The sequence below is a fragment of the Ammospiza nelsoni genome, chromosome 3 (genome assembly GCF_027579445.1).
Source record: "Ammospiza nelsoni isolate bAmmNel1 chromosome 3, bAmmNel1.pri, whole genome shotgun sequence".
Taxonomy (NCBI): Eukaryota; Metazoa; Chordata; class Aves; order Passeriformes; family Passerellidae; genus Ammospiza; species Ammospiza nelsoni.
The window spans coordinates 105,242,466-105,314,554 of NC_080635.1; the positions used below are offsets into that span (position 1 = coordinate 105,242,466).

General features: G+C 38.5%; 1 protein-coding gene across 1 annotated transcript; it reads right to left on the minus strand.

Moving 5' to 3' along the window:
- Positions 1-7,550: 7,550 nt before the first annotated feature.
- FBXL4 (F-box and leucine rich repeat protein 4) lies at positions 7,551-60,514 on the minus strand. Its single transcript, XM_059468862.1, has 8 exons — positions 60,349-60,514; positions 59,175-59,764; positions 50,215-50,560; positions 43,466-43,710; positions 35,077-35,290; positions 22,557-22,628; positions 21,524-21,836; positions 7,551-13,647 (listed from the first exon to the last, which is right to left on the minus strand). The coding sequence occupies exons 2-8, from the start codon at positions 59,681-59,683 to the stop codon at positions 13,484-13,486; spliced, it is 1,863 nt and encodes a 620-aa protein (XP_059324845.1). The 5' UTR covers positions 59,684-59,764; positions 60,349-60,514; the 3' UTR covers positions 7,551-13,483.
- Between the last annotated feature and the right edge of the window lie 11,575 nt (positions 60,515-72,089).

Consider the following 72,089-nt stretch of genomic DNA (forward strand, 5'->3'; position numbering starts at 1 on the left):
AAGAGAGAGGACGCACAGACCAGCCTGCCCACCTGCCTTGTGCAGCCAGCCAAGAGAGGTGAGTGCTGCAGAGGACCTGCAGAGAGGCTCTCAGTCCATTTGGCTTTGCTCCTGCCTCCCCTCCAGCTGACCATTCAGAAATACAGGCCCAACCACAGCAGGGGCCAGGCACTTGAGGTTTCATATCCACAGATTTGATTTCACTCCTCTTCACTTCCCACGGGCTCTGCCCACAAGGCTGAGATCAATCTCGCTCTCCCCTGCCTGGCCAGCACTGTGGCTCCTGCCCTCCTGCCTCCACATCCCCAGTGAGAGGGCAGGAGGGGCTCACCCCGAGCACACACACACAACCCAGCAGCTAAGGCTCAGCTGCACCTGCAGTGAATTCCCCTTGGCCTGGATCCAAGGCTTCCCACATTCCAGCACTGCTCTCTGCCACACTGGGACCTGACTCTCACCAGAGGAATAAGGCTAGCTGCAGGAGGCTCCTGCTGGCCCCAAACACACAGCCCACATGGCCAAGGCAGGGGAAAGCCCACCATTTACATGTGCTGAATGACTTCTAGTTAAGGTAAAATTCAGCAGCAAGCAGAGAGTCTGGGTAAGGACACGCGGTGGAGTTTGCAGGAGACCTCAGAGGCAGTGGCTGCAGCAGCTGTGAGTGCTGTAAAACACGAATAACAGCCTCATTGAAATGTTACAATTCCAACCTGTTACCCAATACAGAACAGCATCCCAAGGGAACATGGACCATTTTCTCATATCTGTTTTGAGACAAGATACAGCATTGCTATTTCTCGGCCAGAGGGAACAGCCTCTGCCTTCCCTGGGTAGATCCTGCTGTTGTGTGTGAACAGAGCCACAACAGATATGAATCATTCAGCAGCAGACAGAAAGATGCAAGAAGCTGGAATTCCCTCACTCTTCCAAATTTAAGCTCATTATTTTAGGAGGCTTCTGGGGAAAAGTGTTTTTTGTAAGGAGACAGTGCTGTGCTGAGGAAAAAGATATGCTAGGGAGCAAGGCAGAACATGTACTTCCTTGCAAAGAGACAGGAGACTGTATTGTTCACTTAGTCTCCTACAATATTTAAGGGAACTGAAAGATGTAAAAACCGCCTAAGGACTGTATATTTAGGAAAAGGCAAAAGAGGGGTTGTAACCTCACCCCCTCACAAAGGACTTTTTCCTATCAGGGCACAGACAGCACTGAATCATTAGCTGGACATCCTTAATCTGTGCCTCTTTAAGAATATCTGCCACTTTAAGCAGAGGAGACACAGATGTGAAAGCCTCTGCACCTTTTGGAGAGCAGCAGAACACCCATCGATCAATACTTTAACTTGAAAGCTGCCATAATTCTCTGAAAATACTGAATTATTTAAAAGTATAGATATAAAAAAAAAATCAGAGCAGCATTGTAGATCTCTCAGTTTGATCAGTGCCCACAATATTTTGATTTTAAAAATTCTTTCTCTTAGGCAATTCAAAGATAGTGTTTTACTCTTGCATAACATTTTTCTCCATGAGTGTCATTAGTAACAGATACAGTAAACACTACCTGGTGACACACAAATGGAAAATGAATCAGAACTGCTTCAAAACTCCTCCCCAGGTCCAGCAGCAGCCACAGCATGGATAAAAACAGCCCAGGGTGCCTGAGGGCTATGTCCCACCATTTTTCTTCCCTTCCACAATCATTTTAAAAAGAGAAGCATCTTATACTCAGTACTAGGTAGGGGCTCTAGAAAAGGTATCTGCTGGGGGAATGAAAGTTCCCCATACTTGATACAAGGCACTGTATCAAGTCTAACAATGAATGTTATGGGGGGGGAAAAACTAGACATATGTTGAAAATAGCATGTCATCACCTTCAATGAACCCTCCCTGTGACAGATAATTTTGCAGACAAACCCTTTGCAATTACTAAGCAGAAGCAATGGCAAAACACAATGAAGATTTCTCTAAACAGAGATACCACACAGTAAGTTCTCTGAAGTTTATCCTAAACACAGTAATTTTCTTTTAGGTTCTTCTATTGTAGGCCTTCTGTGCTACCGTAATGTTAACATTTATTATTAGACACAGGTACTGGAAAAGATAACTTAAGTAGATTGCCAGTCACGTCTTTCACATTCAGTGCAGTTTTTAAATACAGACAATTTAATGCTTATTATATATATATTTTAAAATATTTTGCCTGTGGTGCACTTTGAGCCCTGAGCTTGTAGACGGTTAACAAGGCTAAATCTAAGGATGATTCATCCTTTTCACAAAGAAATTATGGAGACTGCATCACTGGCCTCCAGCTGCATTTAGAGACATGCTGGCCTGAAGTTTGAACTGAAATTGTTTGTGCATTTGCATCCAGAGGGGTGGGCATGACCTTGCTACAAAAATGCTGCTGCATTTATTTTACCTTCTGAAGATACCTGTCAGTTCAAAACTGCCTGGTCACAGCATCAGGGCATTTTGATTTCTAGCTCTAAAATACATGGGAGGGGAAGCATTATGTTAAAATCTGTTTGTGATAATAAATGCCTACATTGTATATGATAACATTTGATTTTACCAGTGAATAAACAATTGCAGCATGCATGGTATCAGATCTGCAGTGTTCTGTTTAAATTTCAGGCAAGATTGCCAATTGCATTGCAAAGTAACAGAGATAAGTTTGCATTTTTAATGTTTTCACAGAACACTAAACTTTCCTCACTCTGTCTAGACATAAAGCAGGTAAAAGTATGGGCATGGAGAACACATAACTCCTTAAGCTGCCCAAATAATAATGCACATCTGTCAAACAATAATGCAAAGAAGTGTATTACTGGCTCTCAGGCATCAAAGTCTGCAAATCCTGACATATTTTGAAATCTGGCTTTATCTGTGTAGGTTTTCAAACTGTTTGCATTACCAGAAGTGCCCCACAGAGGAAAGACAAGACACCTGACACAGTTCAGATTTTTGTGTGGATTTTCAATACTGTGAAAGAGGTATAATGAGAAACAGGGCCGCCAGAAATGATTCCTGAAACTGTACTTTAGCAGGCATCAAAAATCAGCTTTGTTTTGTCCAAATGCACAGAAGCCAGGTCCAGCCTTGTTCATACACTTCTGGATAAGTGTAAGCCACCAGCAGCTCTAAGTTGATGCTAGAAGACAATTTTAGCACATTTGAAATTAAACTGGCCTGAGGCAAAGCTGTGATACAAAAGCAGAACCCTTCAGGAGGTGCTGGAGATTAAAAGTCTTATTAAGAGTTTCTTTAGAGATGTTAGAAAACTCAAAGCTCTGTATCTGGTTGAGTTAATTGCCTTGAACAATTAACACTATCAGGAGAACCTAACACTCAAAAAAATTTGTCTAGAAGAAAATGGGCACTGATTAAACCAACATCAACTTTGGAACCTATAAAACCACTTTAGATAACTCATCAAAAGGAGGACAAACTCCTGGCAAAGCAGTTGTTCATTTTCAATTCAACATTTGGGTTGATCTGGACGAGTAGAGTCCAGCTGATCACCTGTCCCCCTCTGGTGCCCATATTCAAAGCTGCAGAGGCCTTAATGTTTTTGCTAAATTCAGAATTTATCATGTTACTTAAGCTCCACATTTAAAAGCAACTGTACCAGTGCGAACATAATTAAAGGGATTAAGAAATACCTTATGGTAACATAATTTGCACTAGACTAGGAAATTATTCTTGAAAGAAAGTCAACAATTATATTTTTCTTGGAGGTCTCTCTTGGTACATTGTAATCTCCATATTCTGCTTTATATCCCATCTGTCTACATACATCTGTTGTCTCTTGCTCTGTACCACAAACTGTTTCAGGCAGTGAAGCATCTATTTTGTGTAACACACCTAATTCCATGTGCTTCCATTGGACTAGAGGAAGCTAACCATTAAACAATAATACGCTTCTCTAATAATAATTTTTTTTAAAAGCTAGGTTACAAATCAATATAAAAAAACAACTTATTTCAAAATGAACAGTGATAAAAATATAACCAAACTGTTCCTCAGAATGCATCATATTGTGTTGTATTTTATTGGTTTTTAAAAGGAATGCACGAAAGGTCAATGAATGTAGACAAATAATTTATATTTTATTTATTCATTATTTTATGTACACTTGGCATTTTGCAACACAGTCAAAGGGAAACAAATTAAGTGCAAAGCAAGATAAATATTATAGGTTGAATATATTTTAAACACATTTCTGTCATCTCTGAATTAGCAGACACTGACAACTCAGGGAGAACATTAATTTCAAATTCTTTATACTGGCAGTAATGGAGTAAACTGCACAACACAGTATTATGGTATTTTAAATGATCCAACACAGCAGAAGAAAACAGGCTTAATTTCCTACACAGAAATCATTGGTTAACTTTTAAAGATAAGAAGATTTTATCTTCGAATTAGCAATATAAGGCATTAGATGATTTCTCCATAATAAATGAAATCCTTCATGAATACAGGGCTAACATCTCTGTTTTGTGTGTATGTGTGTATACAAGTCAACCCATACTTCATACCCCAAATGCATCAGTCAAATGAGGAGGAGCCAGGGATCCATGCCAGAGCTGTGGCTGCAAATGCAGACACAGGTAAACCTTTGGCTCTACACACAGAAAGAAAGAAGATACAGCAGCCAAATCTGAAAAGAAGGAATACACCAATAGCATTATCTTCCACTTAGTCAAGCAGAACACAGATTAGAAGAAAAACCTTGTTTTGAAATGCAATCAAATACTTGACTAAGTATAAAAGAAAAGCATGAGTCTCAGAGAGGAATATTAAAAATAAATGTAGATGTTAAGATAAACACCTCTAGTATACAAAGAGGATGAAACTAAAAGTGGATCAGCTAATTACCAAATAGGAACACAGAAAACAGATTTGGGATCTAAGACTGCACATCCAGAAAGGGCTCCTGGAATACTGACTGTATTTAGGACTGCAAAGGGGTGGATGTTAGCTTCATGGGCCAATGCAGCTTAAGATCAGGAAAACAGTCCTGAAAAAAACACATCAGAGAATGCTGCCCCTCCCTCCAGCTTAGATTTGCTAACCACTGCCTTCACCATACTTTAGACATGCTCTTATAAGCCTTTCTAATCGAAAACTTCCAGCATCTGTTTGGAAGGAAGGATCTTTTTTGGGGGATTTATTGAAGCCGTTTAGGACCTGAACATTCTCATATGTTCACAGTAGCATTTTATACTTTAGGGCTTGAGTCACCACCATGAGGTGCAAATAAACAACCTCACTTTGGACATTTTTGTGGCACAGCACTGAGATGAACTATGTAAAAATTTAGAAGCTTTGAATCACAATCAAAAGTGGCTATCCTCATTTACGCTAATTTGAATTAAAGCATTTGCACAACCAACATGCTCCCACCTGCTGCTTGTTATTCTTAATTGAAGCTAAATGCCCCCTTCCTTCTGCTTGCTTTAATAGCCAAATTGAGAGGATAAAAAAAAAACCCCAAACAACCAAAAGGACAACTACTAGAAAACAAGCAGTTTTCTAGTTTTAACTGAGATATTTTATAGGGAGCAATCAGATCCAGTTCAACTAACAGAGCAATGAAAGTGGCGGCCTTTGGTGGAAGCAAGTCAAGCTAGGGGACTAATAGAGAGCACCAAGGGGTAAGCAACCTCTTACTCTGAATCCACTGATGCTAGCTTCCAACAGAAATTGTATTGGGTCTACACAGACCTCTGCTTCTCCAAAGGTCAATTGAAGACCTCAATTGAAGACTAATCTGATCTGAATTACCCTACAGAAGAACCCATCTACTCAGTGACAGGACTCTAGGAGAATAGTGTCCTAACTTTAGTATCTACTCTAGATATTTAAAATTCAATTATATAAATATCCTCCAGCTACAGAAAATATGCTTAGAGGCAATTATCCCTTTTGTCCTTCTCAACTTGTTATTACAAAAAGGCATAACTGCTTCTGGTGCCTACAGGCATAGCATGCACAGCACAGGTATTTACAGATAGTGTCTGGAACTATTCCCTCTATTGCTGCTCTTCCACCTTTACAGAAATTAGTTTCTTTAAAAGGTAATGCCATAGGAGTTTCTCGTTACATTACTCAAACCCCTATTGCAGCAGAAAATGGAGTGTACTATTAAATCATAAATACAATGCAAGTATTTTGTTGCTGGTTATGTGATGGGGGCAGGGAGAGAGACCTATTATGTTTAAATGAATCCAGGTGCTGGATTTAGGCATTTAAATGTGAAACTCTGGAGATGCCCTTCCTTCTCATCTGCACATGTGAATAAATGCGAGTAGGAAATTTCCCCAGGCAATTCACACACCTCACTTCCAGAGCTAGGCCAACCTCCACAACCCTCAACTCCACCATCTGCCTGGCAAGGACATGAATGCAAAATGCCACAAGATGCTGAAGAGCTGCAGTGGCTTAATGTTCATTAACAAAATCCAGAAAGATCACCATCACACAGATTTCACCATGACAGCTGAAGGGCACCTGTAATTGTCTGTATGCCAAAGTTAAATCAGAAAGTGCAAGGTCTCCCTGTGAACACATCAATCCCTGATTATTTTAATTTACTTTTAGTAACTATTCCAAAATAACTTCAAGCATAGACTAGCCATTAGATTCCAAATCCTAACCAAGCCAGCTATTTTCTTTGTTGGTTTCAGAACACTGGGTATGTGCAAAAATCTGTGGCACTGCCCTAAAGAAAAATCTAGAGAGACCAAGATGTGATAAAAGGGGACCCACCTCTGATGGTGAGCAGAGACAACTCCTGACAATGGTAAAATAGTAAACATTCAAAAGATGGGAACTCACCACAATTATACACAGTACCTCCCTAAAACACTCAAACATCTCACTGTTTTGTAAACTTGGTCCTCTTTTTCACCTGAATTTGAACATATGTTCAAATGTGTCATGTTGGACACTATGAACAGGTAACTGCTATCCTCAATTTCCAACAAAGTAAGCAGGAATAACTGTCACCTAAACCATGGCAATCCCTATTCAGTGCAAGGTCTACATAAACAAATATTAAAGATATACAAACTAAACCATTCCTAGTGTATCCTCAGTTTCTACCCAGAAACTACTGCCAGTGCCCAAGAATAGGGTTATTTTTCTTAGTCCTTGGTGTAACTTTCAGGCTTTGGAGTGACAATCACACTCCCATAAAACAGTTGTGTGTTTTGTACGTTACAGATCTGCATGTTGAAAACGTTATCACAATTTTATTCCAGTTAAGTTGCATCTAGATTTTCCTGCTAACTTAAACAGAGAGATACATTACTTCTCCCAAAACAACAAAAAAAGGAAATGTAGAAGATTCTTGGGTTTGTTCTCAACATGCCAAATTCCTTATGACAGGTATTCTTTCTTTTCCCCTCTTGCTACCTTCTTCAGCAATCAGTACAATGAGGCAAAGAAACCAACAACAGGCATATTTCAGATGATAGAACAAAGAAGAAATGAGGCTGGAAAGGGACCTCTGGAGATCATCTAGTCCAGCCTCCACCAGCTCAAGCAGTCACTGCCCAGGATGATGAGTATCTCCAAGGATGGAGACTCCCCAGGCTCTCTAGGCAACTGTGCCATAGAATGTGTCATCTTGTGTTTCAGTTTGTGCACATTGCCTCTTGTCCTGTTCATGGGCATCACTGAGAAGAATCTGGCTCCCTCTTCTTCATTCTTTCCCTCCATGAAGTATTCCAATACATTGATCAGATTTCCCTTGAACGTTCTCCAGAGACTTTACCATTTTTACCCCCAAACGGCAGTTTGTCCTCAGAAAAGGACCCATTGCAAAAAATCTGAGCAATTGTCTACATGTATCTGTGTGTACATGTGTGAAATAGTTTCAATAAATAAAAAAAAGATGAATTCACAGCGGTAGGCAAAGAAAAAAATATTTTTATGTAGCTGATAAAAACAAAACAGAGACATTCTGACTTACTGCACAAACATGTACATGAAAGGTCAATATTAAGAGCATCTAAATGGTAAATCTTGATTTAGAAGTATGAGCATGTGATACTATGTGGAAAGCTGTGTTTCTGGGAAAGGTAGAGCTGAAGAGCTGATCTAGAGCAAGGCACTTATTTTCCTCACATCTATAAATAGCTCTGGCTACCCTTCCATGAGTTTCCCAATAAATCTGAATAAGTTCCCTTTTTTCTTTCCTCAACCTTCTTGACATTTATATTTCTTCAGAATCTAGGGAAAATGAGTTTTCAAATAGTTGAGGGTATTTTTATTCTTTTATTATTAGAAAAGGTGAACAAAACATGCAACAGAAAAACTTCATTCCCCACAATGGATGCCCTTCAGTTTAGGACATCCGTCCTAACTCTGTGCCATTTACCAACCTTAAGTGAAAACAAGACAAGGAAAAACCAGAGCTATGTAGCTCAAACAAAAGTATTTAGTCCATTAGTTGTAAAGGAAAATCTCACCACTGCCTCCCATTACAGAGGCTGAATCTTCTTGAGACTCTTCCTGCTGATGCATTTCTCTGGAGCTCCTGAGGATCTGTAACATGCAGCACTCATTTCTCAGCCCTTCCAAATGTCACTTATCACAACTTGTCCTGTGCTGCTAACTTTTATTAAAGAGCACCTTCTTGCACTTCATTGTCAAGTCAGATATCTAAAAATCACAGAAATCATCATCTCAGTAAAGGACTAATGCCTTCATTTGGGAAAAAACGCTGGCTGCATCTGACATAGCAAGTGCAGGTGCATTAAACCAGGGATTTCTAGTCCAGTAATTTCCAAAGCTACAACTTACAGAATCATTGTTAAAGAGCAATGAACATGTAAATCATCTATATAAAGTCATTCTCATAGTCCTCATAATAAAATGCTACATTTTATTTAGTTTTTGTAAATTTAGCAGTCCTGCTGATGTGACATGGGAAATATATCCCAAAAGATGCAGTAAGTACACACAGTAAGAACCAGGACTCAGCACACAATTTTTGCAAATGCACAGTGGGTGACATTTCTGATGACAGTAGAGCAGTTAAACTACTCAGTCTTAATTATAGCAATATGAAAGATTATCAAAATAGTGGCAATACATTAATTATGCTTGCCTGTTCAAGCATTTACAGAACTATGCATACAGCCAGTTAGGTATATGAGATTTTGGAAAAGGAAAAGAGGATGCATTTCCAAAAACCCAAACCCAAAAGCCAAATAAACTGATAACATAAAACAAATTATATACCACAGGTATTAGCAAGGGGCAGAAGCAGATCCTGGCATTAAGAAAACTCCTCAAGGGTTTCTCCTCAGAATTTCTGGGGATTTTTGGTTCTCTCTGGATGGAATTTGGAGGGTTTGAAGGCTTAAGGATGGATGTTGTTTCAGTCTTGTTTTTCAAGACAGATAGTACGGCACTGGATGGAATTAATCTCAGTTTAGTATCTAACCTGAGCTAAATCACAGCTTCCACAGTCTCCAGAGAGGCTCTCTAGAACATGATTCATTCTACTTTCCTGAAATGTCTGCCTTAGGAGATTAATAACTCTCTAGAGGTGCCCAGATTCCTCCCTTGAAGTAGATGTCTAACTTTCAGAGAACTACATTCAGGGAGATGAATTTTACTCACTGTGTACCATGATTCCTGGACATCTTATACCTGGGGAACTTAGCATAACAGCTCTAAGGAAACACAAAGGTTTTGGGAGGTTTTATTGTTTGTTCGCTGGTGGTTTTTTGTCTGAAACTTGGGCCTCCAAGTACATGGGGGATTATAAGGCCCAAACTCCCATGCAAAATTGTTCTATAGAAGTCATGCTCACTAATGGACTTAATCAGGTGTATAATTTAAAGAACAGAAACCTCATCCATTTCATTGAGCTATGCAGCCACACAGCTCAAAATTATGAACACAAGTAAGTACACTACTGAATTAAAGCCTTGAAGAGTTTAGAAGATGCTTTAAATGGTAAAGTTATCATACTAGTTTTTGTGTTTTATTATTTATTTTATTGTTAAATTACCCAAGGAATTACATCTTTACCAACAGGCCATCCCACATCAATTTCATACAGGGGGTATGGAAGACCCCTTTAGCTTAAAAACAGGAGCAGTTCAGAGTACACCCCTTTTTTTGGACATGTTAGCCATTTTTTTTAACATTTGTTGCCAAAGCATATCTTTTACAAAGCTTCAGAAAGACAGATAACCAAACAACAGGATTAAAAAAAGGAATATCCTTAACAGCAGAATTTAGATAACATGACTGAGGTACAGACTAGTGATGGAGATGAGACCCAATTCAAGAGTAATTAAATTCCTCCAGTGAAGGAATTGACAGCATTCATTTTGGATTAAATTAAACTAGAATATAAGTTTCCCTCTATGTGACTGCTTTGCAAGGAGACAGTCCACAGTAGTTATCAGACTTTGCATTCACTCTTCATACCCTGTAACCCCTTTCACGAGCAGACAAACCAAAAGGCACTTTGGCAAAACAACACTGGAAATTCAGCACATCTGTCCAGGCTTTTCCTGCTGCATGGTAGAGATGAACTCAGTCTCCAGGTAGAGTAAAGCAATAGTTGAAAGCAGAACTCCTATGAAACACCCTTTTTCTATTACACTCACTTTACAAAAGTAATTCCTACATGAAAAACTCTGAGATTTATACATATATGTTTATGTATGTACACATATCCAAAAGAATTCATATAAACACACGAACATGTGTATATATATAATTTATGCATACATATACATAAATAAATAGACACAAGTATAAGATAGCAGAACTAAAGAGACAGTGGCCTATTCTTGCTTCTCTGCGACATACAGGGAAGGTCTAAAAGCAAATTGTTTTCTTTATCCTACAAGTATTACAAATGTCAAGTCTGGTCTAACTTTGTTTTGCTGGAAGACTTCTTGGACTTATAAGGCCATAGCTAAAAGAGCTTCTTACTCTCTGATTGAAGGTTGAAGACTACAACTATAGATGGAAGTCATTCCCAATCACTTCTCTGCTCTTTGAATTAATTATATGTCAGTAATAGCCCAATTTTAAACAATCCAAATAAAAAGTCAACTTCAATTTATCTTCCAAGTGACAATAGAGAATTCCTGAAAATAACATTTTCCAACAGAACATGCAACATAAGAAAGAAAAAATCTTCCAGTGCGAACAAAATTTCAATTTAAACCTTCTTTACCTAAAAAGCAACAGAGAATGAAATTCTTCACACATATGTGATTACAAAAACACTTATTTGATTCAGTGATGAGAAAAACTCTATTATCTACCAAGTTTACCAGTTTGAAGGCACAATGGCTATCACTTCATCCACATCCCACTCTGTTTACAGTGAAAAACAAAACAGATCTCTATAGAAGAAAAAGGAGATAAACACAGAACAACCCCTGAGAAGTGAAATTTTACAACAAATACATTTGTTTTGAACTCTGTTCTTTGTAAACTCCCATTATCTGTACCTGTGTTCTCATGTAACTAGAATAATAATGTTTAATAATTACAATGAAAAATATAGACTAAAAAAAGTTACAAGTTCACAGAAAAACAAATGAACCCAAACATGATTGAGAGAAATGAGGTCTCACAGAGAATCATACAAAAGCTGTCATCTTTCAGTACAAAAAAAAAGTAAATAAATTTAAAGTTCTCTGACAATGTTCAGATTTCTAAAGAAGAAAAAAAATGGAATGGCATAAACTAGTTGGAAATCCCATAGTGCCATCTGTGTGGAGGGAAAAAATTAAAAAGCCAACTGTGCATGCCCTTCTTTGGATCTGGAATTCCCGAGAGATTCAGCAAAATTTAAAAATCTGAAGAACTAGGTCTTTCAATAAAATCAGATAAATGTTCTGTAGCTGTTTCATGACATGGTTTATAATGTATTGGCACCAGCACAAAGAGTTCAAAGCAGTCATTCAGGAGTCACAGAGATTGTCAGATTTTTAACGATTTGCAGCAGTCCTCTAGTAGCAGTTGGTTATTTACTGCAAGAACTGAAGTGTTCTTTGTCACTGATCTTCAGTACAATACGTCCTTCTCTCAGACAAAGTATTCTTCTTCTTCTTATTCCAGTAGGTAGTAAGTGCCATCAATACAAGAATAACAGAATCAGTATCAAAAGACAGCCTATATTTTATGGTCCATATGCATCAACAATGGCTAAAAAGGTAAAATTCTAAACCAAAGCTGTACAGAGCAACATACTCTAGCAGTGGTATTCAAGGGGAAAAAAAGAGAAAAGCTTCATCCAAGAAAGTGCAAAAGGAAGAAACTTCCAGAAATTGTCCATCAACACAGTTTTCCTTCTTCAGAGGTTAAGCAGTCTTAAAGAGAGTGCAATAGTACTTTGAGCTACTCTCCTCTTGGAAAAACAAAACAAAAACCCAAACAAAAAAAAATCCAGTAATAAGGTTTGGTAATTATGAAATCATCAAATTGTATTGCCCTTGTTTCAAACCCATTCTATTTTCATTGCTGTTTGACTGAACGAGGATGCTTGTTTTTACACCTGACAGCAGATTCGATGCCAGTGAAAGGACAGTTGCTAACACATTAGCCTAAGTTCTACTTTTCATGGTACTCTGCACAATAACCAGACATATCACAAATAAAGTCTTGACCATGACAGAAATTTGAAAAGAAAACTACCCCAGAGTTTTCTACACATCACCAGTTACAACATAAGTACTTGGCTTAAACTTTGTATCTCAATACCAAGAAGCAGCTGTCAATTTTATCTTTCATTTCTGCTCTAAGTTCAGGTGGTCCAGGTTCTTTCTTGCATTTATCTGTTGTGCTGCTTAGGCTGGACTGTGAAACATCACTACATCTATTTCAGGTGAAGAAAGGGAGAAAACTCTATCCGATACAATTCACTGCCAAAACTCAAAGAAGACAAAGAGCTTTTTCTATCTGCTCTTATACACACTTAAACTGGTTTTCAAATAACTAATTATAGGCCAGATGATAAAATCTTATGTTGCAGGTCAAACTAGAATGCTACAATATCTGTGTATGTATATACAAATACATATGGATACATTTATATATACACACACAAACACATGAAAAGGAAGCACCCATATTTTCCTTACTGATAAATATTGAACTTCTGCTTTCACCTGGATATTAACATAGTGTATTGTGTATAACACCCTGTGAAGGGACATTGAAGAAGACATTCATTTGCTTCTCATTAAAGCCAGACATATGGCTAGTATTTAAAAACATGCAGTGCCACCAATTAACAGAGCAAAATAATTCTTAGGTACAATATCAACTTAAAGAAACATAATAAATTTAAATGTATTTTACCCATCTGTGTAGATAATTAATAGTTTCCACTATTTTATAGCAGATTTATATTCTCCTTAAAAAAAAAATCAGCGCAAATTTACAGGAAAACAACTCTGTCAAACGAGTTCCACAGCAGCATATGTAGGGAGTCACTGGGTGAAACTCTTTTTTATGAACACATTAGGAAAGTTGGCATTCAGTTCTAGCACAACTCTATTATCGATCTGTGAACAGAAGGACACGTCGAGTAAAGAAAGATCTTTACAAGACTCCAGCAATTTTCTTAAAGATGCAGGGCTCACCATCCTCGTTCCTGTGCAAAAACAAAACAAAACAGAATTGTAAAGTTACCAAGAAAAGTGCAGGATTTTAAGCTGTTACTATCATGCCATGAAAAAATGCTACTACAACACAACTTTTATCCAGATTATTTAAATGAGTTTTCAAATTAAAAGCTTCTTAGACAGCAAATAGACCTTTTACCTTTAAAAAGCCTAATGTATTTTGTTTAACTGCTTAAGTCACTGTCATTTCCTATTGGGGGGCACCTTTACAACTTCAAGGGGAATCTCTTACTAGAGAAGCCAGGCACCCAGAGCCACGAGCCCTCCCAGGGACCAATGCTGGGCTTAGGCAGCAGCATGGAAGGCCATGGCCATGCTCTCCTGTTGAGCACACAGACCATCAGCACAGCAGATGAGTGACTATTCCAATTCCAAAGGCATCAGCAAGGCTCCCAGGGCTCAGAGCAAGTGTGGGTATTACACACATGCAGGGGCAGTTATTCAAGAGACTGCTGATCATACATATATGTATGTATAAAACATACATAAACCCTGCCAAAAACAAGACCACAGCGACTGAACTCCCAAGTGTCACACAGGGTCAGAGCAAGCATAGGATTCAGTCAGAAATAAATAAATAAATGTACATTTATAAGCACAAATCCACACATCCATTACAGCTGATGGACATGCAGACAGTCCAGCCCATGGTGCTTAGCACCTGGCCCATCTGACTGGGCTCTGGGGTGTGAGTCAGCTGTCTGAGGTGCTCAGTGCCCCTTGGGGACCTTACACCATGCAGGACATGCACACACAGCTGGCACGCAGGACACTGGACCCAGAGGAGGAGACTCATGCCTTACAGGAAAGGCTGGAAGCCTGGCTGGGTACTCTGGGCAAATGAACAGAGCCTGGGTGTCTACAGTGAGCTAAACTGCTCATCAAGCTTTCCCTCTAGAGAGTTTATGTATCCAACACTACTGCAGAAAACTGCAGGCAGACTTGAACTCACACAGCTCCATCTTCATCTAACTAGCACCCCAAAAAGCCATCTAGTTCAGGATCTTGTCTAGTGCCAGGGCCAATTATGTTCCCTACACTCCTTACCTCCCCTGCAAAAAAAGCAGCAGATTTTTTTAAAGTAGATTTTTACTGGTGAATCTTGTCAATTGCCAAAAATTATAATTTTAGGGTTACTAAAGCTATCTTTCATGCATTCTACTACTTTTTTGAATTTCTTCATATTTACAGCCCCTTCACAAGTTCCACAGTTTAACTACGTAATGTCAAAAAAAAAAAAAGGGGGAAAAACAAAAAACTCCAGCCTATTAGCTGCAATAATTAAGGTGCAATTAAAGAAGCATGAGATCATTCCCAATTCAGTATTTCTAAATCATGCATAGTCCCATGCACATCTCTTCTGTTCCCTCAAGGCCATCTGTTTTCTAGACTCTCTTGCATCTCAAAATGACCCCTGTTGTGTTGTTTCTGCACTAATTTTGTACTTTTGAAACTGGATGACCACAATAATACAGTGCACTGAGCACACAGTCAGTAATTGTATAGTAAGTCTTATGGTGTTTTTTCCATCTCATGTCTAAATAACCCAACTTTTCTCTATTCCCATTAGAATGATGCTGGGCAATGAACTGATGTTTTCCAAAAATTGTCCACAGGATCTCTTTCCTACAAAATAGAAGCTAATATAAATCCAGTCCCCAATATATGTAGTTGATGTTATTTTGCCTTATGTGACTACTTTGTACTTGATTCAATGTTTTCTTCCTGCTTTATGACCTGTTTAATAAGTATCACAAGATCATTCTGCCGTTCTTCAGTGTTAAATTCCTCAGTTTAGGATTTTAAGATTTTTCCATCCTGAATACCTGTGTGTTACCCTCTGGCATTATTCACCCCTCTGCCTGGATTACTTATAAGCAGATCAGAACAGACCCTTGGTGACATAACTTCACTGTGAAAAGAGATGATACATTCTTGTCCTCTGAAACACTCATAAACCAGGAAAAGACAGCTGAGTTACAAAAGCAGCACAACCTTGGCTGAAGTGTGTGAAAATCCAATCTTCTACGGATTGGAGTAGAGCTCACATTCACCAAGAACTTCAAGGAAGTTTAAAGGATGAGAGGCAAAGCCAATACTACACTTGCTGGGATGCAGCTCTTCATCTAAATATGGTAATGTCCTCTGTATGCCCACTGACTGACCTTCCCATGGCTGCCACTGGTTTACACAGAGAAAAAGATGATTTTACTGTTTTGTAGCTCCTAATCCAAGCCCTTTACAGAAGGCTGTGCCATGTTTGTAACCCTGCATTACTCTAGCACTGAGGATGATTTAAGAGATAGATCACACACCAGAAATAAGATTTCCAGAGCCCTGTATTTGAGCTCATTTAGAATCACTGCATAAATACCATTTAGTCCTAACAATTTATTATTGTTCAATGCATTGACTTGTTCAAAAGCTTTCTGTATTGGCATTCCAATTTAAGGCAGCTTTCCAGGCTAATCTCCTGGAAAGAATGGCTCTGATGTAGCAGCCTGCTTGATCCCCTCTGCCATGAACACCAAGGGACACAAGAGCTCTCCTGCAATAGCCTTGTACTGGGGGGAGCCTTCACACCTGGGCTGTCTACTGAGCCCAGCCACTCCTGTGAGCTTGTAACACAGCTGAAATACAGTATCTTTCACCTCTAGCCAGGGGTTCCTTAATGCTTCAACCTGCCTTACTGTGATTTTGTTTCACTTTCTAGATTCATCTTCCTATTTTCATTCTCTGAATGGGATTCAATTTCAGAAAGACTCTGGATGGTTTCATTAGTCTCCAGTACTGTTCTGCATAAGCAAGGAGGCATCTGAATGTGGTCTCCAATTATCCTATGTCAGGCTCTCAGATCAGCTGTTTTGAGGCATTACTGAACATCACCCAAGGACAGTCTTTGCTATCATGCCCCCAGATTTTATCTCCTCTACAGAGACTAAGCTTGTCATTATCACTATGATTTTAAACTCCCTTACATTATATAATCACCATCATCAGAACTGCCTGGTGGTTCATGCAACAGCCCCTGAAGATTTACACAGAAATTCTGTACCACACTTTATTTCTTCACTTCATTTGACCACACACTTTACCACAGTATCACTGTTCTACCATAAGGACCTGCTCTACCATTCCAAATGCAACTCTAGGAGCTACACATTATGCTACTTATCTTTTTTTCCACCAAGCCTTAAAATTGCTACTACATCAGCACCTTCATCTAAACCCAGCCTCATTTATGCATCACAGCTTTTATGCTTCAAGATCCAAACGTGTATTTCTACAAAAATTCTAGATTTAGATGCCTAGCCACAGATTTTTTGTGTAGGATGTTCTTCATTCCTTCCTACCTGAACTTTGATAGTTCTCCTATCATTTCATCCAAGACTTTTAATAGATTTGCAACTAAGTAGGTCATCCTAAATTGCATGTTTTATTGCACCTGGGCTTATTCCCCTCCTCAGAATTAAAATTTTATGTTAGGAAATACATTTTTCTACAAGTAATCCAGTTGGGGTTTGGTTATTCACACCACAGGATAAATGCACATCATCTGTAGTCTTACTTTTATTTATACAATGTACAGTTAGTTATGTATGTATCCTAAAAGCCCATTCAAAAGCATTTCAGAATTTTAATACAGCACATTTTCCTTTGCTTTTGAAAGACTGGCAATGTAGCCTGCTAGTTAATTACTTATATAGAGCATTTTTCTTCTAGAGTTTGGAGGCTTTTGGACCTTTATGATTTACCATAACTTCTCCTCCATAGACTAATCAGCCATTTTTCAGAATACATACAAAACCAAAGCACTAAAATCTGCTATTTAGTTTTGTTGCTCAGTCAATTCTCTGTTACCACACTTGTAAAAGGCACCTCTGAGTAATGATCTCTTTGCTTGAACAATTATGCTTATTAGCTGTAAATAATTTAATTGATATCCATCATATATCAAAGCCTTCAAACTCTATAGCTGTTTAGGAGACCTGTGCAGGACAGCTATAAAAACTGCAGAACCCAAATTTTTAGAGCAAGAGACATTACTACACACCAAATAATATTTCAGAGTACCAACTCTTGAAAATAACTAGCACTCTTCCCTCAAATATTCTTACTTTTCTTACCTTTCCCTAGACCAGCCAAACTAGCCTTTTATTCTTTACATTTTATCCAATCTACTGCACACAACTCAAATTCAAAATTTTAATGTGCTACACATTTTCATGTTTGAATTGACTAACTACGTGTTGATGTTCTCAAGATAAAGCTGAAAACTTTGACAGCTGGCAAGGGGGCAGTTGGGTTTTCTGTTGCTCAGGAAGGTGTGGGAGGTGTTGGAATGTAGCTAGGAATACATGAAATTTGTGGTAACGAGGGTGTCTACTTTTCATTACTCTTTTTGTGCAGGACAGAGCAGTTGGACCTTCTGGGGAGCGAGGTTAATACCATTTACTCTTCACCCCTGACAGCAGCTGAGAACCCCACAGGAAGAAAACTCAGCAGCTGATGTGATGTGCAAGAAACGCTTTTGACACTGTCAATTCAGGTTGCCATCTGACTTGTCACATTGCTCAATGCTGATCACAGTTTGAAGACTGGTTTTTTAACTACTGGTCTAGAGGTGTCCACTTAACTTTTGATAGCACTGGCTGATGTACTGCGTCACTGCAGAACCGTCAGATGATCAGAGCTGGATCATTCTGACAGAGGGTGGAAACATGCCATGTCACTCAGCAAAAAAGATGTGGGCTGAGAAGGAAATGATACTTGTAAGCAGGCAGTTCAGGATGTAGTGGGTAAAAGAAAGCTCAGAACTGAAAGTTCAGGAGAAGCACATCCTCATGCATTCAGTGACACACACCACGCTTCCTCTTCCAAACTTATGATACAGCAGATATGGACAAGCGCATGATTTTTTTTAACAGAAATTTACTTTCTATGTTTTACACAGCACAAACACAGCCTGACATCCAACAATGCTTTACATGGACCAGTAAGTATACAGAGTCCTTGAAAACCAGCAGTTTTCATCTTTCACAGAGTCCTCTGACTCTGTAACAACGAAATTACCAAACAATTATGGTAAAGGACAGATGGGTAGCAAGCCTCAGGACCTATCACCTTCAAACAGCATCCACGCTATATATAATGTAGATTTTTCATCCCTTACAGTTCAACAAGATTTCTTTCAGAGGCTTAGACTACTCCACCCCTGAAGCTATTGCGATGATAAATAACCCATAACTGAAACAAGAAGTTTTCTCTGTCAAGTTTATAAGTTCTAACAACTAAAGAGAGACACTAATATAGAGTCTTGAACACTGATGATTGCAGTGAAGGGAAGACATTCTGACCCTTACTTAGCTAAGTGTTTGTATGCAGGAAAAAACCTCGCTTTTACATAGCTTTGTTGAAGCAAAAGAAGTTCCCTTACAGCACACAGGGCTAACCCAGCAGCAATACCTCTACACCCTTCACAATGCACACGCAAGCCAGACGTTTCTTTACCTGGGAGATGACAAAGGATATAATGAGCGCACTTCTCATTCCTTTACATCACAGAGAAGACCCACTGTTCAAGGTTACTCTTGCAAAGCTGAGCTCTGACCTCTTACAGCTTCAGCCCTGTTGTCACACTTCTACTGAAGGACAAAAACATACTACACATTCATGCAGGTTAAAGTAACAGGGTGGCCCTGTATCACATGCCCAAAGCAAGAGCACATTCAGAGATTTGTGACTTCCTTGGTACTCCTGCACAGCGAGAGACTCACTCCTTAGTTCAGACAACAGAGACTTCTGCACTGACATGGCAACACCTGGCAACTCTACCTCCAGATGACACAGTGTGGTTCTACTTGACAGCTCTTTCTTGTAACCACAGACTGCAGTGGTTACTACATTCAGACAAAAAAAATTAACACAGTTTCCTCGCTGTTGCCAAAAAAGCAGGGTAAGTCCTTCCCATACATAGTGAATATCACATTGTACTGACTTGTTTACAGCAGAGGACAACCTTTTTTTCACCCTACCAAGTATTTCTCTGCAGGAAGAAAGAAATAATTTTTTGCAGATTATTAATTTTGCAGGAAATTCAACTGGATATCCCCTAGAGGAGATTTATGTGAACACACCATGCAATCTCACAGGAAATATTTGACTACAAATCCATCTGACTCAGAAATATTGGTAAGCACCAGGGAACAGAACAAACTCCTTTTCCACTTTCACGTTACTTTTCAAAAAAAATCATTAGGATGTCCAACTGAATTAAAATCTGAATTCAAACACTAAAGAAATGTGGCAGCAAGCCTTCCCTGCTGTCAGACAGGCAACAGCAGTAACAGACTATCCATGAGTTCAACACAGCCATACTATTCTCTGGGGAGCCCCTGGTGCAGAAAGGAGGTCTGAGCACTTTGTGGGCAGACACGAGGCCATGGCAACAGAAGCACATGCAAGTGGGTGGTCAGGGGCAGCCAAGTGCTTCTTACAGACTTATTTCCCTACACCATTTGGAAACTTCTCGTGTCTGAGCAGGGCAGTGTGCCCATGATAATTTAGCTGCAGAGCAGATTCTCCTAAAGATACACAAAGCACAGTAGCCTTGGGGGGCATAAACATATCTACAGCTTGAACTCGGTGGAGTTAAGGTTTTTTCTGTTCATATGTCTTTCCCACATTGGTCCAAAGGCAACTCTCTCAGTCAAAAGTGAGTAAAACTCTTCATCATTACTGAAGAGTGTACTGGAATGTCAATCTGAAGCCATATGGTAAATACTTTGAAATTATAAATGCTGGTAAGAATAAATCCTTAAACTAGCTTGGAAAATTATCCATGTTGATGCTCTCAGTTCTGTGCAGTAACCCTCTCAACCTAAATGTAATATTTTCATTACAATTATTAAACATTAGAAGTATACAGAGCAACTACTTTATTCCCTTTCATTTAAATATTCCTTTTTCAGCTATCCTGTGAAACTAAGTTGGTAAAACCATGAAGAATTTTCTCCCACACTGATGTCACAAACATCTCTGCTGTCCTACATTATTATAAAAAGAAAACCTCATATGCCACCATAAAAGAATAAATTCAGCATCACACAAAACTACACTTCTCAAAGTCCTTACTCAAGAGTTCAAAGTATATTTACTTTAGGTCTCTAAAAATATTTTCAACTATGGAAACTGCAGAGGATTAGAAATTTCAGATTTGCTATGCTTTTTGACCCCCCATCACTTGCTTCCCACCTTACTAGAAAGTCTATTTAGGTTTTGTTTTTAATTACCCTTTCATCTTTAATAACTCAAATTCACTTACCAATAAAAGTGATGAATAAATTCAGTATTGCATAGTACATAACATATATTATATAATATATAACAAATATTTATTGCACAAAAGCAAAATGTTTATTGATCACAGACTCATGCTATAAATATACTTTGTCACACTTCAAAGAAATAAAAACATAAACAAAAGTAGAAAGAATTATAAGAAATTTCATCTTCTGATAATCAAAAGAGAAAGTCTTCAGTTAAAAAAGCTGATGGTCATGAAAATAAAAGTCAGTGGAAAAAAAATTTTGCACTTAAATTCCAGTTTAAGGAATTTATACTCAGCAGTCAAATTACACAGCTGGTATAAATCTACTGGCTTCTAAGTCAGAAATCATGAAGTGAGCTAAACGTCTCTCCTTTTTTTCACATGCAAAAACATAATTTTAAGAAATAATTATTTAACAAATATGTCTGGAAGACAGTTTGGTACTAAGGACTCCTTTCTAGCTGAAAGGCTTTAAAGACACCGTAAAACAAATCCAACACTCCCCCTTCTCTTACCCAGTATATCCAGCTGCCGTAGGTGCGTGCAGTTGGCAGCGAGCTCCTCGATGTCAGTGTCACACACAGACCTGTTGGCCGTAAGGAAGAGCTTCTGCAGGTTGGGCAGTTTGCGTGCAAGGTTTGTGAAGCAGCCAGTGCTGCTCTGGAGCGTAGGACACCAACCAAGGTCAAGCTCTTCCAAAAGCTGGCAGCCCGAAGCCAACTCCGCGATCCCGCTTTCTGTTATGTTTTTACATCTCCACAAATCCAGACTGCGAAGCTTTTTGCACTTTGCTCCCATCATGCTTGCTATAAGGTCATAGTCTTCAATCTGCAAGGAAAGCAGACGCTCCGTCATGTGCAGCATCCTTCCAGACATACAGAGGTGTTTCAAGGTTTGCTTCCTAACACACACAACGCATCTGGCTCAAGCATTTGTAATTTCTAAAAATCGTTCATTGCATGGTACAGTGAGATCTACTTTTATAAAAGACAAAAATAAAATTAAATTCTTATAAACCCCAGACTCAGCTGCTTTTAAATTCACTTAATACTGAGGATCAAACCGCAGCAAAAGTTGTTTCTTTGAAGAAACTTTTTTTGCACAGTTGTTTTCCCCTTTAAAGATGATTATAGCAGCTTTTATGACCACAGGAAGTGCAACTACTGAAGAATGATTGAAGTACTCATTTCCATTTTAAGTTGATCAGTTGCTGCATCTCCTTATGAAAGTCTTATTAATTACTTGTTAAGTGATTACACATATAGAGAATGTCCAAAAACTTAGGAAAAGGCTGAAGAACTCTGAGAAAGCCTACAAGCCATTTTAGGCCAACTTAGCTTTACTTTAGTACATGACCCTTACATATATGACCAAGCTGCATCATCTTGGACCTTCCAAAAGAGTAGAGTCTTGTATAAACCTCACATTTAACACAGCTTTGTGAAACAAACCCAGATTGGTTCCAAAGCGAGTGCACAGACACACACACACACAGACAGACACACACACACACAATCCGCCCACACTCTGAATGGTCCCAGCACTCACCATGACGCAGCTGCCCAGGCTGAGGTGCTGCAGCTCCGAGCAGAAGTTCAAGATACTGAGCAGGGCTGTTTGCTGCCACGGGGGAACACATCAGAAGGAAATACAGAAAGTGAAACAAAGAGAAGAGGTCAATTAGACATTAAAGGCTGTCACCACATTTCTTGAAATACAGCTCAAAACTCTTTTACAGGTGCCTCAAATGCCACTTAATGAGTCTCTGGGTACTTTACCCATTGATTGGCTTACAGACATGGTAATCGTTACAAACCTTTATGCAAGTCACTGTGGCTGGGGCTGTGTGCTGCCCTGAAGACACCCACACCCCACTGACCTATCTGCTCATGTCCCCCAGGAGGGCTGGTGAAGAGTGCAGCAAGATCAAATAACAGGCAAGGCCAGGCTGCAAACACAGAGGGCTGGCCACACACCAGGAGAAGACGGCAGGCTCTGACATTCTCCCATCAGCTGCAGCCTGATGGAGCTGCCAATAGAGCTGCACAGCACCAGGGCTGGGCTGGGGACTTCAGTGTCAAAGGCGGCTCCGTGCTGACAAGGATGCTGACAGCCACTGAGCACTTGTCACTACTGTCACGCTGACTAAAACAGATACAATGGGTATTTTACACTCCTGTTCCTGCCATTTAAGGTTGCCATTATTTGCAGAAAGTACTGCACATTGCTCAACCTGAAACTGACTGCAACATCAGATGCACCTTACAAAAGTGCACAGCTGGTCTGTTCCACAAAGGAAACTTTTACAGATTTTTTACCTGTGTTTCTAAGATACAAAAAAGATCCTTCTGCATTGTCTGTAGACATATTATGTTTTGTATTTGGAAATGCTCACAGTGTGAAAAAAAACCAATATAATCTGGGATTCACATCACAAATACCTGCGCATCATAATTAAAACATCACTTCATTAGGACTTTGTGATCTATATGAGCTTTAAAACAGGACTAGACCTCACAGCCTAGTTAACAACAAGAATATGAGCATTTCTACAGGATATACAACAGTTTGTAATAGAAAAAAAATCCAAGCAATATGCAAGTGACAAAGTAAGCTGCTATTAAGTGTAATTACAACAAGAACACTAATCAACAATGTTTGTATGCAGGGGTAGTATAATTTATAGTTTCTTTAAATATAAATTTTCTTGTTTTCAGAAAGTTTATCGTAAAATGCTTTAGTTAATTTCCTCCATTACATTCCAATGGAACTTGGCAGAAAGATGATCCTTTGCCGTATCACCAAGAAGAAACATCTGATTCCTGGAAAGACTGGCAGACACAGAAGAGGGACATAGCATGGGGCATTCACAGAGACATTTCAGACATTTAATTTAGGTGTCTCCAAGGAGCAATTATAAATACCCAACACTTGACATGCTGAATCTTGATTCCAGCTTGGCCTTCTAAGATTTGATTTCCCAAAGGCAGCCTAAAAGTAGATGTTAAGAATAAGCCTTCCTCACATTTATCTTCGTAGATGTCCTACAAAGTCACTGTCCCTTACTTGCTTGACTTTCATTCACTTTTTAAAGGAAAAGGTAGCTAGGGAATGGAATGCAAGCATTAAAAAGTCATTATTCAAGAGGTTATTAATAATATTTTAAGGTTGGTAAATGTGTAAATATTGAATTCATTTTAAATTGAGCAGTTAATAAGCAAATGGCTCATTTGGATCATGAAAGAGGAATAAACAAATAACTCAAAGAGAATGAGACACAGTCTTTCCTATTCAACTCAGTGAAAGCTATGAGCTTCAGAACCTACTCAGATGCACAAATTAAGAGCAAAATCTCCAAACCCCTGTCTCCAAGAATATTGGAGCTAAACAAATCAGCCTCTAACTGCACACAGAGCTCCAAACAAGGCTTCTGCAGGTATTCAGATGTCTCCACAGGAAAGCTGAATATATTGCTGCATTCTACCAAGTCTTTCAGTAATGGTTTCCAGATTGGAATTTAAACACTGGCCTGAAAGGATAGGAAACAGCAATCTCTTTCCTTACTTGACACAAACAGTACAAAAGTGAACAGTGACTCTGAACAGCTGGTAGGATGTGAGATCAATTCCATGCCTCTTCTGAGAGGGGTGAAATAGAGAGGAGGACTACTATTCATAGTTATCTTGATAGATAATTGAGCTCCATGTGTTAACTTCAACAGGAATGTCATGGATCTCTCAGAGTACCTTTTTAGTCCCTCTCTTTTTCAAGACAGTCCTTCCTGTACTGCCATGCCCTGAGGCTACATTTTCAAAGGTCTTTTCACAATCTATTACTTTAAACTATTATTTAAAAAACAAAAACAACTTTAGAAAAAAAGCACTAGAAATCTGAGTAATAGAAGGGAGCTTGGTAGAACACCATGTCATACCATCACAAATCATGCCAAGTCAAGCCCAAGAGTAAACAACCACATACTCAACATTCATCTCACTGGCTATATTAATTCCTCTTCTAGGGCTCACACATGCCCACACACAGCAAACCAGATTTCCTTCAGACACAGTGTCTGTTCTTCTGTAACTGAGGTGGGCTTTGCATATGTCATGCAAGAAGAAAAAACCCTTTGTGCATGCCTAGCTGTGTCTCACTCAGTTGAGAATCCAGGTGGCAAAAGACATGAAAATAGCAGGAGAGAATGGCAGCTCTCAGAATCCATATGCACCCCACATAGGAGGATGATCATTGTAATAACCTGTCTGTGTCAAGCCATCTGTCAGTACCACAACATGAGCGACACCACTCCTACTGCAGCGAAGGAGAACAGCCAGGCAGTCACCCCGTCCTGGAGCTCTAACAGGCCAACCTTCCAACGTCAGAGCGCTTCACAAGAGGAGCCTGAACCTGGAGTCTAACTTCACTTTCTTGGCCAAGCAGAGACATTCAAATCAAAGACTATCCATCTAACAACATTCTTCAGCCTGGCAGGCAAGACATTTATAGTTTGGAGATTTCTTGAGTTTTCCCTGAAACAAAGGCAAAGTTTAGCTTTGTACCTGCTCCCTTTTAAAGGGATTGAGAGAGAGTGGATGATTATAAAAACCCACAAAAAACCACTCTAGAAACAAACTTTAGATAAGATTTACTTTTGTTAAATGGAATAATGGCATCAGCGGTCTAAATTTCTTTTGCCATCCAAGCAAAACAAAACCTACCAAAATAATAAATGTTTCAAAGATGCCACAGACAACAGAAAAAGTTCAAAGTGAGTGAATAAAATGGTCTGCTCTATCCTCCATTCCCAGGAAAGAGGTTTTTAGATGAGGAAAACAGAGTGAAGAAGTTGTTTTCAGAGAGAAGACAGAAGTGATGTCAAACTGATTGGAAGGATATGACAGTGCTGCTAAACACAACCTTACAGAGCATATTTCAGAAATATTTTAAGGCATAATAGTTAGTCATAAACCTCAGAAAAGGGGAAGATGGCCTGAAGCTTCTCTGAAATCTTTATATACAGGTACAACAAATGTTTCTCAGAAAGGACATCAACACAGCTGATCCTGGCTTGACCAGGAGATGAGATTACCATTTGAAATCCTACTTTTCTCCAAGACAGGTGACAGGTCTGTCCAAACATCAGTCCTCCACCCTGTAATACACACCTGGATACACACAATAATACTTACTGGGACACAGTTCTGTGCTGTGTATACTTTCATATAAACAGGTGGTATTGGACTGAATTGCCTCCTGTCTTTGTAAAGGCCTTGGCCATCGCACAAGGTCTGACTTTGATGTTGTAAAAGTACTGCTGGTTTCAACAGACACCCCCAGCACAAAAACCAAACACTGGTGCCAGAGCAATACACTTGGCAAGACTGACTCTTGCTTGGCTTTTTCAGTTTGTTTTTTCATTCATGATCCAGCAGAAAGCACAAATCATTTCTGATCTTAGTATGATAAAGAAAGCATCCAACAAATAGCCTGAGCTCAATGTCTGTTCAAACAGAAAACCCTTCTGTCTGTGACTCACCTGTGAAAGATGCACTTAGAACATTTAACTATTTACTCATTGCAGTTTCACTGTCAAGTAGTTAGAGATTAAAAAATATAAAAAGGATTAAAAAATACAAATGATGCACTATAATATGGCTATCACATAACAACTCCACTACCATGCTACAAGGCATAAGTGCACCACAGTGTGACTCTGGAAGATTAAAGGAAGAGCTTAAGAAAAACAACATTTTGCTTTGGGTTAGAGAAGAAATAGTCTGGAGCTTTTAATTATCTTGTAAGAGGCTTTTAAATTTGTAACTGTTTTACTGGAGACAAACAACAGGTTGTTTCTTCTCCTTCTCAGAAGAACCATGTCTGACATAAATTGGGAATTCTTCCAGTCCCTCAATAAAACAAGAGTCTAAGTCTTTTAAAACACTTTTTTTCTTCTGCAATTGTTTCTTCAAATTTTTCAGTGACGTTACTGCTAAGACAAAGGAATCTAAAAATTATCTTTAGATAATTAACGACTGCTTTCTCCCTTCCCTTGCTTGCTATGTTTTTAATCAGAGTTACTAATTCTCCAGCTGACCTTTTTGTTGAAGAAAAAATTGAATTATATAGGATTTAATTTTGTATTTTTAACATTAAAAATCCAAGTTTCTAGTAGAAAATATTTCCCTCAATTGCCAACCCCACAATCCTGCCTCAATGAGGAGGGGTAAATGTGGTAAAGAGGAGGTAACTCTGCAGGGTGCGGTAAGTAATCTGTCTTCCTAAAACTATCAAAGTCAATGACTTTCCAATGAATTCCTTGAAATTCTTGGAACCTGAGATACTGAAAGAAAGAAGAACTGGAGAACTGTGAAGGCCAAGCCAATGAAATCTGTGTCTCTCTCAAGCCGACCAATCACATCCATAATTCTCAGGAGCTGATTCTTTACTAGAAAAATCAAAATATTCTTAGAACTGCACAGAAAGGCTCCTCTGTTCATGATCTGAGCAGGAGCTTCCCAAGCAGAAGCTTTTGTTCCCAAAAGGTTTAAATTTACAGCAAGGGATGCTGGAATTGGCTGACTCACCCAGAGAAACACACAACTGTGGGAACAGATTAGCCCAAAACATTTCTAACTTCAGCATACACACCATAAGTGCTACTTACTGTAGTTAAATTAAAATTTATTTTCAAATAGTTGATGTATCAGTCCACCTTAAGCCAGTGAAATAGCATTCCATAGCTACCACACCCATAAAAGTTCTGGCACACTAGAACCACCTGTAGTAAAAAACCCAACCAACCAAACAAGGAAGTCCTCAAAAGAAACCAATTCTATTTCAATCTGAGTGCCAGTACTGCTATAGATATTTGTAATTACAAACAGCCCCCCCATACAAATGTAAAATACAGTCTTGTTAAGACTGTCAAAAGTAATTAAAAATCTACAGAAATTCACAATTCTTATTTTTTCCTCCCTTTGGCATTATATAGCACTAAAATAAAGCCAAAACTCAACTGTTTGGGTGAGGGGATTTTCTTGGCACAGTCTGTGAAAGAACTAAGTCAGAAATTACTTGGCATCTGCTGTCTACCACGATTAAAAACCTCATTGGATGCAAAGCCAGAATTCTGTAAACTTCTGTTGAACCATGCCTTTTGGAAGGTACAACAGGGCAAACCAATATTGCCCGTAAGGAAAAAAATTGTCTACTTCAGGAATTTCCAGGTATTGTACCTCTGCATCTAAAAATCTACAATCATGCTGCAGTAGTCCCCAAAAGCAATTTTTTTTAACAGAAAGGAGAATGTAATACATTAATAATGTAGAAAAGCAAATGTAGGATAAAGCTGAAATACAATTTTCATCTAAATCTGCTCCAACAAAGAAATTGTACAATATGATTTTCCCTTCCATTTTCCCCCACACCCACAGTATTTCAAAGCATCAAGATAATTTCAGTTCCAGACTTCTTGGTCTATGATATTTCAAAACAATTATGCTAAAGATACGAGGTACTGTGAGTGGTTTATAGAGAGCAGATGCATACTAATAAACATGTGAGAGTCAGTGGTTTAAACAGATAAAAAACTACAAAATTAATTTTAGATAATTACAAAGCACTAGCCTTAGTTTTCAGAAAAAGTTTTCATACCTGCTAGTTGCCCAGAAAGCACTCATTTTCAGACTGCTTCTGAGGTTTTGAGTTCTGAGTATAAATACCTATTCTCAGTAGCTTATTTTTTACAGAAAAAACCTCACATCTGGGGATAGTACAAAACATTCAATAATACATGAAATACATAATACACTATTTCTTGAAACTGTACTTGCATCTAGAGGTCTACAGAGCTATTCAAGTTGTTCACTGTCTATTGGTCTATTTTTCACTATATGTTATTTTTCAGCTAAATAAAATGTTACAGAAAATGTCAGGGAATCATATGTTACATTAGAACTAAATGGTGGCCAAATTTGTTTAATGCACAAGTCCTTCAGTTCCCTGAAATATTTAAAGAGGAAACAAATAGAAGAGGTCACCTCATCCTTTGCAATGGTGTTTGTGTGGCCTTTTGGAAGAACAAGATGATGCCCATGTAGTCCCAGAAAGAGAGAGATATCCCCTGCAAGTATCCAATCACTTTGTGGCCAGAAATTATTATACCTCTTAAACAACATTGAACAATCCTTTCCTCAAATTTTCCAGATAAAAAAAGGTTGAGCTTTGTTACAAACTGAACTTCCAGCAACCTAGAAAAGCATATTAAGTTATGCACAGTATTTCATGTCCTTACACACACCCCTATGTAGAGTATCCTATACAGTATCACACGTCAGAGAATCTCAGTCTTCTTTGTATCTATCCTCATGCCACAGCTACAGAATTAATAAGTTGCTACTACACAAATTGTATTGACAGAAGAAGGGTAGCATCCAGAAACCTTCCAACTGGCCACAGTCAGAGATCAGGAACACAAAGCTCCCAGGTTAAATTCCCAATTAGTGTCATCAGCACTATGAGAATCACAGAAGAGCTAAGCATGGGAAGGAACTCCTGGAAACTGTTTAGCTCAGAGCACCTGGACCCAGCTCAGCTGGCATCTCCAAACTGACTGAAAAATGCTGGCAAGAGATGTAGGACCCAGTCCCTTTCCAGGATGAGGCCCCCACCCTGTCCTTAAACACCACAATCACAAGGGTAATGCGTAATGCCCTCTGCCATTAATGCAGACAATTTTCTTTTATAGATTTCAAATAAACATGGCAGCAAATCATTTTCCTCCATACTAGAAGCTGGCATTAGAACAGGAATTCTATTCTCCCCAAGTATCCATCAGCTATCACCTTGGAAGATACAACATGGAAAGAAACATGATGAAAAGGGAGACAGTTGAAGTGTATTCATTAAAAATCTGCTGTCCATATCTCCCTAATGCACATGGATTATAGGACCATTTCTGAGATACCATTTTTGAGACAGTGATAAAACTTCCATCTCCAAAACTTTATGACATGTTTAAAAACACTGATGCAACATGGACATTCCTAAGTGTGAGGTAAGAGAAGAACAAGGTGGAATGAGCCTTATTAATGAGTGCAGGTGTAGCCTCTCAAAAGTCACAACAACCTGGCTCTTCAGAAACAGACCCAGTATCATTTGCAAGCTGGGTTCAGAATATACAGGGAATCAGAATATACAGGGACACCTTTTTGTTCTCTACAGCTACTTGGCAGTGCCAGGGGCACAGCAGGGACTGGGACACAGCAACACAGCAATTACTGAATTACTTCAATGAAAGTAATAGTCTCTGCAGTTAATTAAATTACTGTATTTTGATTTTGCTGTATTTGGTCAAATTATGTCCTCCCTTATGTCTGCAAATCTGTTTTACAACTTCTTTCTTCCCCCCCACTTCACATTACAGGCTCAGACAACCAAATTCCACACTGTGAGCCTGACATGAAATCAAAAAGCACCATCAAGGCCCTGTATCCCACAATTGTCACTGACTGAACTTGATTCCAAGAATCCACATTCCATGTACAGCCTTTCACCCTTTTTTTTCCCCCCACTATTTGCCTGCAGCTCTTCATCCTAAAGATTCATACCCAAGCCAATGGAACTTTGCCAAACTGAAAACCCTTTAAACAATAGCTCTCAAAAGTATGATGTGACCCATAATAGGGTATTTCTGAAAACACTGTAGGACATTTTCATGGCAGAATTAACTGTTATATTGCTCACAGTATAAGAAAATAAGAGTTATTACATTTACTGCTATGATTCTTCTGCTTCCTTTTGGTATCCAAGATTTCCAGTGTCCTCTCTTGCAGCTACCCAAGTTCCAAATTTGCTTTTGGTCAAAATTATCAGAGATAAAAATCTATAAATACAACACTTTCTTTAAAATGTGTGAAAAACAAAGTCCTTTGTCCATTGTAATTAGATTTGAATTTAGTTCATGTTGTATCTCAAATATAATTGCAATACCAACTTTACATTTTTTTTCTTTACACATTAGAAAGATTTCAGAATATCATGCAATATGAAATATATAATCTTACATTAAAATTTACACCCATCAGTAAGAAGACTGACAAGTTCTTCTACTGTAATTTTGGCTTTGGTTTCCTTAAAATACTTTTTTGGATGCATGATTTATATGGACTAAATACTTCACAATAGCATTCAATTAAGAAAATATTCCTGCTCAAGGATAAAGATGTGCATTGCCAAGTACTGTATACAATAATACATTGTTCATTGTATTCTTCAAAAGTATAAAGGCCAACAAGTGCTTTAGTCATGCTGTGAATACACTCTGAACAAACACTAAGGAATTATGTATCAGTAAATACTAATTCCATCAGCACAAAAATCCAACAGGTATAACAGTGGTGTTGAGCACAAAGAAATTACATTTATAAAAAGTTGAGATCAGTTTCTCAAAGCAAGATACAAATTACTCAAGCATATACATAACCAAAGAACCTTTAAGAATCTTTATTAATTAATTTAAAACACCGGAAAAATGAGCCACATTTGGTGGGGAGGAGGATAGCCATGCAGGATACTTTTTTCACTAATTGAAAAGTTACTGCAAGTCACTGGACTTGCCTTCTTCTAACAGAAATGTTGAAATCATTCAAAGGTATTGGAAGCTTCAATTCAGAGGTTACAAAAAAATTCTATACACAAAACCTCACACTCAATATGTCAAGGAAATAACATTACAGATGGCCTTAAGAATCAGCAGGGTTAAGACCAAAGACTGCAACATTCTCCAATGTTGTAGACAGCAACGTTCCAAAGCAGCAGTACACTAAGTAGCAAAACACCAGCCCTGCCCATTTCACTAAAAACATACACTTAAAAACTCCAGCTTTGATTACACAAACAATGACAAAATTTTTAAACACAAAACCTATTCAAAGAAAACAGCTAAAGAAGAAACTGTAATTACAATTGCTCAGACAATATAACTTTATTAATTTCATTAACTTTCCATTGTCCTCAAAATCTCTGCACCTAAAAAAAATCATTAATAGTAGAGTGTTTCCTTAGAATTTATCTATTAGTGTCACTGTAATCATATACATGGGAAAAGTACAACAAATACTTTAAATTTAGATGTTGAAAGAACTTTTTTCCTCTTTTTTAGTATTAAAAGTCAAAAAAGTAAAGGAAAAGGGTACAGCAGGACTTAGACTGCAAGAAAATCCTGGATCTGGGCAGGTACTTGGGAGTGTGTAAGGGAGAAATACCATTTATTTTATTAAAATGTTAATTCTGTATTTTTTATCAAGCATAATAATGCAAAACCAGAAACAGCATTATTACATACTGGCAAATAGGATGGAGAATCTTCATCTCTTCCTATGTTATTTAATCACATCCAAATACACAACCAAAAGAAAAAACTGTACTGTTTACCCAGATGTGCTCTAACACATGAAATTTTTGTAGTTTATTTTGGTCATTGCTTGGTTTAGGAAAAAAGCAAGCCCCTGAATTATTTAGAAAAACAGTCTAAATGAAATGAACATATTTTTTTTTTGGTTTCTTCTTGGATTTTGAAACAGAACTTTAACAGAGCACTGTATCAGCTCCGTTCTTATCACCTTCTTATTTTCTCATAATAAACACATACTTGTTATCAGTTTGCATTTTTTTCTTAGTGGATTCACAGCCTCAGATTCTTTTCACTGAGCAGATCCAGTTGGCAACAATACAATGCCAAGTTCTTGGTTAATCATTAGCATTGTTCCTCTGTTTGCTCCTCAGAAGCTCCAACAATGAAGACAGCAGTAGAAATTTCACAAAAATCAAGAATACTAACAGCTCTTTGACAAGTTTTAGAGAAGTCTCAATCACTTGACAGCATGCTTGATTAATCTATCCTTTTTTGCATATAGCCATCACTTACTAACAAGATTTCTGTACCAGCTGAAAAGTACAGAAGGAATGGCAGCCTATTCTGTACAGATAACCAAAGGTTTGCATTAAGAGAAGCTCATATTGAGAAAGATAATGTTATTTCTACAAATCTGACTTTTGTAGTTCTAATGCTCTAATTCAAGTCCTATGCCACATCTTCATTCTTTCCCTTTTATTTTTTGACCTGTGATGTACAATGTATATTGTTAAGTGGCTTCATATTAACAAGTGACACCCAAACATCGTCTCAAATTTACCTATTTAAATTTCCAGATATTTCTCTTCCACTGTTTATTAGGAACAGTGCCTTTTGTTCAAACATACATATAAAATGGAAGCACAATCTTGTATAAACTTGATCATGAATGAATGTTCTTGTCAGCTACAAGCTGCATGTCCATACACATGAGAGGGAGAAGTGAATCTTCACAATGTAAGGGCTTCAAAGTCAGGAAATATTTACCCACACTCAGCTTAATTTCAGGCTCTGCTCAGCAAAGCAATAGCAGAGGAATGAGTTACCATTCACCTCAGACCATTCACCTACATTGTATCTGCTGCACTATTACAAGCATGAAGTCTCAAACTTCAGAAGTTACCTGAGTAGAATCAAGAAGATTCTGATCAATCAACAGTAAAACTAAAAAAATTATACAATCACTACCTCTGATACAGTGATCTTTCCTGGATCTGAAAAAGCTTTGTAAATTTGAGCCAAGAGCCAAAATGAAATAAAGAGATTTATCCAAAATTAACAAAAAGACTAGTATTGTAGAAACAGAACAGATACATCCAAGGCACCAATACAGCTCTATTAAAAAAACGCAGGGCTCACCAGTTTTCTTTGTGAAAATTGTAATTGCTTGAAGAAAATATTAATTTCTTGAAGAAAATAAGAATTGCTTCAATACAGAGAGCAGCCACCACAAAGCCATGGTGACTGCACACCCCACAGTGAGCACCACTCACACCAGGTAAATCACCCTTCAATCCAACTACCTTGTGTTACCCACTCCATTGCAGACACCTGGCCGGAACTTGGGCACAAACAAACTTAGGATTCACCAAATAAAGAACAACAAGACCCAACTAACTCTAACATGTGTGTCAGGTGTGAACTGCTTATGAATGCAACATTGTTGTCTTAACTCCAGATGTCCCTTGCACATCTAGCTGACAGAAGCTACTGCTCCAGCTTCATTCCCTTCATCACACCACAGATTAACTCCCCACACAATCCAGAGTCACAGCCTGACTTCTGTGCACCAAAAGCACAAACACAAGTAACGCACACAACCAAACCCTTCTTAAAATGTTTAATCTAGAACTAGAAGCCAGGAAAAAAGCCTGCAGAGACATGGGATTGCCCGCATTCTGGCACAGCTTTTGCAACACAAAAGTAGAACAGCTTCCCGGTAAACCACGGTGGCAAGGTTGTAACACCTGAGTAATGTAGCTACTGAGAGAGACTGGAATTTTTCTGATTCAAACTGCTAAGTTTATAAGAATACAATATTTGTAAAATGTAGCAAACCACAACAGACTTCTCAGCTACTTGTGGCACACAAACCCATTCTATCTTAGAGAGGAAATGTGTCGCAGCAAGCAGTAACAACTCTGATTTGGGCAAGTAACTGTATAAAGAGATAATTTTTAGACTGTAAATGAGAAGTTTCATAAAAAACTTGTGTTCCGTGTCTCAATTAGTGCTAATATCCAAAGACTGTAGGAATCTAGAAATTAGCAAATCATTTGAAAGGAGAGAACGCTGAGAATTAAAGGAAGTTACTAAACATGGTAATTTTACAAATATATTTGCCAATACAGTTTGACTAGAGTACACTTCAAAATACAAGAAAAGCTTTAAATTTGTAATTTTACCACATTGCTCAAAACAGGTGGTGAAAAGTCACCAACCTACCATGAGAGCTAAAACACACAGGCCAAGAGCTATTCTGAAAATAAAAAACCACCCTAAGGTTTTTGAAACTACCTTTGGATTTTCTGAGTTTAGCTCTGAGTTGACACTCAAAATACTAATTTACTACTTCATTATTGGGAAAAAACCAAACCCCAAACCAGCTTTATCAGGATTGAAATACTTATTGCAAAGGCTGAAAATAGCTGTTCCTACCTCCACTTTCGTTCTGTAGAGAATGAGACGCTTTAGGCTGCCCACTTTGGCTATGTGGTTGAAAGCCTGAGGTGGTATTTTATCACATGATGAGAGATTTAATTCCTGAAGATTTGGACACATTTCAGTGATGACCTCCAAGCATGTTTCATTGAGGAAATGGCCACAAGACAACTCAAGACGTACTAGCTCAGAGCCACAGACTTTCAGGAACCTGTAAAAGAAGCCCATGTTTTAAGGGAAAAATTAACACTCTTTCAGGTGAGAGTCTGAGTACTGTCAAAATCTTAACCATGTAAACCAGGAAATAATTCCTTTCAACAAAGAAAAGACAATGGTCTCGATAGTTCTGTTTTGGTTTAGGAAGTGAGAACATGCTTTGTTATTAACTCTGAGATAATGGAGCAAAGTAAAACACTGATCATGTTTGAAATGTTTTAAAACAGTTGAAGCCAGTTTTGACAATGGCCTACAAGTTTACACCAATAATTTCATATTTATCTCAGGAAGATCTGCAAATATAAAAATTAGGTTATAAATGGATGATCTATTCAGAATTGTTTTAAGACTTCCAGGAAAAAAAAAATCTCATTCTTTTCATTAACAAGTCAGAATCAACACTTGCTAGCTGTTCTAGAACACAAATTCCTGAGGAATATATGGAATATATGACTTTCATTGGAATTATAAAAAATTAATATATCATATGAGAAAAGACCCAAAATGTAGAAACTTCGATGGTCTCTATATTTTGCTTCCCTGTCAGAGATCTTGTGTCAGAATCTCAAGCTCTTTTATCTCTAATCTGAGCTTTAACCAAAATGACATAAACTTAGTCCCTTTTCATTTCAAAGATAACCTTCAAACCATAAATTAACCACTAGGCTTGTAAGCTTGATATTTAAGAAGATTAAAAAGCCCCCACAATTGCCATGCTTATATTTTGATAGTTTCTCCACTAGAAAAACTAGTGTCTTAAACTACAGGTTGTAATGAGTTTCCCATGCTATTTCCTAGAATAATGGATCTACTCGTGAAAAAGTATGAATTAGTTGCTCTAAATAAATATTCTGATCTGCTCTCTTACCAGTTCTATCCTACAAAAACATTCAGGCAGACAAAGCAGCCTCAGGTTCTGACACTTCCACCATGAAGTCAGTATTACTTCTTGGGTTTAACTGATGGAATAAACATGCCAGACAGACAAGGCTCCTGCTTGCATTAAAACCTATTGCTGCAAGGAAAGAGTTACCAGCCTTCCCAAGCATTTGTTCATGCTGAAGCTTAGTAAAGAAATTGCTGCTGGTCTCAGAAGAAGACACATTCAGGGAGGCATTCCTTAATGACACCCAAGCCCAAGACTTGAAGTCCATCTTTCAAGATCCAAGTTTTCAAGCTGCCTCCTTTCCTTGTTTTTTCATTACTCACTCGTACTTGCTGTTCATTATCACCTTTCTTTATTCCTTTCACCTTGCATATTACATGGCCTTAGTGTGATTATATAGACCCTATGTAATACAGAGGGAAAAGGAGATTCCAGGGTGGCATCTCCATCCCTGCATGTTTCCAAGAGTCACCTGAAACCTTGACTGACCTGATCTAGCGCTGGGGACACTGGCACTTCAAGTGGGAGCTTGGAGTAGACGACCTTCAGAGGTCCCTAACAGCCAACATTTCTATGAGCCTAAGCAAACAGAAACAAAGAGAGGGTCTGAGACACTCAGAAAGGGGAGACATAAGCCCCAGAGCCGCAGGAGTTCTGCCATGGACGGTCTGCAAGTCTGCTCCTCCATTGTTTTTTTCTAACTCTGCAATCTCTATTTAGGCTCTATTTTAGCTTTTAAAGTCAGAGTTTAATAAAACACCAAGCAGTTTCCATACTGGACACAGTGAATTCACAGAGACTGGTAAGCCTTCCTGTGGGAATGTCAGAGCTGAAATGACATGACAATTCACAACAATTAACATCAGGTATTTAAACATTAAAGTGCTATTTTAGACTAGCAATAGAGTTCGACACTATTATGGAGAAATGCAGGATGGAAATCCCCTGGAAATCAGAGTAGAGATATATGGACACATTGCTGATTACCAATTAGCCAATTCCTCTATTTAATGAGTGCTTTAACAATACATTCACACAGCTTCTTTCATCAACAAATTATCAGGTTTGTTTGAATGATGGTATTTTCCATAAAACTTTGTCAGTCACCACTTATTATACCTCTAGCTTTTAATTTGTTAACAAATAAATATTTTATGAATGACTCCATTACAATAATGGATGTTAGTTTAACTGCCATATAATTTAACAGGGTTTGGCTGTTATAAATGTTAGTAGAGATCAATGCTTTTCTCCTTCTAGGACTATTAAAAGTTAACATTACCAGGTCAGGGAAATACTCAGTTATGCCCCCAGACATGGAGAAGAACTCCAGGCTCACCAGCTGGAGGAATTATTATCCTCATAACATTTTATATAAACTCATTACACTTGAAACACACAGGCAGAGACCAAACACAGTGACAGCAACAAACACTGCCCTTCATGGCTTTGCTGCCTTGTTGGAAAAGGTTATTTAGGAGACATGAAACAGAAACAAAAGGGGGACAAGGTACATGCAGCAGCAGGGTACAAGAATGAGTGGACATGCATGTAGGAAAGAGAGGAACAGAAGGAGGAATCTGAGGAAGTCAACAAGCAGCACAGGGCAGAGAACACTGGGCAGAAGTGCACAGTTCTGTGGGGACACCTGATCTTTGTTTGAATTAAACAGACTGCTCAGGATACAGGTTTTTGCTGCTGTCTTTCCACATGGATCTCCACGCAGAGCCATATGGCAAGGTTCTCATACTTTCAAAACAAATGTGCCATGGTCTTCATACTTCTGAGACTTAACAGCCTCTGAGTGACTGGATTGATTTAGCTGATCTGAAAACAAACAACACCCAAAAAAGCACCTTCCACCCAAATCAAAATTTCTTCACATTTCTTCACATACTTCTCCTTTAATCACTGAGGATTGACTGGTTCCTGTTCTCAGTCTCTCCTCTGTTCTGCAGTCATCCATCCCTTTAGTTTTGTTTTTATTATCAATATTTTATACACACCATTTCTGAAGTGATTTCTCTTCATCCCTTCATGTTTGCTTTAAAATATGACTGAACAACCTAGGATAATGTTCACATTTCTTTTGCTAGACAGTGCATTGGGCCTTTCCCTTGAAGTTTATCCTCATGTTAGACAGCAGCATTTCAGGCCTTGTGGTTGTTCAGTTTTGCTTCTTTCTGGTTTTTGGAGCGTGGAGAGGGGCCCTCTTTTGTTGTTTGTTTGAGGTTTTTTTCCCAGAGGGGAGGGGATTGTTGTTTTTCATTAAAAAAGGAATCCCACTTTCCATCACCTTCTGCCTACTCTCAAGAACTGCTGCTTATTTTCAATCCCTCAAGCTTTTGGGAAGTAAACTCTAGTGAAGTTTTCCTGAAACATCAGATATATCTATTAGCAGGCAGGATGATATTTGCTCATGGTTAAACCCATCATGATCATAGGGTCACTTAGCCCACTAACAATTTCCAGTCTTGTAATTCATGTGTACATCATAAACATATCTCATGATCCAAAATTAAAATCCAAGGTACAAGAGATAGTACTCTTCATTAAAGAATGGAAGACCTCCCAAACAAAATTCTCAAAATACCTTTAGACATGTGCTTATGTAGGTAGTGAACACATCACATTTCCTCCAATGCTTTCTGGTGGATCTAGAACCTATAATTAACTCTTAGTTTAATGATCCTCATTTACTTTATATTCCCCAGTTCAAAATAACTGAAAATTCTACAAGAAGTAGGGATCACAGTCCTGTTCTCTTTCATTTACTCATCCTTCCTAAATGCAATTAGCTACATCGTTTTACATTCCTTTAGTGCAATTAACACAACAGTTTTCTATTATGCTGATTTTACCAAATCTTTATTCAATTAAAATCTTCACTACTGATTTTATACTCATTGGCATATATTTGAATTTGGTATTCAAGAAAGAGGGTGGAAAAGGGAAGCAACTTCTATTTGTGAATAACACAGGGTTGGACAGAATTCTTTTCCTTTAGCACTTTCCCTTGTAATGTTACCTTACATTAGCATCCATATAAGGGATGTTATCTCTGTTACTTGACAGATATAATACTTCCCCATTTGCCAGGTCTTCCTCCTAGAATCAGTATTTCATAAAACAGCCATTTCTGTCTACTTCAAGCCAACCACATGCTCCCTCCAGCTACTCAGGTCTCCTGTTTCCAGAGCCTGTCACCAGACAAGCAAAATGTCAAAACTCACCTGGATTTTATTCTTCCTCATTTCACTTCTAAGATCTTGAGAACCCCTCTTTCTTACTTAGTTCTATCTGTATGATTACTTGCACAAGCTCACAGAGCATTATTTCTGCCTTACAGTTTTACATTTAATAAAATGGTTTGTAGAATTCAATTTTAATATAATTCTTAAAGATCTGTTCATATATTTTTAAATTCACAGTGATGCTTTTCCTTTCAAGACTGCCATGTTACATGACAGCAGCAGCATTTAGCACAGATAATTGTAACCAAAGTGTTAAGGCTGGTATGAGTGGAGAACAACTGGGTACACAGAGGTGTAGGAGAAGGCAAAAGAACAAATGGCATCACAAGGGCTGGGACAGAGTTGTGTGTTGGTGGAAGTCAGATTAGCAGGTCACTGACACCCTTGAACACTTGTGCAGGCAGTTTCTCAGGGCACACAGATCAGGAGATGAAGGATAGGACCAGCACAGGATGGTGAGACCACATGCCAGACAAATTGATTTGGATACACATCTTGGTTCTCTTGGCACATGCAAGTATTCATGCTCAAGAGTGAGACTTTGTAAGGTAATTTGGTTTTAAAATTAAGTCACTTTCCCTTCCTCTAGCTATTCTAATTGGTACAATGTTATTTCCTACTCTAGCATGTATTATACTTCCTTTTTGGTAAGTAAATCCTAAAACATGGCATGTAAGTAAGTAGAATATCAAGTATCCGATCTTGTACTTTTCTCAACACAGATAAACTATACCAAGAAAAACATGCAAAAAAATGTTGTAACTTACTCTCAGCTAACCCAAGTTTTACTAAAAACCTCTGGAAATTAAAGCAAGAGACAGATCTGATTGTTAAATTGAGAATCCCTGTGAAGTCACACATTACTCCCTTTTTCTGTGACTGTTTGGTGCATATTTCAGTAATTTCTCTGACCCTGCTACTAGTTTGACTTCTAGCAAAGCCTCACCAAATTAAATATTGTCAGAACACACTTCTACTAAAGGCAATGAAAGCCCTCAATTGTCAACAACAACAAAACTGTTAAAGAAATATTCCTGGATGTGCTTTTCATGCAAATACTGCATCACTAACCTGAAAATAAAACACTATTAATTCATTTTCACAGTGTAAAATGTCAGATGTAAATAAAAATCCTAATTCCTCAGATATTTAAAGCAAGAGAGTTTAAACAAGTTAATGCAATTACCAGTAAGCCAAGGAAATCTGCATGCAGAACTCAGTTTTTAAACTGTCATTGTCCTTGAGCTGTTTAAACCCCAGAGCATTAATTCAGCATCTCAATATTTACTACTCCTCCAATCAACTCCCCTCACTTTTCTTATATAGGTCCTACCCTCCCACACTGATATTTCCCCCTGGCATGAAGAGATGCACCAGACCTCTAAAGCCAAGAGAAATGCAGAGCTGCTTATGTAATGCTTGCTGTGAAATCTTTGCTTATTCTCTGTCATTTTACATTCCAAGCTCCTGAGACTGCTCAGATACTCCTTTCACTTTTCTGTACACTTTTAGTTCAATCTAATATAAAGTTTAGTTAATTTATATTATATGCTGAAATGAAAAATTTATGATAGTAATTTTTAGCCCTAAGGAGTAGATGTTATCAATAAGTTAAAATACCTTCAGCTTTGCCTCAGGATGTTCATATGCCTGAAGCATTCTGTCTTCTCATGATAATACAGTATTTCCTCCAGTCACATTCCCTAAAATTGCTTTTAACTTCTTTTCACTCTAACACATTTCTGAAGAAAATATGTATTTTCAATCATTTCTTAGTATTTTCAATCATTTCATGCATATATGAACATTGTAAAATGACAAATTTATACAAGCTACTACTTATAAGACTGTCATAAGAAACAACAGATAAAAACATTTTTGAAAGATATTTTCCAAAATAAGATTTAAGCAAGAATAGCATTTAAACATACCCTGACTTGTAGAAATCATAACTTAAACTGTACAACTGTAAGAATTAAACCAACTCTACCAGTTTTGAATTCAACACTGACAACTGTAATTCCAAATGCTGAGAAAAATGCAAAAATATACGTATCCCGGTTTTGGACAAAAGGAAAAATTATTAAAAGCAAATCTTGTTCTAATGAGTCTCCTCTATTAGTAGATACTTTCATAGCAAATAAGCAGCAAATTTTCCTCTCCTAGAGGTCAGCAAATTTGACAAACGTGCTGATGAAGACCATCAAAAGAAAAACTTAGGCTGGGGATTTCACTAGAAAAGGCTTTTACAGAAGAAAAGGTTGCAAAATCATTTCTATAACAGAAAAAAGTTTAAAACCAGACCTAGTTACAGTGGAGAAATTTTGTTCCACAAGGAAAATGATAAGCACAGTTTAGACATGCAAATTATTTAACTTATAACTTTGCTTCTAAAATTTATGATTGAATTGCACCTCCCATTCCAACACTGCATCCATCCCTTCCAAGAAACACTTTTTCCTAAAGCTAATTTCAGAATTGCAACAATGTCAAATTTTTATTCCCATTTGTTACAAATAAATATAATTCCTTATAAGAAATAGAAACTTATAGATTTAATTTACTTACAGAGTATTAACATACAAATAATGAATATTTATTATCTAAAAACACTGTGTGCATATACATGTTACTAGTAATTCAGCACTGAAGAAAAAAAATTAGTAATAGTAATTTTCAGCTAAGTAGAAGTCAGAAATGCCAGTTTCTGACTGGTAAAGTTTATAAGTCTCTGAATCTGGCAATAATTTCTTACAATACTACGAAGACTTTTCGCAGTACTGTATACTAAAAAAACAATAAATCATGGAAATGAAAAAAGTTGCCACAAAGATTCAGATATGTTAAGTTTTCAAAAGACAGGCTTAATAGCTAAGCATCAGAAAGCAGGCACTTCATGATTTCAGAGTTGAATTCTCAATTAAAGCTTGCATATTTATCCTCTGCATAAAGTATCTAACACAAAATCCAAATTTAGGAGAAATTTTTGTACCCAATTCAACTAACTGATGTATATTTTCTTTCCCTACCAATAAGCACAAAAGAGGCACAGGATTCTTGGATTATACTGGAGGGTCTGGAAAAACAGGAGACATTCCCATTTTGTCATCTTGACAAAATATTTCTTTAAAATATTTTACTTCCTCAGGTAAGGAACTTAGGCACGAAAGGAAAGAAAATGTCTGCATACTTGAGTTAACCTTTTTATTCAGAAAACAAATGAGAGTTAAGAGAACGTTTTCAGATCTATTAAACACTTTTGTTTCTTATCAGTCAATTTCTGCTTTCACCTGCCATTGCTGATTACCCCTTAGTTGCAGCAACAACTTTTGCTTAAATGAAATGCATTGATAGAAGCTGTTTAACTAATGCAAATGAGCAAAGAAGCAAGAAATGATATCTTAAAAAAGCAGAGAACATGGCTGTTACAGAGAGAAGAATCCCTGCAAATTTGCTATTTTAATGACCTACACCACAGTCATATTTTCAGCTCATTGGAATTTGCACATGCAACCCCCCTGTTTTCCAACAGGGCTAATATTTTAAATCACTTTTATGAAAATATTTGCATTTACATTGGACTCCAGTGATTACTTGGCTCATACCATGTGAGCATGCAATCAGTTTATTACTGCAGCCATTCTAATACTGTCCTACTGATGACTCATCTGTACAAAGAACAACCACAAACATTTTCCTTGCGAGAGGGATTTTTGATAGCTCAGTTCTAGCAGAGTGGTTCAGAAGCCCAGAAGAAAGCAAAACACTGCTCCTCCTGGAAGCAGCCTTTCAGTCACAAGCAGCTTGGAACATGCAGATTCTTCAGACTGCTATGGACTTCTGCTGCTATATTTAGTATCTCCTACTGTTTCAGCTGTTCCTTTTTTCTACACCATAACATTCACACCCTTTACAGTAAATCCAGTACATTTTTTGCCTTTTAATAAAGTTTCAAATACTTAGTGAAACTACCGTGCAGCAGCTCTGCAAACAGAGCTTGTCAAAACATTTCGGTACATTTGACACTGACCTGCTGAATCCAGAAACAGAGATGGCTCCCCTGTTTCCAGTCCAAGATAAATTCAGCCACTGGATGAGTGTGCAGCGAGACTGTAGGTGCTCCAGGGATGTGTCATTAATCCTTGCCCAGTAAGGTTGTAAACTGAGATGAATGTACTGCAGAGGGTCACAGCAATGTTGATACAGTAGCTTACAAGTTTGTGCTAGTCTACACAGGTCTGGCACTGTAAGGTGACTCAAAATCAACTGGATGAGCTATATTAAAAAACAGGGAAGAAAAAGTCACAGATGGTAATATAGCACTTAAAACATTAAGGGAAAACTGCAAAGGAATAAGAAAATGTGTTCTAACTTCAAGGAAAGGAAAACCTTTTAAGTAAAAGTAACTTCTCAAATAAATCAATTAACTATTAAACAGAACTGCACTGCCTTCTCAATTTGACAACATGCTAAACAAGAAAGGAAAAAGCAGATCAGCATATGAAAGTGACAGGAAGCTTTCAAATCAAAAATTTCTTTACCCATGCTAATTTAAACAGTGATACATACGTAAACACTATGTTTATATATTTCCTTTCACTAAGTCTGCTCTTTCATTGAGCAGAACACAGAACTGGCATCCTCCTTCTTCTCTGTGTTTGGTTTTTAAGATGGGAGATATTTGCAAAGTACATGGAAAAACTATATCACGTCCCAGTTTCCCCACACCCTAAACCAATTTCAGATTTATTCCTCTTCTCACTGCTTTAAAAATCAGTGTTTTGTCTTATATCCTCTCCTCTGGACTATGCAACCGGGTAAAAAATTCAACATAATCAGATCTCCTTTTACCATCTCTCCCTTGCTGTAATACTTTTTGAGAGCATTTTTGTTCTACACCAGAGTAAAATCTGAACAGCAAAACCCCTTTTTAACTGCATCAGTTGAATCATCTCAGCTTCAGAATAATCACCAGCCTTTCTGACTAGCATCACTGTAACAGTTTTTGTAATAACTTATGTCACACTCAGGAACTAAGAAATATCCCTCCTCTCTGTTTTCCTTTCCAAGGAATGATCAACACAGACACAAATACTCTCTTTAGGAAATAAAAACGCCCGACAAAATAAAGAAATCCCCTTTAGCTTAGCAACTGAGAGAAAATGCACTTGAAAAGTGAAATCTAAAAATTAATGTTTACTTTACCAGAGCTGTCTCTAGCAGATATAAGTACCTGCACTCAAGTTATATAACTTAAACTGACTGTTATCAAGCAGAGTGGGAAAGAGTAACTCACCAAAATGAATCAGAGTAAATGAAAAAACTACAACTCACAAATCAACTCTAAAGGAAGAGAATCCTGTCCCTTCAAAATACCAACGTTTCATTTTAACGTCTTACAAGGATTCATAAGACAAATCCGCCAAAAATCAGAATAAAATCTGTGACGTAAAACGAAAATGGGGCTTTTAGTGAGATCCAAACAGATTGTACTTCCAATGCATCACTTTATTATGCAGCTACTTTCCACCTCCCCTCCTCCCCCCTTCATTTTTGGAACAACAAAACAATTCAACTTCCTGCAAAATGGAAAATGTTACTTCCTACTCAGCTCCAGATTTAGTATTTAGATTTCTAACAAGACCTACGTATCTTAAAACATTTTAGCTTAACTCCAATGCAAAAATACAGTGTTTGATATACTCCAGTTTCTTTCATATTTGGTTTCAAGTCTTTCATCTTCTCTTCTCCTTGCATGTCCCTTTCCCTAAAAACAGCCCAGACTTTTGTCTCTGCAGGTCTCTGCAACTCAGATTGATGCAGAGAACCAGCAGAGATATTTCAATGTAACAGCATATATAAAAATATATATATGCACATTTAATAACTGCAGTTACATTAAAATCAGCAAAGTTTGCACTAAACTGACATTTAGGAACCTGCTGACATTTTGAAACCTAAAATATCCAAAATAACTAGGATCTAACAAAGACATAATCCCAAGTTAATATCTTGAATTTTGCAAACTTTCAGCTAATCCACACTATGTAAGTCAGCTAAATATCTATTTTATTAATGCCTTTTCCCTCAGATTTTTCTCCCATAGTTTCTAGAGCTGAAAGGTCAGCAGAGGCCACACAATTAGCAGAATTTATGTCTACAATTAATGTATCTGATAAAAGCAAAGTAATACAAGCTTCATTCAGTGAGAAAAAAGCTATTTTGTAACTTCTGAGCAATACAGAGAATGGTGAATGAAACTATAAATGACTGAACAATGTCCATTTACACTAACTGATTACTTCAATGAGTATTTTGTAACACACAGAGTGTCTTTCCACACCTGAGATGAAATTGCCCCCATTTCAATCAAAAAAATCTATCTTTATTTTTTACTGAATTTGCGCTACTTCATAATATACGGAATGAAAACACACCATGAAATGTCACTCCTAGGTTATTATGTTATAAAGTGGTTTTTTCCTGGCTTTTGATTAAACAAAAATAACAGGTTCAAAACGTACAGGCTAATAACCATTAATCACCATTAGCCTGGAGTCTGGTGTCTGTCAGGAACACACTTTTTGTGTCTGTGTACCCTAGCATAAAGTACAATTTGATATCATAATGAGTTTGTGACAAGATGTGCTGAACTGTGCTATGCTGTGTTCGTGGTGATTCCAAGAATGCTACAGAAATGAGTATCTGCTTTGAAAGCTAATCTCATAATGTAGTTTCTCACAGACAGTTTTTACTGTGATTTTTTTTTCACGGTTTTCACTGTGAAAAATTATGACAATCATTATTATTTCACACTTTCTTATAAATTAATCAGTAAAAATAAAGTTTATTGGAAAAAGAACAGAAAGAAAAGAAAATATAATTTCTACAACCCTGATTGCCTTTTTAGGTTATGATGGACTAAGAATACAAGAGTACTTCCTCTCCCATTTCCAGGGAAAATAAGGCACATGCTAGCTTTAAACCAGGTGTATTTTTTGAACTACCAAGTAAAAAATATCGTTAAAAAAAAATTAGCTTCTTACCTACTACAAATTTGCCTATAAGCCCACACAGAATTGCCACTAACCAGTACAGAGGGCAAAACTTTGCTTACTGAACCAGAAGTTTCTCTGACTTTTTAAGCTTTTTGTTGAAAAACAGCAAGCAACAACCATTTGTACTTATAAAATACTTTCTCTTGGTAGAGCACAATAACACCCAACTTGGTTTTGTCAGAAAAGAATGTCTGGATGCTGGTCAAACCTACAGTACTCGCACTTTCTACAAATTTCCTTTTTCAGTTCTTCCAGATGAAGATGAAATGGTTTTCCAATTAAAAAAATACACTGGCCTATGCAAACCACTCATTCAGAAACAGACAAATGAACAACCTGCAATTTTTTGACTCTTGCAGCTAGAGCTGCTACAGCTTAGGATCCATTTAATTAGAACTGATATTAAAACATGGTCACGTCAAGGACAAAGGATATGCGCACAAAGAGACAAAGACAGAAGACATGAAGAAGATGGTATTTTAGGGCTTTTGACATTTCTCAGCATAGTGTAAGAAAACACACATCCCTGGTTCCACACAGTACGACTCACACCAGCAAACACACACACATTTATTAGTGCATGTGAACACCAGCAGACATGAATAGCTCATAAAGCTTGTTGGCAGCTTTTGGGAAACTCAGCTTCAAGGAATGACAAAGATGTAATTTATATCTTTGTATACCAAAATTTTTACCAAAAAATATTTTGGACTGGAGCATGCAGAGTCTTCTGACTCTCCTCTCTGGAGAAAAATAAACTGAGTTTTTAGTAGCCAGCCCACCTTGGTGAGTCTCAAATGCACAACATGGATGCTATGCAGGTATTCCTCAGCTTTCCCAAAAGCTTTGAATTCGGTCAGGCCTTCAGACTTCAAGTATTCCTGCAAAGCCAACTCAGACTAAGGCCTTACTCCTTCCACCTGGCAAGCAGCATAAGATGGTCAATGATCTGGGAGGGGAGACCAGGGCATGAAGTCTCTCCTCTAAAATCCTTCCTCAATTTTAGGGTAGTTCTGGAGAAGAGATCACAGACAGTACAAGCACTTCACAGCTAATTAACAGCTGCTTAACACCATCCAGGGTTAGGGAAGGAAAATTCTCTCACTAGGTCATCTAAAAATTTACAGTTTCTTCTGCAGAAGTCTATGCCCCAGGAAGCTGAGCGGTTTTTTGGGGTTTTGGGGTTTTTTTGTTTTTTTTTTTTTAGACAGGAGCAATTCTAAAATGCCTTTGGAGTTTACACAGCAGCAAACCATTCCTATTGCCATTCTGAGGAACAACATATCCTATGAATGATAGTCTATGGAAGTTTCAGAAATATAAAGGCAAAAAAAAAAAAAAAAAAGGCTGGAGGAACTGCTGCCTACTTAGCAAAACCCACTCAGCTTGTATATTTTGTGAAGTACAGAGGACAGTATGAAAAAGCATCAAACAGCTCAAATAAGGAACAGGAACATTTATGAAAACTTAGGGCAGTGGCACATTGACAATCAATACAGACCTACAGAAAAGGTGCAATTTTTCATGCAATGCCTCAATCAAAACCAGAAGGAGTCAGCAATTGCCTTACTTCACCCACAGTTTGAACACTTCCCCTAAAAAGCTGACATTTGTCAGTCTTAAACAGAGCATGCAGAGTACTGCTTCCATATCCAATGTGATAAAAATTGTCAGACCACCAAGTACAACATTTTTGTTACTCCAATGCCCAACCCTTCCAGCTGGACTAGAAAGTAGGACACTGGGATTTTTGCTGTCACAAAACCAGCACAGAAATAGTCTTTTATGGTTTTCTGACAAATATTCCACCCATATTTTCAGTTTCTTTAAACCAAGGCAGAAGGAAAAAGATGTTCTTGGTATCGACAGACCATATAAATTTATTCATGAAACCAAACATGCTAAAAAATGGATAAAAGAGGAAGCTGGTAGACAAAAAGAAGAGCAGAAAAACAAAATAAAGTATACGGAGACAGAAGTTCATAGGTGCAACAAGACTACATAAATACTTCCTAAATTAAAATTTTAATATGTGTAATCAAGCAGTATGGTTGGATTCAATGATCTTGGAGGTCTTTTGCAACCTTCATGATCCTATGATCATGTGGGAAAGAAAAGAGATTGATCAATCTCTCTGATATTTTAGTATATTACAAATCAATTTATCCAGCCTTCTCAAACAAGAAAAATTCCCACATTTAAATGAAGTTTTATCTGCAGTTAATTTCCTTGAATTACTAACACCAACATGTTTTCAAACTTTCATACAATTATGCAAAGTACTTTCTTTACTTCAGTACTGCCATGCAAGCATCAACAGTAAAATGTATTAAACACCATGTGTACTCTGGGGGAAAAAACAAACAACCAAACACTTCAAGAGCTAACTCATGATAAAATTAGTTTCCTTATTTATTATTCCACTGCATCAACAAAAAAAAGAACCTCAAACGAAACTCAAGAGGTTTGGTTTCAAGAGAAGTTTCAAGAGAAGACAGTAAGAGTTGTTACATTCTCTTCTCTTTACAAGCACAGCAAACTTCTGCAGGCTGCTAGGGTGGATGGTCACCCAAGCACGGCCTTCATTTGTCAAACTGGGGTACTTAGAGTCAAAAGATGTGGTAAGACTGAAATACTATTTGATCAGATGAGGCATTTCTGCAAGCACCCTCCAATCCATGGCAGCACACCTCACCCTCCCTTTCAAAAGCGAGTCTGGTTCAAGCCACAAGCTCTCTGAGCATTTGCTGAGCTACCACTGAATGAATGAACACCTGCTGCCTCTGCCAGACCGCAGCAGGAACAATCCTGCCTCTGCCCGAGTCTGGCCAGCAAGTAAAGGCTCCTTTCCACGATGTGCCAACAGTTTATTTCAGGAGAGGTGATGATAATTGTTTCATCTCTCAATTCTTACTCCAGTCAGGGTACCAGCCTTCATAAACAGCTGTACCCCCCTGAGAATTGCCTGGCCTGCACATGGTATTCAGCAATCATACTCCACAATTTCATTATACTGGAAATTAGAGGAAAGAAAATACTCATCTACACACTCTGAGCAACCATTGCGCTGCCAGGGGAGCTGAAAGGAGTTTGTTCACAACTGTTTTCTGTGTTAATGACAGAATAAAAAGTAGCAAGCATAAAAAGAAGACAGCGTGTTGAAGTTCAGCTATAACATATTTTACCTGCACCACTATTCAAAACTTAGCTGGATGGGAAAAGCTCATTTAATAATAATATTAAAATATTATGGCACTTTCAAGAACAAAGCTCTCTAAGTTTTGTAAGAGAGAGAAAACAGGAAAAAGAACTTTTAGCCTATTGCAAACTCTTTCCACTTCCAGATGTTGACTGAATCTTTTCATATCTCTTCTGTGTATTTTCTTTGTCAAGCATGAGGACTAAAAACCTACTGGAAAACTGCTAAAAGCTTTTAAGTTCAAGAGCTGGAAATTCAAGGCTACAGTATCTGGTGTAAAAACTGTGTGAGTGCAAAGATCCTTGAGAAGTAAGAGTGCAGTAACTATGAAAATACTTAACATCCACCCATGGAAGCAGACAGACTTACAGAACTCAGGCATACCTATACAGTAAATGCAGGAGATTCACAAGGAATGCAAGGAACGGGGGAAAAAACAACAATCCTGACCAATACTCTGTAAAGCACCTTTGCACCCTTAACAATCAAGACAATGATTGATGGTAAACATGCTTTTCTTACCTCATAAGGCAGTTTATCAAAATATCCATTAGTTGGCCATTCCCTGAGGGTAACAATGCTGAATTGTTTATTAAGGGCATCCATTCCACAGGCAAATTTTTCTTCATCCTCATCTTCATCTATATCATTCATATCAATCATGGAAGTCTTAAGTGAAAGCACAGGCCTCTCTTTCACACCATGTAGTACCACTGCATCCAATTCAGTGTAATAGTCCAGAAGGGAGCTGTTCACCTCCAGTCGGATCAAGTTTGTGGGGAAGGTTATCTGCTTGATACAAGGTGTGAACTGCCGAGCCTGAGGACCATTCACCTTTGTAGGTGCCTCAGACCAAAGTATTTCCCATCTGGGAAAAAAAAAAACAAACACACATACAGTACAGGAATTAAAATCAAGTTACTAAAGCAATTCCTGAGCACAGTAAGAGGGCAACATCATCTGTCAGAAGTATTTAACAAGCAAGAAAAAGGCTGAAAAATGATTTATGATACTTACAGTTTCCCAAGATTTGATAAATACTCTATGGATGAATTTAATTCCTGGTAAACTCACACTAATTCATGACCTTAGCATATTTTCTCCACTGAATAACAAAACAAGCTATAGAGTCACAGTCAGTCACTTGTGTTAGTGTTATCTGTGACCAAGTTTATCTAGCAACTCACAGGTAAGGTAATGAAACAAATGGATTGCTGATGTCTTCACAATGATGGCGTGTCAGTGTAAGTACACAAGCAACACTCTTGCCTGTAACCCAAAGAGAGTCATCTGACCTCTTATTTCCTACAAAATAAAAGAAAAAGATCCCCACCACTCAGACTATTTAATATCAAACCTGTCCAAATTACAGTATTACAAATTAGTAAAAAAATTTAAATTTTACTGTGTTTATCTGCCTAGGCAAGCAAAATGTTCCTTTTATGAGTAATTCAGTGACATATTAGCAAAGAAAGTAGAAACTTCAAGTCATTTTTGAAAGAGTCCTTTGCAAAAGATGCCAGCATTTTTAAACTGCTGAACTGGAAAGCCTTTCTCCTCTTTGGTCCAGTAAGAGACAAAAGAAGTTCAAGGCATATACTGAACTACCATACATAGCATGGTACATACCTTACTTCAGTACACAGACCCCAGATCTCCTCCACCAAGTGACAGGGAAACCTGCTGCCAACTGAGTAACCTGGAGGAACCAAGTCTTACATTGGATCTTCAGCACTCCCAAGCCCCAACTTCAAGGATTTCTCTCAGACTTCTTGTCCTATTACATGAATCTCAGAAGCACTCTAGATAGAGTTCTTACTTCAGTACTGGCTCCCCAGTACCTCAGCATCTTGGCTTCCCCTACCAGACACCACTACTTTGAACTTACACAGAAACAAATGCTTTAACTTTTTCCATCATATCAGAAAGTGAAAAAATGCAGGGATTTTCATTAAAACACTTCACACAACATAAGTAAGGTTAAGAAGTTTGATATTTGAAAAAAAAAAAAAAAAGGAAAAAGGGAAAATCAAGAAAATTAATCCACATTGGCCATAACTTCCATTTCACAATGAACATTTTCAGGTATGCAGAGATAAATTTTCCTATCCTACATCATGCTGCTCTCCAAGTACCTTATAATAGAATGGGAGACTTGCAGAACTCTTACGTCCAAAGGAAAACAACCCCAAACTAAAACCAAACATAAAGAGTAGTGAGCATCTGGTACATCAAAGTACTAACACAGGAGAGTGGACAGCTCTACCCTAAAATTAAGAGTTTTCATAAGAGAGACATAGTATTAAGAAAAGATTTCATTGATTTACAAAATGAATGTCTATTCATGGCAAAGGAACAGGTGTAGTCCCACTGTCACATCCTCTCACACAGGTCGATTCTCTAAGCAAATACTCAGTGCTGGCAAGGCACATGACCTTCTTTGAACACACCCAGACCACCATCTGACATTTTGCTTAGACACTTCCATGTACCCACTCAAAGTAGCCTTGGGGAAACGCAAAGGCTATTTTTTCACTAATCTAACACACATTGGACCATCAACTTCTAGCAGAATGTGTCTGTTATTGACTTCTCCTTTTGGACCCTGGAGAGAGGATTATCTAGCAGCAGCAGAGCTCTTAAAAAAAAATAATGTATCTGAAGATCTGGGCTCATCAAATTGCAGTGCAATAACCAGCTCCAGCAGGCAGTAGCTAGTTTCCAGTCTTTGTAATAAACTAGAGAAAATGGAAGACACGTAGCATGATTTCACAATCTTGTGAAGCTTCACATTGCATACCAAATGCTGATGAACAATAAAACCAGTGACAATTTTCCACTGTCCTTGTCATCCTGTTTACTTCTCATCAACAGCCCACCAATCTAACTTCAAAGAAGTTAGCTCTTGGTTTATCTGGAAAAACTCAAGTTTATCAGGTTGATTTGATGATGCTCTCTGCCTTGCTGGCACCACAAACAAGAGCAGGCAATAGCAGCTGCTCTGAGTCAGGGCTGGCAAATCTTTCCCATGTGTAGGCATGGTAAATCCTTCCCATGCTCTTACCCCATTACTACAAGTGGAAGTGATCTCTTCCTCTGGGATCACCACTGTGACACTTAAACAGACTGCACGTAATCAGAATGGGAGTGAAGAATTCACACGGGGATCAAAAAAGTCTGAATTTCCATGAGGCTTCAGAAAGAATTTCATTCTTCTGTTCTGGAACATTCTTCTCTTAGGATAATCCACCTAAAAATCTTTCATAAGAAAGGCATTTTGACAGTCAGTCCTGGTTTGAGGATATGTATCACAATCAGTTTCCCTAGGAAGGTCACCTGCATCTGTTTCAAGCTTACAATGTTCAATAAGCTATTTAACCCAAAACAAAGAGAAACTGAATCCCAATAAATACCTTTAAAGAAGTCAAAGGATTTCTGCCTGCCCCACACCCTGAGTTAATTAAGCAGCTCTCAAAAATCAAGTAGAATCAAATGAATTGAGATAGTACATTGTCCTCCAGTCTTGCAGATATTCAGTAACAGCTGATCAAAGATGTCACACTGAGAATGCTTTGATTAGGTTTCATCAGAAACCACTGTGCTAGAAAGCCTCAGTGTTTCCAGCAAGGAGTGCCAGGCAAAGCCTGAACAAGAGTCAGCAACATCTGTATTTTCTCTAGTAATTGAAGAAAAGGAGGACATTAAGTGAGTTTCCCCATTCAGCCATAGACTCAGTTTTCCCATTATATTTTTTTGTGTCCCATGGAGACAGACAGGAACTCAATTTTCTCTGATACTAAAGACTCCATATATCTATGTGGTTAAGAAAAAAAAAATATTCCATCCTTCTTCCTTTACCATGAAGAAAAATACTGTCTAGTGATTTCTAGGCTGAGAATCATACTTGGAAGGTCTGTGTCAAATGATAGCATAGATTTAAAGCTTGACTAATTTTTTGTTGACCTAATGTTGTTGGGAAGGTTTTTAATGGTTAAGATGATGCCTGAGCAGACCTGGTTACTTCTGAAGAAATATATGTAATAAGAGAGAGTCTTTGAAAAGGGGTCTTCTAGGAAAAGTAATCAGATTTCTCTCCTGCAGGACAAGATTAACCTTTGCTTGCAATTGCTGAGGTTTCTTGTATTGTCAAATCGAGATAGGTGTAGAAAGTTAAAAAAGCACTACAAGCAATCCAGTAAATGCCTCAAGAAACCAATAGCTGAGCTAAAGTTAAAAACTAATAGCTGAGTTAAAAGCCAATAGAAGGGAGAGTTCCGGATAGACCAACAAGGAGAACATGAGGAATCTCAGAGAATATAACCACTCCTTTGATGAAAATGCAACTTGTGCAACAATTAAAATCACATGCTGCTCTTAGCCAAGCAACTGCACAGCAGAAATCTGTAGATTACCTAGGAGAAAACATCTCCTGCCTGCAAACATACCAGGGATGCTTCAGCACACTATTTCAAACCAACCTGGAAAGTGTACCCCTGACCTCAGCTGTGAGCTCATAAACACAAAAGGCAGGGGAGACTGGGAAGATCATGAGCACAATTTAAGAATCATTCAGATTAGGCTGATAAGCAGAGTTCAAAGCAGTTTAATTATTATGAGAAAATACAAAGCAAATTTTCATTTCTACCAAGAGTTCAATTCTGAAATACCAGAGACAGCAGACAGAACTCCAAGCATGGTCAGGACACTTAAAACAGCAAAAGGTACTTCAAGTAACCGCTCTGTCTACATGAGCTTTTTAGGAGCTTCTCAAAAATGACTGTATTCCATGAACTCAGAATTCATTTTTCTATGACAGGCATCGAAACAAGAAAAAGCTGTTTGCCTGAAGATGTCAAAACAAGTTTTAAGTACGGATGCAAATGTCCAGAACTTGTGTGTTACACATAGGTGAGATACAGGCCCGAAGGTTCCTTATCACACGCTAATGTGTTGATGGTATCAACAGAGTTTTGGGTGTTTTCATCTGAGATTCTCAGTGAAAGAACCATCTGAATGCCACTCTCTACATGATATTTTACATTCAGTACACTGCCTTTCTGGTTTCACTCCCTTTTTTTAAAGGGGGAGGGGGAGGCAGAGAAAGAGGTTCCATAAAACATTTTGATCCCTGTCCAGGCTGCTTAAATACAATAAATTTCCCACTGGAAGGAGAAGGAGCCTTTTATTTTGTCCATCTTCATTAGCTTGCTGCTCTGGTTTGTAGCAGCTTCTGTCTCTACAGGCTTTAAGACTTTCAGAAACAAACTTTGCATACAGCAAACACAGTTAAGCTTGGAAATACTGAGCCATGCTCAATTTTCTAGTAAAATTCGAAATGACATGAAATTAAATAAATTAAATAGAAATAAACAACAGGAATACACAAGGCAGAATGGAAGTGGTCCCAGACAAATGATTATGGTATCTCATCCGTGAGAAAAAACCTACTAAGTGTCACACCTTATCTGTAGCAAACAAGAAAAAAATAATTACAAGATAATCTCTAATTACTGAAGAAGCAATCACTGCATTGTAGGAAGGACATATGCTATGAAATATTACCCCAAGTACAGCCACAGATTCCAGACTTGTTAGCAATCTCTGATTTTGAGCTTTTAATAAAAGAACATGACTGTACAGTATAACACATATATGACAGAAAAACAACAGTCAAATCAAATTTTAGAAGACCACAACAGGAGAATAGGGACCACTTTTTTGTTTCATATTACAAACTTAAAAACCTAAGTTATTTTTATAAAAGAAAAAGTTGAAAAAGTTCTGAAACAATTATTTTTGACTTTCCCATTTACACAAAGACTCACAACAACTAACTATAAGAATATCAAAATGTATCAAAAGGGCTAACACTGAAGAATCCACTGGGAAATCATCAACAGCAAGCCTTCTGCGTAAAAAAGGAGGAAAAAAACAGGAAAAAAACCCATTTTTCTCATGATAGAGGCTAGCTATAATTTACCCATCAATCTAATACACTATGAAAAACAAAGAAAACACTCTTGGTTGGGTTCAGCTTATGCTGCATTTGTCCCCACCACGTGAGTGTAGAGCTCTGCCTCTTCCACTGGCTGAAGCTTGGTGACAACTCAGCATCGTCACCAAACCCTACAAACACAGAATGTGCACTACTGTACACTAGTAAAATAATCACAACACAGCACAATCAAAAATAGGGATTGATTTCTTCACCACATAAAATTGAGACTTTATGTTACAACATGTCCCTAATCTCAGACTATTATTTTTTTCTTGGGTTTTCTGCACTTGGTTAATTCACATAACAAATCTGTACATGGAATGTTAGTATAGCTTAAGGAATTACCTACACTTCTCACCAATCGGGATAGGAGAGACACAAATGAAAAGCACAAAACGTTTCCATGTGTTAGAACAGCAGTTCCTCTGACATTGATAATTTTTAAAAATTGTTTTATGTAGAGAAAAGTGATGTAATGCCTTCTGTGTTTGAAGCAATGAAAGATATGAGAGGACAGAGAATCCTCCAGCTGCTGGATGCCAGTTAAACCATAATGAAAAAAAAGCCAAACTGTCATGTTCTAAGCATGAGGATTACCTGGAAACAATTGCAAACCCTCTGAGAAGTAAATGCTTATTCCCATCCCATGAAGATGTGACGCCACCTCCAAAGACACTGAATAAAGCTCACCTGAGACAGCATCATACAAAGCTGCAACAGCAGTGCTCAGTGCACCAGCAAGAAAGGAACATGACCAAAGAGCATGTTCTAAACATCTGCAAGAGCTGTTCTTTCATGCAACTGAAGCATAAAGTGAGTAATACATTGGCCAAGTATGCAGGTGTTAGCCATTTTTTAACAAAAATATGTAAAATTCTCTTGAGCAAGAGCTGTGATACACTAGCTCCTCATAAAGAGACTTGCAGCCTCGAAGCTTTTGTCCTCAGCAAAGTTTTGACTTCACTGACAATTTGGCCTTCTTTGTATATCAAGTATGAGCTGGTGAAAGAGAACTTTCCTAATGACCTGCCCTTTCCACACCGGTGTTCAAAAACATGTACAGTGTCAGCTGATAAAACAAAGCAGCACACACAAGTTTCATCGGTAATAACCCAAGTATCAAAAAACAAAGTATCAAAATAGTCAGAAGAGGAAAACAAGGTTCTAAGTGCCTTTTGAGTAAGTAGGTCATGGCCTTTTTTAACAGAAGAAAATAGTATGGCAATGCTTCAAGACCAAAACATCAGTCAAACAAGGAATCACCTGAGATTACAGCAGCATTCCATCTTCAAAAAAAAAAGAATTCTTAGTTGATATCTCAGAGAATTTTTGGAGGTAAAAACAAGAGATCAAGAACAGAAGCAGAAAAGAGACTGCGCTCTTGCAACTCTTCAGATTCCTCTCACAAAGGTGAGCAAATGAACAGAGAAAAAATATTGTGTCCCTGATGTGGAGAAAGGGTTCCTTCATCTTCCCTTCATGACACCATACATAAGACATGGCCTTCTTTAGAAAAAAAGAGACAAACCAAATGCTCAGCTCCAAACACACAAATCCTGCAGAGCAAAGGTAAGCAAACAGAAGAAAGCATCCCTCTAACACTTCTCTAGCATCAAGACTAACAATTATTGAAGAGGCAGCACAGACTACTCCTTCCAAGGATGCCTGAGACAACCTTTTTCCAACCAGAAATGTTAACCTATGCAGGCAGGACAGGGGGCATTCTTGCCTACAAATTAAAAAGCAAAATCCTACAAAACTTTCATTTTGAAGAAGAGCATTTGAGCTCTCACTCTGACCACACCTCAAGAGAAGTCATAAAGCCCATACCCCAAAGTTTTATATTAGTATTTTCACTTCCATCTCCTTTTAGCTCTCTGTGCAATTTTCTATATCTCTTGTTTTGTTTACCTAATTAAACAGGTCCTTCAATTAACTATTTTTGAGCTTTCCTCCAATCTGTGCTTCAACATAAAGAAATAAGATCTACATCACAAAATAAAAAAGTAAAATGGAAGTTCACAGAGTAATTGCCCAGAAGTCATTTCACATTAGGTTCTGAATTTGAAAGTCTAAAGCTGCCTTCACCACATACCATTCTGTAAATAAGTTCTGTATTACAGTGCCAAAAGCACTCATACTTCTAAAGTTAGGTGGCCTATTATTATTACTTTGACCTGTCACTGTTCCTTGAATTCAGATGTTTACTTCAGAGCTATACAACATATCATATTCTCATTAGATCTGTAAAACAAGCAACTGCACTTAGCCACAGCAGATGACAGAAGCCTACAAAATATATTAACTGGGAATTTTGAATATAAACCATGACACCTGATTTTCCAAGGGTTTTTGAATGATCATCAATGGCCCAGTATTAGAAAGCAAGGGATAATAAGTTAGACCTAAAAATATACTTTTTAGTGGCATCTGTAAAAGGTAAGTCAGTAAAAAAATCACCCAACATCCCCATTAGCACTACTTATACCACCAAAGTGTGTGTTTCATAATAATATCGTATTTGCTGGCATACTAATCTTTACAGGACACATTTTGTTAAGTATTCCTTCTATCAGCTCTCCCTTCCTTTATATCTTTGGTATTATTTAATCTCTTTTTGATAAGGACTACTTCAATTGCACATACTGACAGCTTTTCCCAATGTTTTTCCCCACTACATGATTTGACCTGTTCACTTGCTCCTTCCATTCCTATTTCCTCACCTCCTCACTAAGAGCTTCTCACCTCACACACAATGTTTTTCTTTACTATCTTACCATTCCCCAGATTACCACACTCCTGATCCTGCAACTGGAATTTCATCAAGACTTCCTAATATAAGGAAAACCAACAGGATCAAATCTGCTTCTTTTAGATGAAGTGAGTATAAAAACAAGTTGAGCTCACCATCCTTTGACCAGACCAAAAATAAAGATCAGACAAATGGTATCACCTTTTGTCTGACTGTTCTGTGCTTCTGGTTTCAGCTTCATTTCCATATGAATAGTTACAGTGCCTAATTATACTATACATTCAGTCTAAAGCATGCAGAGAAGAAAGAGTCCATGGCTACTTGAAGCAGGATGTTACAGCAGCCATGAATCCTCAACCTCTTTTACACAATTTCTTCTTGCTACTGAAGGAAGAGCTCAGACCTACCACTACAGAAGTAGTGTTTTATACAGATGTAGTAATTATTACCCATAAAAATTCCAACATCAAAACTATTACACAAATTAAAGTTGATATTAGGACATGCATTAATTCCAAAAAAAGTCTATATCTATGAAGCTGCTATCAAAACAAGACACCACAGTTTTAAAAACATGCAGAAAAAAAGAAAATTTTAGTCAGTCAGATACAAAACTGAAAAATATTAGGAAGCAAACCTCACTAAACAGTCCTATTTGTAGCACTTAACATCTTACAGGAAAGCATAAAGAAGAAAAAAATTACAGGAAAGCATAAAGAAGAAAAAAATTACCTTACTTCAGCTGGTGGATTTTGTGAGTAAGGATTTGCAGAGCATGCCAAAATCCTGACTACAGCTCCAGGATGATAGGTTTCCAGAATGTGCACTGCAGTGGGATAAACTGGTTCTTCAAAAGCAAGTTCCACATAGTCCTGGCTACAGAAGGTGGATGGAGTCCTCTTGAAAGGCAGCCGGGCGCTCGGGCAGCGATCCCACCAGGTGCCGTAAGTTCGAAAGACCGCAGTCTGGGTAAAGTCACCAGAACTAGGGTACACGTTGGGAATCCCTGCTAAATTCCACATGGTATAGGACATGCTGTTCTCACTGCCATAGTGAGAGCTGAAATCCAACACTTCTTTGGCATACTGAACTATCTCAACGTTGATGGGCAAGGCGCGGGTGTTGGATTCAATGGCCCTCCGACTGTTCATCTCTCCTCTCGTCGCTGTCCTCGCCCGGCGCCGAAGGCACATGTAGTAAAACATGCTCAGGACTGTTAGCATGGGAAACACTGGTGGCATCTAGATAGGTCTTAGGAAGATGCAAAAAGTCAGGAGTCCTTTGTAAGTTGCATTAACTGCCTGTGGTGTTTTGGAAAAGAGCTGATAAAACAGAATGAATAAACACAGTGAGTAGACACAGAATTCTTAGAAAGCAAATTGTGCCGTTTTGAATATCGTCTTAAACAAAGTACTGCTACTAAAATATTAATAAATTATTGTATTTTATTGTAAGACAATTGTTTAGTTGGAAGCTACTAAGTGTGGCTTCCCATTTACTTTTTACCTTACTTGACATTCATTTTTTGTTTAAAAAAAAAAGATATGAAGAAATATCAGCCAAAACCAGCCCTCAAGCAACAAAAAAACTAATGGTCAAAATAAGCATTATCTTTAGGGATTTATTACAAGAAAATTGCAGTGACTCAGGGAAATTAATTCAAGTAAGAAATGAAATTTGGCCCATGCTGTAAACAACTGTGAAAGCATATCTGAAGATAGACCTTCCCATTGTGAAGACACAGCTTCTTAAAACCACTGTGAATGGTTTTACTTTCTTAAAAGAAGAGTAAATTGCCTTAAGAGTGAAAAGAAGGAGCTTTTGGGCTGTTAATCTAAACTTAAACCACTGCTTCCTCTATCAGAGCACTAATCTGAAAGAAGAGTCACAAAAATACTGCCTTTACCATTTGAAGCTGTCCATGACAGCACACAGCAACAACAGAAGGGTCATCAGCCTCCCAAAGGATGCTCAGAATTCACTAACAACATCATCTTCCTTTAAACCATGCAACAAATGAGGTCTTCAAAAGAGTCCTGGCATCAGAAGCAGAAGTCCCCATAGAAAGCATTTTAATTCTGACAAGAGAAAGTATTTTCATTAAAGTAGCAATTCAGTTAAACACAAAATGTACTAGATCTGCATACTTTAAAAACCCAACACAGAATATACTCTTAATTAAGAATATCGATGTGTTTTACACAGATGACACCAACAAGTAAAACAATCAAATAAGCAGGTTTAGCAATTAGAAAAAGCTAAATTAGAGCTAAACTACTTTACTAAGGTTTTCTGTTTACAACAGTGAAGAAGCATTTATAGCTGAATGTTCCTAGAGGACACAGGAGGGCTGTATCATATTCCTACTAATAAGGATCCTCTTACATATGCTTGTCCCATATTGAGCAGCTGCTCCATACCTGCGTGATGTAAACTGTGAGTTTTACCAACACACAACAAAATGTGCCGTGTATTCTCCAATTTCCACTGGCACTACCCAACACACTCAGGCTATGAGTTCACAAACTTCCTCACAAACTGGCCTTCTCATTAACTTGTCCATCAGCTTTACTAAGAGAGAATAAGGAGCAATGCCTGTAACCCGTTAGAGGCCAAGCAGGGATGACTAAGCATGTCTCAAAATAGAATAGATGTTTCTTCAACAGCCCCTGCGGGAGTTGCCGCTTAGTTTACCATAGGATACACACTGTGGTAATCTCTGAACCAACAGATGTGACCCTTCTATTGCAGAAGACACCTCAAGTAACAACAAACACGATGCCTCACACTGCCAGGCAGACACGCCATGTATTTAATGTCTGCAGTGGGTACAAGTGACACCCTACTGTAGCATTTTTGGGAGCATACGTTTAGAGTAGGGTAAATTACTAAACAAATGGAAGCTTTTTAAAGTCTCTACACAGATCTACAGTGTGTTTTTTAGGTCAGTTGCTCATTCCCATACTCACAAACACACAGAGATGTACAAACAGCTCTCTTTGGCGTGAACATGTCCAGCAAGAAGGCACTTGTGGTAACAGATAAGGACAGGCTGCACTATTTGCCCATTTGACTCAGGACAGAAAGAAAGTTTACTAATGAAGTGCTCAATTCTCACTTTCTTGCTTCTACTATTATTGGCCTTTAGTTTAGTTTCACATGTTGATGTAGCTGTCAAGGACATGAATTACTCCTGATACTCAGTGCAGAAGGAAATGCATAAAACAATATGCAAGATTTACTTCAGGCTGCCCTGAAACACCAAGAACCAATAATGTCACATTTCCCACAAACAACCTAAGCCACCCTTCAGAAAAGACACTGGGAAAAAAAAGTAGCACATCCCTGAACCTTTCCTCCTTAAAAGAAAGGAAAAAAAAAGAAAAAAGAAACAACTCCAAACTGAAAATAGTTATTTTATTTTTTCAAAGCAGAGATGCTTTGATGTAAGATGAAGTAAAGATTACAAATACATTCTCCTTCTGAATTTTCTCCCTCTTAAAAAAAAAGATCTATTTAAAGAATATGCCAACAGACATTAAACTTCAACAAATGTTCTGCTATCAAGCCCTGAAATCATGGCTAGATCAGCATATACACCACCTTCAAACTCAAAATTTTCATGATTAAGAAAAATACAGCATTACAGATCTCAATTTTAAGAATCATTCAGCTGTGGTACTCGAATATCAGTGGGAATCACTTATCTCACATATGCAACCTACACAACCTGACATCTGCACTGCAAACTCCAGCCTTCCTCTGGCCACAGCCTGCAGTTCTTGTGGCACTGTAAAACCCAGCTGTGCTCCTCATCTTAGCTTGTCCAACAGCAGCAAAACCATCCAGCAGTTCAGGACTGTATGTCAGCCAGCTGGCCAGTTTAAGCCAGGTCTAAGAGAAGAAATAACTGAAATCATGCTGAAGATTTTCCATTAGCAATAATGTTAATTTGGGTCATTCTCCCTCTAGCAGCTTAATAATTTCATAAAACCAGTAAAAATTTGAAATCCTTGACATTGACACAACTTCATCAGTTTTGGCTGGCATAGGTCAACAGGTCCAAAAGTAAATAAGTAGGAACTGAAAGCTTTCATGTAAACTTACTAGTCTAAACAACAGAAATGGAGACAAATTAAAGAGTTAAAAGCAGTATCAGATATAGTAGCTTATAACAAGAAAGACAAAACCACTGTAAAAGAAGGATTAAATAACCATTAGGACTACAATACAAATAGGAATTCTTCTTCTGGCACTTTAAAAGAAGCATTAGGAATTGTGCGGCGTTAAAAAGACAAATGAAAAATTGCTCCAGAGGTTAAAGGATAATAAGCTAGTGAAAGAATTACATTAAATACACATCAGTAGGGCCAGATGATACAAAGAGATTTTTTTTCAGGAACTACCAGAAGTCAAGCTGATTTCTAATTAACAGGATTTAACTTTGCAAAAAAAGATAAAAATGCAGACTCAGGTCTACGCAAAGCATCACGATAAACAGCTCTGGAGCTCATGTACATGCAAAGTTTATGTCAAAAGCTCCCCCTTCCCTCAAATTGCTTGATTATTTTAAAGAGATCCACTTAGGCCCATGCAACTATGTCTTCTGATCTCTGGCTGGGTCTTTGGCCTGCTGTATATTATTAATTTTTTTTTTTTTTTGTACAGGCATAATTATGCTAAACTAAAGCCTAATAAAGGGTTCTTATAAGGGTGTCATTTTATCCTCCTCCCAAGCAGCAGCCTTCTACATATTTTATTTCTTTTATATATATATATATTTTTTTTTCCTGTCAATACCATTAAATGGACTGAAATAGTGCTATGAAATACCAGAACCAGTTTTCAGTCTGATGTCCCCAAACCATCTTGGTGAGTGCTGGCTTGAGGGGGGAGCAAGACTGCACAGGTCCCAAACCAGACCAGCTCAAAGGACTCCCAAAATGTTATCTCTACTTTAACAGACAGGACTCCAGAAAACCACTTTGGACTAGACTTGGAATAAAACTTTTTTAAGCGATATTTTCTTTCAAAATACATTGGAGTCCATCACGTTATTTACAATATCTCCTACCCAGAGTATTATGTAATTTATAACTATTTCAATTATATGGGCAAGCCTCCTTTTTCTAACCCTTCTGTTCTTCATGCTATACATACAGAAAGGCTTCTAAGACTGTAATTCACTATTTCCTTCTTCCAAGCACAGAAAACCTAGAGAAAATAAAACATCTTACAGCTTCTGTACGGATCTCATGGGAAAAGGCACTAATTAAGTTAAAGCATTCCAAAGCACTAGACCTCTTCAGTCTACTTTGCCTCTTTTTACAGGGAATTTTTGTATACAAATCTATTTTCAAGCTTTGAAGCAACTCATCCAATTAATGACTCCTGTACTTGAAAAAACAGCATGAAGCTGAGTCAGGGCAGGTTTAGGTGGGTATGAGGAGAATGTTTTTCACTCAGAAGATGGCTGGGCACTGGAGCAGGCTCTCCAGAGAAGCGGTGACAGCACCAGTCCCGTCTGAGTTCAAGAAGCATTTGGACAATGCTGTCATGTCATTGTTGGACTGTCCTGTGCAGGGCCAGAAGTTGGACTCGATGATCCTGATGGGTCCCTTCCACCTCAGAATATTCTATGATTCTACCTGTTCATTTTGGTTAGCTTGGCAAATGCAACTCCTCAATAGCCACAATTTTATCCCATACAAGCAGAAACAGTACAGAGCTATTCACCAACCAGACTGCTGAGAAAAGGTGGGAAGTACACAGAAAAATACTTGAGATTTCAAAGGGCTGTGAAATGAAGGATTTCTGCGAAAACATAACAGATACTAGATTTAGGAAAAAAAAATGGCACATTTTATCCCTGAGCCATCCCTGGAAAAGCACATGATAGGAAAGAGTTTGTACTATTTCAAGAGAAGCAAATGTTGTACATGCTAGTCATGCATACACCAGGTTTGATTCTTAAAGCCAGTGAAGTAATAACTCCTGTTCACACCAGCTTTGCTAATCTCACATTTGGGAGCAGCGAGCAATTCTCCTTCATCTGACTATAAAAGAAACAGCAACATTGACAAATTTCAAAGAATGTATAAATGACAAAAACAAGGGCTCATATGATCTCTGAAGAAAGATTAATGCAATTTAATATGTGTGTCTTAGATAAAAGACAGTAAATGGGAAATCTCTTAATTATCTTTGTACACTAATGCACAGAGGGAATACTGGATCCTTACATTACAGTCTAAAACAGAGTACTTCTACCACAGGTTAGCATCTCTTGCTGTTAATTACCAAGATTATACCAACATCTACACTCAACTTGTTGAAACTAGAAGCTATTCTTAATTAAAAATTAATAAGCTATTACCAGTAGACTTTAAACTCAGGCCCCATTTGCTGCATTTCTTCCCATAATATATTCTGGCACTTAATAAGCCACTTCACACACACTTCTAACTAATAATTCTACTGTTTGAAAAAATTGCAGTATATTGCAATTTTATCTATCTAAAATCTTACATTGTCTTCATGAGCACCAAAACAGGCAAAATCCAAGAATTTCTGGTTACTTCAGTGACGGCACTCCTGCTAGGACCAGACTCATGATGTGGTTCAGCACAGAGATACAATGGAGACAAAAGTTCCTTTGGCACCTATTACACATACAAAGTGTCTTATGGAGGCGTGTCTTAACAGAAATTGTTTCTCAACATGAGTAAATCATCATGTAGCCCTTTCTATTGACAGTCTAAAGTTACCAGCATTATGCCACTTCATTCTCACCAACAACCCTTCCAGCTGTGGTGAAACTCTCCCCTTCATGAAAAAAAAAAAAAATTAAATTCCCCACACATTTTAAAAAGAAATTTGTGTGCACTTGTCTTATTTGCCTTTTCACTTTTCTCTTGAGATATTATACGGCCTCTCCAGGCAGGCATACTCTGTACAGCATTTACTTGTTGGTCAGCTGCCTCCTCACTGCATGGATCGCAGGTATTAGGCCATGCAGTTGGTACCTGCCACTGTCACAGAATTGATGAATCAATTGGGTTGGAAAAGGCCTCTGAGATCAACAAGTTCAACCTGTGACCTAAAAGCACCATGTCACCCAGACCATTGCACTAAGTGCCGTGTTTCCTTAAACAGCTCCAAGGACAGTGACTCCATCACCTCCCTGGGCAGCCCATTCCAGTGTCTAGCCACCTCTTTGGTGGACAAATTCTTCCTCATGGCAAACTTAAATCTCCCCTGGCACAGCTTAAGTCTGTGTTCTCTCGTCCTAATCATGTCCGTTCACATCCAACTGATGTCCATTTGTCAGCCTGCACTGGTAGCAAATAACAATCCACAAGAAGTGAAGCACCCCAAAGTACACACCTAAAAAACGAAATAAAATAGTATCGCTAGTTCAGCTCCTATCCTGCTTTCTGTCGTGTTGTGAAGCCGTGTTAAGTGTGGAACACCGCAGGAACCGAGGAGCGGCGGCGGACCCGCAGGGGAGAGGAGCACAACCCGTGCCTGCCCTGCCCGCTTTGTCTGGTCCCGGCACTATTCCTCCCGTCCTCCCTGCTCCATCCCATCCCTACCCCTTCCCACTCCTGGGGTGCCCGCGCTCCCTTCCCCGGGGGGACAGCTCCTTTCCCCGGTGGGCAGCTCCCGCCGAGGCCTAGGGACAGCGGCGGGCAGGTGCGGACGGGACTGCCCGGTGCCGCCTCTGCCTTCCGCCTCCCCTCCCCGACAGCAGCACCGGCCCGGCCCGGCCCCGCCAGCCTGCCCCGGGCGAGCGGGCGGACGGGGAGCGCACACCCGCGGCCGCCCGCCCCCGCCGCGCAGGGCCGGCCCCGCACCGGGGCTGCTGCAGGGCCCGGCGCTGCGGCCCCCCCGCGCCCGCCCGGCAGCAGCACCACCGCCGCCGCCACCCTACCCCGTCCGGAGGGCGGAGCTGCCCGGGCCGCCGGAGCCGCCGCCGCGCCGGGCGCCGCCGGAAGCAGCGCGCACGGAGGGCGGCGGGGGCGGGAACCGGGGGAAGCGGCGCGGCGGGGGCGGGGCCGGCGGCTGCGCCTGCCCGAGCCCCGGCGTGGGGCGGGCCCGTGCGGGCAGCGGCGCGGAGGGTTTGCTGTGGGATAGGGGAGTGCCGGAATGACCAGGGTTGGAAGGGCCCTTAAAGATCATCTAGCCCCAGCCCCACTGCCATGCGCCGGGACCCCCAGCACTAGAACTGATTGCTCAAAGCTCCATCCAACCTGGCCTTGAGCAATGCCAGGGATGGGGCATCCACGGCTTCTCTGAACAACCTGTTCCAGTGTCTCACCGTTCTCACAGTTAAGAACTTCTTCTTGTTGTCTAACATAAATTTCCCCTTTTTCAGTTTGTACTACCACAACAAGGACAGGTGCAGAGTCCCAGCAGCTTCCCTGTCAGCCCCTTCAGACACTGGAAAGTTGCCATGAGGTCTCCACAAAACCATCTCTTCTCCAGACTGAGCAGCCCCAACTTGCTCAGCATTCATAGGGGAGATGCTCTAGTCTGGACTTGCTTCAAAACTTTCATGTTGTCCTTACGCTGGGCACACCATAATTGTACACAGTGCTACAGGTGGGATCTCACCAGAGCAGAGTAGAGGGGGAAAATCACCTCCCTGACCCTGCTGGCCACACTGCTTTTGATGCAGCCCAGGACTCATTGGTTTTCTGGACTATGAGTGCACACTGCTGGCTCGTGTTGAGTTTTTCATCAGCCATCACACTTAAGTCTTTCCCCACAGTGTGGCTCTCAGTCACTTCTCCACCCAACATGTAGGTGTGTCAGGGATTGCCACAATCCTGGTGCAGGACTTCACACTTTGCTTTGTTGAACTTCATGAGATTCACACAGCCCACCTCTCAAGTGTGTCAGGGTCCCTCTGGGGGACATCCCTTCCCTCCAGGCTGTTGAATTATTGGATGTTGTGCTTTGTGACTCAGGCCCACTCTGCTTTGTGCCTTGTTAGCTCTGCAGACATGAAGGCCATGGTGAGGTGGGTGCTGTGAGCCACCCTCTCAGGATGAGCCCCGGCTTGGTTTCTCACAGAAAACCAGGCAGTGTGTCTTGCCCTAGCCCCAGGCCAGCTGGATTATGCTTTCAATGTCATGTTTGAGTTCCTAGCATGCCATAAGGGCAGCCCTATTTTTAATTGATCTTAAAATGTACTTACTCCAGCACACTATGGTGCCTCTTGGGTTGCTACCTGGTGTATTGCAAAGGAAATGTCATATAATTTAATTTGGTGCTTTCTCTCCCAACTACCCCCCCTTCCAGTTAGAGCTTCTGCAATAATCACTGAAATTGCTGTTACTCCATCTGGTCTCCTCAGGTTTCCATCAAGGCTCCATGTTAGATGGTGCCTGGGATAACTCAGTTGCCGTAGAAAATAAAGTTGGTGACTTTTACTAGGTGGTCAAACATAATTCTAAAAATCCAGAAAATATGCAAATAGTTGCTATGTAAGGTGCTTTTTGTATAATCCTTTAATATAAATTCTATGCATTTGTAATAAATTTCCAATATAGAAATCTATAAGTTTAGTACAGAATGCGTTTTGGTTGCTAACTGCAGTGGCAGACAAGCCACCTCACAGTCCCGATTTCCACAAGGGACATGCCAGGATGACCAGCTTCCAGGTGATTTGTAGACCTGCATACACCTGTGTGCACACATACAGAAATGCACATATACACACATGTTTTATGTGCCTCAGACACCACTGTACTGTTTCAAAATAATAATTCAAGCCCCAAATTTTAAGGCACTGCTTCCATGGAAGAGGAAGCTAGACCCTTCAGGTTTCAGTGACAACAATGTAGAGTGCCTTTTGACATCATTTATCCTCACCTCAATCCTACAGTCGCATGCAAGCTCTAGAGTATTTATAAAGGTGCTTTCAATAAACACCTTCCCAGGGAGCGTCCAACTCAAAGTTTGAATTTTTAATACAAAATAAAATTGGAAACAAGAATTTGAATAAGTTTGGTGAGTCAGAAAGTAGGTTAGGGATGAAAAGTTTGTAGTTTATTTTATTTATAATATTGCTTTCATTTTAGGTTTTGTACCTCTCATGCTATCCTCTCTTTTCAAATTAAGCGAAGAGAAAATACTTGGAACACACCATTTATCTAACCCATTTAATTGGTTAATTTAACAAATTATCTAACCCCTTCTATTAGCATTCAGTCCCCTAAGAAGAGGAATGCAAAAGTTTCTATTTCTGTCTATTGTCAGCTTTAAAGAGAAAGCAAGCAAGAGACATCTGTACAGAGTTCTGTGTTTGGCCAAATTGTTCCTATCCTTTGTTTTTGTGTTGTGTGGAGGTTGAATTCTGTATCAGTGCAAAACCTAGATGGATATGAAAAGTTTTTCTCTCAGTCCACTCATCTGCCAGCTCACAGAGGCTGGAACAGATTGCTCTTAAATTTAGCATTGTCAAAGTTCTGTGTTTGGTCTGGTCTGCTGGGCTTATTCTATAAATCACAGGGAGACCTGGATACCTCCAGGTGATCCAACATATCCCCTTCTCTCCTATGATAGGTGCCTAAGGGACATGGAAGTTGTCACTGTTTGGAGGTACATCTCTCTCCACTTCAGATAGACCATCCTCAAGCTTTCAGACAGAAAATGTATGAACACATCCTTAACAAGCTAGAGAAATTACTACACCAACTCCATCATTATTCACAGAGGCTGCCCGATGGCATGTGGCATTTTAAAACTGCAGAAAGACTAGTATGTATTGAAAGGGATAGAGGGCATTGGGTGACAGTGTCCTTTTTGTCTAGGCTGCTGTCTCAAAGTCATGCTATGTGCACTCAAGATGTGCTCCAAATTACTGTCAAATTGTCATTCCACAGCCTTTGCAAAAACCAATTGATGATCTGTTTTTATTCAACAGTTATCCACATCTGGAGCTGACAGATAATTTCCAGTGAGCTATGGCACATGAACACTTTTTACATATTTCTATATCCACATCAGCAGTAAAACTAGGCATAGAATACATCCCAGAAATAGTCCACTGTTGAATGGAAATACAGTGGTAAAGCAGTACAGGAAACCTTCTGTTTGTAACATAAGAGTGAGACTTGGCTTCTCTGTGTTAATCAAACTTTGTAATCACCAAATTCATGTTTTAACAGCATCCTGCTTCTTCTTCAGGTTTTTCTCTTTATTATAACCAGTGGTATGTCTTGCCCATTAGGGGAAATCTTAACTGAAGTCAGTAGGAATACTGTTATTTCAAAAATAGGCGTAGAGCATGGAAAGCTTGTAAGTGGCATAAAAAGTTATGTCTGTGTATATGCCAAAAGTACATAAAGGAGAGATGTGACTGGTGACATTTCATGACTTTTGGCTCCCAAGACAGGTGACTAGGCCTTGATTCCACAGTCAGGTACTTCAACTGATACCAAGGCACCATTGTGATAACCAATTAAAATGTCCAGAGAGAAACTTTCTACAGGAGGAGGTAAAGATACCACACACCAGCTATTGGTCTTTGGAGGTCAAAGGCTCATTTACATTCTACACTCACAAAAGGTGTCCAGATCCACTTTTCCAGGCAAAGTGGTTGTTGGAAAAGCACATGTAGCAGAGGGATTTATAGTGAGAACAAAGAATCTGCTGATGGAGCAGTGAGGCTTACCTGAGCCTTGTGCAAACACTTAGAAGACAACTCCCAGTGGATACAGGGTAACACTTTAGTTAAGTTTGCAAACAAGGGAGGTCTGTTTTGCTGCTTCTAACATATTTATTGAGAAAACGTTTTGTAAGTAAACAATTCATGCAGGAAACTAGCTGACTTTGAAGTCAGCAGGTCCTGCTCCCAGCAGGGAACTGATCTGAATTTTGTTACCACTTTGCAAAGCTTTGTATATTAAAATGTTAAACTGAACCCTAAAAATAATGAAATCATTTTAATCAGTGAGTTATTTTTAATACAACAGACTTAGCCAAGTGCTAAGTGCAAAGCAGCACTGAGTGCGTATGCATAACACCATTGCCACTGGTGTGAATTGTTCTTTCTGGCTTCCTCTGCATCCCCGGATATTAACCCAGCATGGGAAACATCTCGCTGCCTTTTGGACCAGCATTACTGCTTTTTGATATGTGAAATTACATATATTCTTTGAAATGGAAGAGAAAGTATACTAAGTCAATGAGACTGAGTAAGTTCGTAGGTGTTCCCATGATCCAGGCCTAACAATTCTTTGGCTGATATGTTAGCTGGAACTCCTTTTTCAAAAGGAACTTTTTTTATTCCCTGTGGGGTTTTTTCCCATGTAACAATATTTTGTGTAGCATTCTCTCTTTCTCTGCTATATTCTATGAAAATGCTGTATTGTGTAGTTGATCATATTTACTGCATTTTAGCTTTATTTTCTTGTATTTTATCAAAAGATAAAAGAGAAGAATGTGCCACAGTACAAGTATGTGCTTAAATTTTATATGCTATTAAACAACTGCTGTGTTTCATTTGTGTCTCTGCTGCTTGTTACTAGTTCTTGGTAGATCACATTGAATTTAGGCTATAGATTTATTGAGCAAGGGTGATGTCTTGCTTTGTCTCCCATAAAGTCCCTAGTATACATAATTTTATATATTTATATATTATGTGACAGTAACAGATTCAGCATTTGAATGGTTAACCACTGCCCTTGCTGTGTAAATACTCCACATGATATGTAATTAAGCTTTAAGAAAAAAGCATAAAGATTGAGAAAATGCTGATTTATCAAAATACAGTATTACCTGGACATATCATGGTTAAACATCTTTCTTCTTTCCTTTTTGTCTTCCTGCAGAAATATGAGCAGTATTCCTAAAGCCTGGAAAGGATGTGCTGACTGAAGTCTTTATGAGATTTTTAATGAGGATTAGGGAATCTGAGATAGCAAAATCTACTGTATACAAGGAGGTTGTTGTGCAAGAATCTTCAGACAAGTTTTAGACCAGAATCCTTTGTCAGCAACAGTAGGATCCATTAAGGATAATATGCTAATTTTAACCAGCAATAGCCTTCATATAGGGATCTAAAGAGACAGAGATAGATACAATCTTATTAAGCTTTTGCGTTGACACTGCACAGCTTGTTCCTGCATTCAACTGAAATTTAAGAGCGGAGCTGTAAAACCTATACAGCATTTTAGGAAGATATACAGTAACGTTGAAACCTGAATAACAATTGAAAGAATGAGTAGGAAATTCCCTTAGCCCTTGGGCTACCACCATTTTTCTCTTCCAGCAGACAAGTAAATGCTCTAGGTGTCTATGCCATAAAAAATTTTCCCAGAGGCAATTCTGGCAAAGCACCTACTTTCTTCAAACCAGACTTGCTGCTTTAACCTTCTGAATGTCAAATTTCTAAAAGTAAGTGCTCCTGGTGCACTGCTGGCTGTTTCTACTCTAGGCTTTCCTTGCAGCCTGCCAGCAGTGCAGAGAGGTATCACAGGCAGGTACACTCAAGGAGTAGGGACAATTGATTCCTTCCTTATAACAAGAGAGCTGTAAGGTACATTTAAACAATGTCTCATTGTAATTTCACAATGGAAAGAAAGTTCTAACAATTAGAAGGATAATTAGTGTTTTATGAGACATGATATTGACTGG

Bases quoted from the DNA above. Each gene is read 5' to 3' on its own strand.
- FBXL4 (XM_059468862.1), bottom strand. From the start codon at position 59,683: ATGCCACCAGTGTTTCCCATGCTAACAGTCCTGAGCATGTTTTACTAC. The intron at 50,561-59,174 runs GTAATTTTTTTC...TTTTTTTCCCAG, and splicing joins AATCCACCAGCTGAAGTAAG to ATGGGAAATACTTTGGTCTG. The intron at 43,711-50,214 runs GTAAGAAAAGCA...TTTTTAATATAG, and splicing joins TTGATAAACTGCCTTATGAG to CTCATCCAGTTGATTTTGAG.